This window comes from Dama dama, chromosome 21 (genome assembly GCF_033118175.1).
Source record: "Dama dama isolate Ldn47 chromosome 21, ASM3311817v1, whole genome shotgun sequence".
Classification (NCBI taxonomy): domain Eukaryota; kingdom Metazoa; phylum Chordata; class Mammalia; order Artiodactyla; family Cervidae; genus Dama; species Dama dama.
The window spans coordinates 20147188-20218918 of record NC_083701.1 but is presented as its reverse complement, the minus strand read 5'-3'; the positions used below and the strand labels follow the sequence as shown (position 1 = coordinate 20218918).

The following is a 71731-nucleotide window of genomic DNA, read 5'->3' as shown; positions in this document are numbered from 1 at the left end:
GGGGGACTCTGCTGATTCCCCAAAGATCCCATAATTCAGATCTCCTGCCCCGAGAATGACAGATGTCCATCTCTGTCAGCCCTCTGGGAGCAGCCACACCACAGCCTGGCCGCCGCGGCACCCCCTTCTCCAGAACCTTCCATTCAACTGCTCTACCCTCCAGACACGGCCTTCTGAGCGGCTGCCTCTCAAACCCGTCCCGCTGCACTTGGCCTTCCGTGCCATGCACACCTCTGCAGCTCACCCCAGTGCCCCCACAGGCCCCTGCAACCTCGCGTTTCAGTACCAACAGGCACCTGCCCTCCAGGAACCAGGTATCCCGTGGATGCTGGTAACGAGAGAGCACCGACCGCTGGTCTGAGGACGCTGAAGCCCCCAGAGCACAGCCCCATCACTCCTCACACAGGTCCCCCGGCCACCAGGACTCAGATCCCGTTCCCTGAAGTGTTCAGTGAGGAGCCGCGCACTGAGTCACAGTTGGCGGGCTGTCTCCCTGGTGTCCATGCCCTGACCCTGTGCCTGCAGGGTTTTTATTATTTGAGTGGCACTTTTATACTTTGCAAATCACTTTTATACCCATGACTTCATGAAATCTTACAGCCGTCCCGGAAGTGGACGGGCAGACAGGGTGATTAATGGCGAGCAAACTGAGGCGGGGAGAGGTCAGACCTCAGCCGCAAGGTGCTCACTGGGCGGTGCCGTGGACAGGGTCCCAGCGCCAGCCCGAAGTCACCCCAGCTTCGCAGGATCAACAGAATCCACAGGCGGCATGTATTGGAGCGCGGACAGCGCCAAGAGAGGCCTGGCTCGAGAGCAGAAGACACGGAGCCTCCCCAGCAAGGCAGCTTTGGGGGTGAAAGCAGCTCTGAAACATGTGCTGGGTCGTTGTGCTTATTCTCACGGCATGCTGCGTGCTCTGTTGCAAAGGCCTAATTATCCTAACGCGGCCTTTAGCTCCCACCTGGCAGAGGTGATGCCCGATGTTACAAAGTCACATCTCTGGCCACGGGCCCTCTAGGCCCGGTCACAGGCCTAACACAGGTCAAACGCAGCAGCGGCTCCTGCCAGGGGCATCCCTCCCATGTCCAAGGACATCAGAGCCGAGGTGACCTGAGACGTCTCGAGGGCAGGGCAGTGGGGCAGAGAGCCCCCCTCCCAGGGCGGGGGGCCAGCTCCCAGGGGACCAGACAGAGCAGAGGGGTGAACTGCCAGCCTCACACAGACGTCAGCTCCCCTGCAGACTCGGAACCCGTGGCGGGAACTCGCTGCAAACCTACCGGGCTGAAAGGAAATCATTCATTTGCCTGGAGAACAAGATGTACCCAGAAACTCGTCCAACTTCTCGCCGCCACCACCAGGAAAAACACACAGCAAGGAGCTGGACGACGCGGCTAACCATTGCTCAAACCTGCGGCCGGAGCAGGCACCAGCCTGCCCAAATTCCTCCCACCCGCCCGCCCGCCAGGAGCGGCCAGGAAAACACAAAGGGATGTGGAGAGTTCAAAGGCTGAAGAGCTGGTTGTGTCGTTACCACCAGCACGGATGCTAACGGCTGCGAGCGTCCACCAGAGAGCTGACCTGAGGCTCCTTTCCATCTGCATCAGCCACGGCGGGTGAGGAGACTTCCTGGAAGTGGGGCCCCAAGGCTCAGTGTGTGTCCTGCACACGGGCACACTCATACAGCGCACACACACGCACGCCTGTGCAGGTGCACACACGCACGCACACACACACCTGTCTCTCTAATAAGCAACCTGCTGGGAGGAGAGGCCATGAAGACAAACCTCTGTGGAAACCATCCTGACGAAGACTCTGCTCCCTGTTCTGTCAGCTTCCGCGGCTCCTCTTCTCACGTCCATCTCCTCAGAAACAGCACCCTCACAAAACTTCATTAAGACATGGTGCCCAGAGTCTTTTAAGTGAAAAACAACCCTGCCATGACTGAGGGGGAGTGGACACAGACCCTGACTGAATAGAGTTGAGACCCACCCCCCGGCCACGTGGGGCTCCTGGGAGTGGATGGAGGGCGTCCCCCACCACACAGGGCTCCCAGGAGTGGACAGAGGGGTATCCCCCAGCAGCATGTCATGAAGACCCCCACTTGGTGAGGGGCTCCGAGCTTCTGTGCTTCACTCTTCCTTTCCGTGTGGAGATGTAAGCGAAATTCCAGCAGCTGTGGAGTCCAAGGACCTGGTTCTTAGCTCAGGAACTTGAGAAAATCTGCAGAACTCAAAAAGGCTCTGAAAGTACAGCAATTAAAAAAAAGCACACACAGCAAAAAATTTAAATAACAGTCCAAATATTAACAACAAGCACGTTGGCAGGGCTAGCTTTGCACCAGCTGAGGTAGAAGACAGCTGTCACGGCCCTTTCCTGCAGACAGCAGGGCGACACACCCGGAAAGGATCTCGAGCAGTGCTTCCACACGTATCACGGTCCTAAGACGTCGCCAGCTGTCATCTGGGGTTAGGAGAGCAGGGCCCAGCTTCAAGCTGCTGCTACCCACGGGCCTGACGGGAAAAAGACAGGTCCCGTCATCACCTGTTTCTGCAGGTAAGGAGCCTGAGGTCAGATCCAGCAGATAAACATCACAGCAGGACAACTCCCCCTCAGCCCCCTGAAACAGCTTGTGGTTTGACTCAGCCCAGCATCTGCACCGAGCAGCCCCAGGATAGTGGCCTCGGTCTGGACACAGTTGGAAGACAGGCTGCTGGCTGAGTCTTGGATTTTCACCTATCACACCTCCTACAGGGTGGCCCCATCAGTCACCCCAGCCTCGGCCCCTGCCCAGCAGCACACTGCACCCAGGGGCAGGGTGTGGGTGAGGGATCCTGCTGTCCTGGTGGAGGGGAGGGTGGGGTGATGCTCCCTTGCAGAGAACAGCCCCCCTCAGCCACACCTGCAGGGCCAGCCCTGGGCTCCCCCAGCATCTTCTGAACAAACCCCGAGCAGATGTGACAGCTTCCACAGCAGGACAGCCACGGTGGGACCTGGAGGAGGACAGACTGAAAGTCCCCCCCACCCCCAGCCCACTCTGGGGCCCCAGCCATGGTCCTGCTGTGGACCTGACGTCAGCTCTCCTGTGTGGACACCCACAGGGGCAGCCGGGTGATGCGGTGACAGGTACTGATTGTGGAAGCAGCCTCTCACCCATCAGCAGAGAGAAGCATGGCTCACTCGTACAGTGGATGGGATCCAGCCTTCAAGAGGGCCGCGTGCACAAGCCGGTCTGTGCCCTAGGAAGACTGGCCTGAGCTGCCAGGATTCTTCTGAGGGAAGAGTCAGTGATGCCCTGGTTTGTGTGTCCTTAGCACAGTGCCTGCATTAGCTCTTATCTGTATCACCACTGATTTTATCAGCATATTGTGTCCTGATGCATTTTCTCTGCTGTTTCAGTTCCTTGCATGCTGTTCCTATACCTTCATGTTGTTTCCATGGTGGCTGTTGTTTAGTCGCAAGGCTGTGTCTGACTCTTTGTGACCCTATGGACTATAACCCGCCAGCCTCCTCTGTCCATGAGATTCTCTAGGCAAGAATACTGGAGTGGGTTGCCATTTCCTTCTCCAGGGGATCTTCCTGACCCAGGGATCAAACTCGCATCTCGTGCATTAGCAGCTGGGTTCTTTACCACTAGTACCACCTTTATGTTGTTTTCATGGGGAGGCTACTAATTCTATGTTTGACCCAAATTTAAGTCATCAAACTTTCTCTTTATTAGTCCCACTGAAAAACAACAGTCATCACATGAAGTGTGTTGAAACGTGGCCACCACCCAGCTAGATGACTCTGCAGGGCTTCAGGGACATGCATGTGCTGGGGCCCAAGCTTGGGTGCCAGTATTTTGTTGTGTGGACTTTGTCTCAAGCTGGAGGGGAGGTTGGCAGCTGGGAGTTGCAGGCTCTGGGTCGGGACCCCAGTCCTGCAGAGGCACCGCGTTTCCCTCCCGTGACCATCACTGGACTGTGTGCTGTATGCATGAGCAGGCCGGGCTGGGAAGGGGAGCTGGTACCCCTAGTAGAGGGATGGGGACCCCTGGCAGTTTGGAATCAGGTGGGCTTCTCAGTGATGGAGCTGCGGGTGGATGGCACCAGGGCTTCATCAACTGTCCCCTGTGTGACCTTGGTGGCAGAGCCTTGTTCCTCGGGTTCAGAGAGGCAGTTCCCAGTCCCAGGTCTTCCAAGAGACTCCCCAGCCCAGAGAAAGCCTGCCCAGTGCTTCCCACGCTGCAGATAGAGATGAGGTCCAATTTTATAAATATAAGTAGATCGTGTGGGGAAAAACAGGTTTGAGTTAGGGAGAAAGTTCTTTATCTTTGCTTAAACAGTCAGATGGGTATTAAGTCCCACAGGGCAGGATGCAGGTGGCTAGGTGACACTCCAGCCAGCTGCTGAGGGCACAGACCCCACCAAGCCCTGGAAGGGGTCTGTGAAGGGCCTGGCGAGGACTACTGGGAGTCTCTGCCCCACACACGGGGTTCCCCTTTGTCTCTTCTCCAGCCACACCTCCTGGGGTTCACCTGCTCTGTATGCTTTATTTATGACTTCCTGTCTTCTGGAAAGTCACACAGACGTGTGCTAACTGGCAGGGCTACGCACGGGGCGTTCGCACCAGGGCACACGTCGTCCTGATTCAGGATCAGGCAGCAAAGATCTGTGTGGCGGCAGAACAAAGGTAGAGGTTGAAAGAATTATTTTGTGTTGGTTTCACTTGAATAGAAAATCCTCTAGAAAGTTTGAACAGTGACCTGGAGACCCAGAGATTTCACACTGATGACATATTCTGTGCTGCCTTCATATCTAGATTAACCCAAGCATTGGTATTTATGCAGTAATTGTTGTGTGGGTCCAAGTTCTACCTTATATATTAACCTCAGGATTGGTTTTTCCTTTGTTACATGGTATAAATCTGGGTAACACATTATCCTAGTGATAGAATCTAATAATTTCAGACACAAATGATTGGAATAATACTTGCTACTATATAAGAATTTAAAGGGGCCCAGTCCACACTCATGGATTTAGAGTCCATGTTTTGAGAAATGCCATTCTTACTGTCAATATGTAATTCCCAATATCTAATATTAATAATTAGGTCAATTTACTGGCTCACTATTGTAGTATGTATCCTGTTTTGATCTCTTTCAATAAAGTCACCACATACATCATGAGTTTCAAAGGTGATTCCATGAAAGGAGTGTAAGGGACTGATCTGATCAGGAGCGACTGCAAAAAAAAAAAAAATTCTATTCTAAAAGGTTTTTCTAAACTTATGCATGTGTGCATGCTAAGTAGGTTCTGTAGTGTCTGACTCTTTGCCACCAAAGACTGTAGCCCGACAGGCTCCTCTGTCCTTGAGATTCTCCAGGCAAGAATACTGGAATGGGCTGCCATTTCCTCCTCCAGGGGATTTTCCTGACCCAAGGATCGAACCCTCATCTCTTACATCTCCTGCATTGGCAGGCAGGCTCTTTACCACTAGTGCCATCTGGGAAGCTTTTAAACTTATATTTAATTGTTTAGCCAGTCACCAGACTCAGCTGGGTGATTAGCCATATCTGTGGAGATCACACGTTTTGCCAAGAGCTCAGGGAGCCTTGAAAGAAACTCCCATGTTAGATCTTCAGGAATGTTTTAGTTGTTTGTTAAATTTCAAATGATTGAATATTAAATTATATAAACTTGCACCTGAATAAATTATATTCAGTGTAAAAAGGGTAAGAACTCAAAACTCATCACTTCCCTAAATATTCACTCTGTTTCACGGTGTCTGGCATCCCTAAGGCCACGTGTGAATCATGAGGCGAGTCAGAGGCTCCTGGACGTGGAGTCCTGCCTGAGCTCACTCACATCTCATAGGTGAATGAGCTGGTCTGAGCTGGGGTGCTGACACTGTAGATGACAGCAAACATCACAGATCAGGGCTTGAGTCCCAAGTGAGGAAAAGAAGAAGAAACATTTATGTTGCAAATGAGACCTGAAGGTGTGCGTTTCTGTGACCGTCACACCATGGTGCAGCAAGACACGTGGGGGCCCACTGCCCCCAGCCCCCCTGCCATTCCATCTGGAGAGAAGCCATGTCCCATCCAAGGACAAGTAAGGTCTGCCTCCACCCCGTGTCTCCCCTCTGCCTCTGTGCCACATCACTAAGAAAACACCAGCCCACCATCACATCTGGAACCAGCTGTGAGGTTCCAGCAGAGCCAGCAAAGGCATCCTTTGAGAGTCAGTGGGTTTGTATCAGGAGTGTTGCCTGTCACTGTCGGGCAAAGTGCTCCCAACCTGAAAGGCAGGCGAGAGGGGCCCCTGTGATGCCACCACGGCTCCTGGGGCAGCACAGTGAGACCAGGGCCACCCATCAGGGGGAGCTGTCCCACCCTGCCCCTGCTCATGAGAGAAGTTCTGAGCAGAGCGTTTCCATTCTCTTCTCCTGTCTTTAGCGTCATCTGAGTGTATTTTTCTAAATTAATAAAACTCTCAATAAGGAACATAGATCAGGACGAGATAGCTCTGTGATGTTTGCCTCATACATATGTGGGCTCACCACAGGGTGACCGCCCGCCCCCCTCCCCAGCAGGAATCCAGCAGTAAAATGGTGCCCAGGGCACTCCATCCAGTTTAATGATGCATTTGATGAGAATGACTTCACGTGTCTCATAAACCGATTAGTTATGTTGTTCTACTTCTAAACCATGGTGGGGCTGGGGCTTCAACAGCAGAGGCCAGAGGATCAACTGGACAAAAAAACAAAACATGCATTTTTCTTTAAGGATGAAAGATACAGTGTCAGGATGAATTCAACTGAACACACCACTAAACATCTATCAATACAATAAAATATAAAGAATGTCATGAACAAGCATCAAGGAAAAACATTTGCCTGTTCCAGAGATGTAGGAGGAGTTGACGAGATTTGTCCACATAAAATATGACCCTCTGAGTCTGCCAAGGTCAGCGAGACCCAGGGCGGCCAACTTGGTCTGAACTGGGTTTGTTCGTCCTGCTCATCTGTGCTGGTTCCTCCCTTCTAATATCTCTGTCGTTCTCTTTTACTTCCCCATCGTCCCTCCCTCTTCACTCCCGAGGGGCGCACACCACCCACGGCGAGGGCAGCGTGGTCAGGGTTGAGCACCGAGTTCCCGTCTCCTAATTGGAGCCACTATCTCCATCTCCTTGTGGCCCAACTCTCGGGGTGGTGGGAGGACAGAGGCAAGTTTCTCAGATCATCAGAATCACTTTGTTACAAATCAGTCAGAGGGTCGCTAACTGTTACTCATCTTTCCAAATTTATATTTCCTTCCCAGGTTTTTACAAGCTGGCATCTCTTCACAGGTGAGATGCTGACCAAGTGCATTGGCAGGTTATGGAGGATAAGATTTTGACTACAGTGTAAAATTATATGTAGGATGGAGAAAATAAAATCTAAGGCTTTTAATGAATTAATACATTTAAAAGTCTAACAGCAAATATTAAGGTAGGTTAAGCTTCAAATCATCTTCCAAAATAATAATTTCTTCCTGAAGTGAAAGTGTTAGTCGTTCAGTTGTGTCTGATTCTTTGTGACCCCATGAACTATAGCCCGCCAGACTCCTCTGTCCATGGGATTTCCCAGGCAAGAAAACTGGAGTGGGTTGCGATTCCCTTCTCCAGGGGATCTTCATGACCCAGGGATCGAACCTGGGTCTCCTTCACTAAAGGCAGATTCTTTACCATCTGAGCCAGCAGGGAAGCCCAGTTTCTTCCTAGATGTGTTATTGAAAACACTGTACAACTTCTAGAAATACTGTGTGTGTGTGTGTGTGTGTGTGTGTGTGTTTAAGAAGTCTTATGTAGTCATGGAAACAGGAATATGGTAAAAAGGAAGAGATCTTTTAAGTCTTTTAGTACAAAGTAAAACAGAGTGACAAGCCAAAAACAAATGAACACAGAGTAGCTTCTGACGACAAAAATCACAAAAGGAAAAGCTGCAAGAGGATAAATCCTTACTATCACCTTGCTGCTGGGAAGAAACAGTTAAAGTCGCATAAGTATTTTCTCCCTAAATCCCATTTATCTCATTTTTCTTTATGTACAATTTTCTGAAAAACAAAGCATTTTCCCTGAAAACTTCCCATGCTAGGATTTTCTCTTTCTCCAGGGGTCACTTATTCACATATTGGGAAAATCTGAGCAACATCTGTTGGAGGGTTCTGGCTTTCCGGTAGGATGAAGTGGAGGAAGCACAAGATAATACGCCTGCCCCTGAAAACTATTGGCTCATTTAATTTCAGATCCCTAATCAGCAAAGAAAAATAGCCATTTCTTCACATGACTCAACAAGAAAGGCAGTTGTATAGAGCATTACTAATTGAGCCTCAATAGAGATGTGCGAGTTTTTCTCCATGCACGTTACACTCTTTGTAAGTCACTCCTCAGACCCATGTGCCAGTGGCTCGATCTTGTCCCCATTCCTTTAGTCGGAGGTGGTCTGTGCATCCTCAGCGACAGATGCTGAGGGCTGGCTGTGTGGCCTCAGTCAGCCTTAGTCCACCTTGGGTCTGGGTGGCTCTCCATCCCCCGAGGACTCCGTGTTCATTCCCGCTCCATCACAGCCCTGACGCGTGGGGAAGTCTAGCAACACCTGAGCTTGGAGGACGGCCGCCTGGCCAGCCCCGGACACCGGGGAGGAGCAGGACATAACAGGGCCCAGGCTAGCAGCTCCCCTATCCTGGGCCTTCCACATCCGTGACCATAGGACGTCTATGCAACTTTTCTCCAACATCGAGCTATTTCATTACCTTCTTGTCTTCAAAACTTCATATCTGACATTAAAGTTTCTTTAAAAAAAAAAAAAAAGGAAAATGTTAAGGGATGTTGAAATTGTGGAAGATTTCTGTATATTTTTTAAAGGTTTATTGTTGTGGTGGTGGATCATTTTTTAAATCTTCAATGAATTTGTTACAGTTTGCTTCTGTAGTGTATGTTCTGGTTTTTTGGCCACAAGTCATGTGAGATCTTAACTCCCAAACCAGGGATCAAACCCTCAACCTCCTCATTGAAAGGCAAAGTCTTAACCACTGCATTGCCAGGGAAGTCCCTGACTTCTGTATATTTTAAGGTAGGTGTTCCCTTTTAAATTTTGTTATCCATTTTTTAAATGTGACGGAAACAAGAACTTACTTTTGTGACACCCCTGGGGCAGACTCAGAGCGTCTCAGACTGCCCAGCTTGTTCATCAGAGCGTCTCTGACATACCCTAGTCAGGGCTGACGTCTGAGCAGGGCCAGGCAGGAGGTGTTTACACAGACCGTGTCCTGTGTTGCTGTGCGTCGCCAGGGCCGCCTTCTGGCCACTGGCCATCGCTGATGAAGAGAAATCAACAAACAGAGCCTCATCCCAGTTCCTGCGCCAGTCTTGATGACAAGCGCGGCTGCCCAGCAGCCCAGGGGCTGCGCTGTGGGAAGCATCTCTCTTTTTGCAGGAAACGCACGAGGGCAGGAAGTGAGCCCCGAGGTTAGCTTTCCTCCCCAGCTAACAGGTACCTGGCAGTTTTCCAGCTTTTATGACTTCTGTAAGAAAAGTGTACTTTTCCACTGTTACTACTGCAACAATGGTTTTGTCTTCCAATGACAGAATTCTTATCATCTCCTGTGACCCTCAAGTAAGAAAACTGTTCTTTTGTGACACCCACAAGTCCCCTCCGTCAGCAGCGGGATGTCCCACCCACCCCCTCCTCACCCTCCCAACTCTTATGTGAAAAGTGTGGAATCTTACCCAACCCCAAAGTCAGCGGGTTCTCCCCACCCCACCCCCATCACCCTACTTGGAGAGAAGGGATTACTCCTGACTGTGCACAGATGTACAACTGCTAAAAATTTACACCCTGATAAAACTAGCCCTCTGTGCCCAACTTGGTGACTTACCACGAAAAAAAGTACTAAAAACCATCCTGAGTGGATCCTCCCCCTGTGGACAGCCTGAGGCCCTGGCACTCCAGCATCAAAGTTGAACAGAGAAAGAAACCAAGAGAAGTGAAGGAGCTTAATCAGCAACGTCAGTAAGAGGGGCAGTCAGCGCAGGCTTGTTTGAAAGCTGTGTCGACCTCCGCTCACAGGAGGACTCTGTATTCTTGGGTGCTGTGCTGCGTAACTTGCGTGTCCTGTTTAATTTGGGAGAAAAGAATTAACAGCTACAAGGAGCCAACATAAGTCTGTAAGGCTTCAAAATGAAGTAAAAGATTTCAAGAGTGCCTCCTGAAGAGAATTCATTCAGAACAAGCAACAAGCTTCTCCACCGAGTGTTAATTATGAAGGAAGCACAGTGATGCTGTGTTTCCATCCATGGCTCCAAGTCAGTGAAGGGTCTTCAAACTCTTGGGGCTCTTCCAGTCCCAGGCCCCCGACACCATGGGAGGAAGCAGTGCAGACTGTAAAGTGCCTGGCCCGCATGCAGCCCGGGAGGGCAGGCATCTCCTTGTTTATTGGCTTGTTGTTTCACTTGAAAGTAATAGTTAATGTGTGTTTACAGGTCTCGCTGGCTTCTCAGGTGGCTCAGCTGATTAAAAAAATCTGCTTGCAATGCAGAAGACCTGGGTTTGATCCCTGGGTTGGAGAGATCTCCTGGAGGAGGGCATGGCAACCCAGTCTAGTATTCTCGCCTGGAGAATCCCCGTGGACAAAGGAGCCTACAGTCCATGGGGGTCACAGAGTCAGGCATGACTGAGCAACTATGCACAGACACATACATATGGGTCTTACTGCCCGTGGTCCCTATGGGATGATGAGGGGCCGCAAAACACAGATAGGGCAAGGAGGAAGCCCCCTTGCAGGAGGGGCCATCGAAGGGAGGGTCCGGCCAGCCCCCAGGCTCCCCTTATGTGTCTACTTATCTTCTAAACAAAACTAAGCCGACACTCCACTGCTCAAGTGCCCAGCCTCTTGTCACTCACTGTGAGTGACACGTCTCACTGCTCCAAAAAGCCTTGTGCCAGATGAGATAAGGAGGGTGTTTCAGAGCACTTGATTTTCTTTTAAAGTATTCTGATCCACCTGAACATCATGCCCTGGCTGGGAAGGGAACTGTGAATTTCACTGCTGACATTTCCAGCCTCCCTTGGTTTACGGGCCCCCACCCATGGCTCCAGGAGGAAGGTAACTGTGCGTTAAAACAGGCTCCAGTCCTTGATCCCCAGGATCCACACTTGGGCCAGGGCCATGGAGAGGACACTCGCCTTGGGTTGCTTACTTTCTGAGGCTCTGGCCTCAGCTGAGACTGAAGGGCCAGTTTTCCCAGTGATCTCCTTCCTTAGGAAGCTCAGTCAGCCTCCTATACATCAGTCAAGCCCTGTTCCTGACAACATTGAATCAGTGGTGACTGCCAGCCGTCTTTCCTTTGATAAGATTGACCAGTGTAGAAATGACAGTGACTCTGAGGTGAGAGTAGATGCAGACCAACACAACCCATGTCTGAGGACTGAAGGCAATTCGTTAATCTTGGGACTCGCCCCTGACCACGCACAACGGCAGCTGGATGAGTGAACGGAGACCAGAGCATCCTTCTCGGGGCACAGCCTTCAGTTCACTGTGGTCTTTCTTTCTCACTTTAAACGTCCTTAGCCCTGAGGCCTCTTATGCACGTCTCAGGCTCAGTTAAGCTTCCTGGTCTACTGTCTGAAGCATCTTTCTTCTCCCTTAACTACTTGGATATCTCTGGTGACAGGCTGTTACTCCAGGGACAGGCATCACAGGTAGCCGGTCAGGAATGTGACAGAATTGGGGAGGATTTAGTGACAAAAGAGCAGAAGTCATTGGGACCAGAGGAGCTGACATCACAGGGGAAGGTGGGTCACACCTCACAGCCCTGGGAGTCCTGGCGGGCCAACTGCAGGCCCACCCCGAGAGAGAGAGCTGGCCCTGGCAACGGGCGGAAGCTTTGCTAACCATCAACTTTGTCCTCGGTTTAGGCTGAGACCCATCAAAGACAGCCCATCCATGAAACTGCCCACTTGCTGCTATTATTAAATGAGAGGAAAGCATTTCCATCCAAAGTGGCTTTGTTAGCCTAAGATTGTTTGCAGATTAATTCTGAAAACTCTCTGCCTGTATTTTGATTATCTTCCTGTAACCCTGGGCTGAATTTGCTGATCACTTTTGTTTTGACTGTTCACTTTCTGGATCAAAGCAAAACCACTGAGCTTTCCTCAGTGACCATAGTCTCTTGGGATGGCAGCCTTGCTGGTGACAGGCATGCCGCGGGGCTGACGGCACATCTGCTCTCAGACACCAGCCTTAATGCCAAGTGCACTTTCCTACCTGCTTCCCTGTCCAGTGGTGTCTGGGCTTACTCTCTGGATCCCAGGCTTCACTTACACCAGCTGAGAAAGCGTTATATGCAGACCACGCTGCACACCCACTACAGGACTGATGACTGGACTCCCCTTCCCTGGGGACCAGAGCCTCGGCCCTGCCCTGGGGTTCTGCTGGGTCCCCTGGCCTCCCAGCTCCACAAGGATACAGACAGTATCGGACAGAGCAGACGTGCAGTTGTAAGGACCCGGTGGAGAAAACTTTGCTCCCAGTACACCCCGATGGCGAGCTCTACCCTGGAGTCTTCACAGCAGGTTTTAAACCCCCGACAATGAGTTTATAATGGAAAAACTGCCAGACCACAGAGACGCTGCTGTGATGTTTATAAGCACCTTTCTCTCTCCTAACACCCGTGCTCATCGCATGGGCCTCCCTTCTCTGTGTAAACACAGAAGACGGCCTGCTTCTCTCCCAGATGGTGGTTGCCCTCCTCCATCTGCAGAAGAAAACAGGCCCCAGGAGGCTGAGGGGCGCCCCCCACCACCTCCCTACAACTCCGGCCTGGACGGCACTGCCTCCCTCCCTCCTGGCTGTGAGGTCAGCCAACCTGCACATCCCTGAGTGTTTCCTTAATTATTTCCCTTCAAGGATGCACCTGAGGGGGTGGGGGTGACTAAGGGCTGCAGACAACCTGTGAACCATGGGGTCTGACAGAATCTGACCATCAGGCCAGGCTTAAATAAACAGGGGAGAGGCCATGCACATCAGTGAAAGGCCCCTCGGAGGCTGACAGCTTATCTGGTCCAACACAAGTGTGTTTCCAAGGAGATGGACCACATAATAGAGATGAGGAGTGACAAGGATTTCCTGAGTCTTCCTGCCTGGCCACCAAATCCCCCGGAGCTGGGACCTGGGAGGTGGCAGGGCAGCCTGCAGGTTACAAGGAGACAGAGGAAAGGAAATGCCTCCTCCTCCGGGCAGGCGTCCAAGGAACCAGTGCCTCCTCCTGACTCAAGTCATAGGGGGTCATATCTGGAGGGTTGGGGCAGGCGGGCCGAGGCAGGAGCAGCCATGGCCTGGCAGCCCCCCTAACATGGGGTCAGCTTATGCCCAGCCTCTTGGCCTGAGATTTTTCATCCATAAATGGGCCAGGGGTCAGAAGCCAAGACTTGGATGGTCAAGGAAGGAGGAGGGACATCTCCGTCCAGGTGAGAGAGTCAGCTACCACCTCAGAGCCAGAGATGCAGCCCTGGGCAGGTCACAGTGGGACCCACAGTCCGGCAACTGTGTTCACGCAGGAGCTGGGCCACCCGACCAGACCAGTCCTGTCCCTGGGCCCTGAATCAGCTAATGCAAGCCCATGTTTTGCAGCTGGTCTATATCCGAGGAGTTGATTTCAGATAACCCTGCAAAACAGGAAGCAAAGGCTATAATTTTATAGAACTATTTAGCCATCAACCCACGAAGAATAACAATCCTAAGATTCTTAAGTGGAAGGAAAAAGACTCAGAATTTAATGTTAGAAGTGTTACATATCTTTTCCCTGTAGTTTGTCAGTCTTCACTGGGGCAGACATGGGGGAAGAGGAAAGATCGAAAGTTGCCCAAGCAAATAAGTAACTAAAAAACCCCTCAGACCACCACCCCCCACCCTCAAGACAAAGGTGACATGGTGAGACGTCAGTTTACTTCACTCTGTAACACATCTTTCTTGAAGGAAAACAGAAAGGCTCTTTTGGCAATGTCAAAGTGAAAGCTAATATAATCGTTGAACATGAAAGAAAAAATTAGAATAATGGAGAGAAGGTTGGTCCTTTCCCACAGCATCGCGGGGCCAAGGGCAGAAGTGCCACATGATGGGCTGCACCGTCCACACTTGGGGAGGTGGGCTCCAAGGCAGGACCACCCATCTGGCCTGCAGGCCGAGCTCCTCTTCCCTGACACTGCCCAGCCTCCCAAGATAGCCAAGAACACTGCACATAAAATCCCCCTCATTTCTACACAAACTGAATCTGAACACATCTCAGCAGCTCTGTCTGTCCTGGAACAAAACCAGCCATCCAGGGAGCGCCCAACCCCACCTGAGCTCGTGGATGCCGGCTGAGGCCCCCAGAGCTGCCGGCCGTCCTGTCCAGCCATTAAACACATGCTATTGTGCCTGGCATGAAGGTGTTGCATGAGAGAAAGAGCCAGAAAACAGCCTTCATAGACAGATGGCTCAGCCCGCCGACTGTACTCTGCACCTCTCTAATTTCTGCCATCATTAATCACGTTCAAAGTTTGCCTCTGAGAGCAGAGTAGGGGCGGGCATAACCCCTGGCCCTGACAGTCCTGACACTCAGAAAACTCCCTCCTCTGTCAAAAGGTTAGAGGTCAAAGGTCAGAGATAGTTGAGATGGATGCTGACTGTGAGCCCAGCCCGGGCAGTCACTTCCACATCCTGAGATGGAGCCTGGTCTGGGTCTCAGCGGAAACCCAGGGAGGGCGTCTGGAAGTGCATCTTCTGTGTATCCACAACCTTCATTTAAGGAGAAGAAACACACCAGGACCACGTGTGGCCCTGCACGCCGTGTTATAGACATGACCATGGACTCAGGGGCACAGCGATGAGGCCCCAGCAGCGCTCAGCCCCCCACCTGCCTGGTCTGAACCCCAGGGGCCCGGGGACTGGACAGGTAAGACGTCCCCACAGCACGACCCCCAACCTCCCGCCTGCTGTATGTCACTGCCTCCTTTTCTCAGAACTTCACATTCCCCTCGAGCCCAAATAACTCCATCATCATTTTCACATTTTCAGCTGAAACGTTTCACTCTGGAGAAATCTAAGTAAGTGTGAGGCCGGGGGTCACCAGGAGCTGGGCAGGCAACCCATGTGCTCCATGTGTCCTGTTTGTGACACGGGAACGTCCCTCATTCACAGCACAGGGGGACACTCTCCTGTCTTCTTGTTCTTAGAAAAACCATCCTTCTGTCAGCAGGGCACAGGGTCTGGTGAAGAAGCCAGGGGCTCCTCTCATCTGATGGGCAGCCAGCCCAGGACAGTAGGCCGGTCCCCTCTTCCCAGAACCTGACCCATGGTCAGGCAAGGAGCAAGAAAGTCATTTAAATGTGCCCTACACTAAGGCTTCCGCCCTCCCCCCAGCACAGAACAGCCTCCGAACCAGGTGGGTCTCTACGATTGGACCCCTGTGCCCCCAAACAAAAGAGCAATGGGAAGTCACTATGCTGATAATGTCCACATCTAAGTTTTTTCCTTCAACACACTGTGTATCTCCCAGGACAGTCTGTGGGGGACACTGTGACAGAGAAGCCGACACAAGTGACCTAGACACCGCGTGCAAAGGGGAAGGTCATGGTCCCTGTTAAGTGGTGAAAGTTCATGGAAGCAGCAAGCCCCCCACCAAATCCTGGGCTCAGGGCCTCCCAAAGCGTTTGTTAGCTTTAACCAGAAAAGTTACAATCTTCTAATGCAACTTGAAATCACTTTGTATAATGTTCTAATATGGTTTTCCTCACATAGAACAGCACTGAAACCCCACGCGACCCTTGTAACAGCCAAGGACACGCCCCACAAGCCCATTATCAAAGGACAGCCATGCTCCCAGAGAACCTCATTTGGGTTTGGCGGTGCCTTTGATGTGAACGAAATGCAAACCCGAGGGCCCAGCTGTTGGGTGTTGCACAGACACCCCGGGGTCACTGGCTCCATGTAATCTCCTGCTGGAGTCTCGAGGATGTGAGTCAGCCCTTCTCTCTGATGTCACTTCCACGGCCGTCAGCAGCAGCTAGAATGCAGATAAAGTTCTGTAAGCACAAACCTGGCAACGAGACACACTTTCAATTTTGCACGAAAAGACTCAGCTGTCAGACACAGCTGAAACCTCAAGATCAAAATTAAGCAACAACCTGTAGAATGCAAAGGAGCTTCTACGGTGGTGCAAGTGGTGAAGAATCTGCCTGTCAGGCAGGAGACCCAGGTTCCATCGCTGGGTTGGGAAGATGCCCTGGAAAAGTGAATGGCTACCCACTCCAGTATTCTTGCCTGGAGAATCCCAAGGACAGAGGAGCCTGGCAGGCTACAGTCCATGGGGTTGCGAAGAGTCAGACACAACTCAAGCAACTCAGCCTGTAGGATGCAAAAGAGAAAGGAACAATTGAATAAGATGTGGGGAAAGAGGAGGAACAGGGTGCATGTAGATGGAGTGAGTCCAACTTGCTTAGGGAGTCACAGGGCACTCTGTTTCTAAGTGTGTGTTGAAAAGTACCCTACAAATGTACTTGAGACAAGATCACTTTGTAGCTTTAAAATGTCTCTCTGAAACGGAACTACTCAAACGTTCTGGACTAGCATTTGAAATTTAACTTCAGCCTTAACTACAGTAAATCTTATTGCAAAAGTAATAATAATAATGACACTAGATCAGTGGGTTTTTTGGTTACTTAAATAGACTCCAAGTTTTAAACTGTTCACCAAATGTGATAAGAATTACCTTATCACTAAATGTGATAAGGTAAAGAAAGTGTAACAGGTTTATGAAATGCTTTCTAATCATACAACAAATGATTTGGTTCCAAATGTTCTTTCTTTTTCAGTAGTTTGTCTACATGTCAGCCTGATTAGGTAGGAAAGCTCCCCACACGCTGATTCTTGTTTAACAGAAGTGGTTGGTGGGTCCATGCTGGAGATGGATCACAGGAGTCCTGCCCATTCTGTGGGTGTGGAGGGAGCTTTGTGTCTGTGTGAAAACATGAGAAGTTTCTGCGGGGAAGGACATGTGCAGGTCTTCAGAGGTGCCCTGACCTGAAGGAAGACTGAGAGCCCCTTGACCCTTGCAATGCCAGCACCTCAGTGCATCCTGGCTTATTCTGTCTCTGTGCATAATTATCCTTCAGCTGATGTTTGTTGAGTGCCTGTGTGGGGTTGTCATGCACCCCCATCCTCAGAACTCTTGGGCTAATTTGGAGACAGGGGTGGCAAGAGAGGCCAGAGAAGAAGTTCAGCCACCAAGCCAGCAGGTAGGACTTTCTGTCACAGCCCAGGTGTCGGGAAGAGGTGGGGGCCATATCCAATCTGCTCTGATCCATCACAGTTACTGTCCCGAGCTGCCCACAAGCCACCATCTTCAGGCTGGGCCTGGGCCCCAGACACAGTTCTGGGGTGCTTTCTGTCCTTGACTTTCTTGGTGATGAGATGGGCCATTCCTGCCCCAGACCTGGAATCAGCCAAACCCCCAGGAAGTTTTGGTCTCCTGTCAGGAAACAGTGTTTACAGATCACAGACAGGATGCTAGGGATTCAAAATTCAGTATCTTTAAAGTGATAAAAGAGACTCCAGTTTTATATGAGATGTTTAGTTCCCACAAGCACACAGTTCAGTAAAGGGGGTGTTCCTCGGGGCAGCCAAGGTGATGGGCAAAAGATGCTCAGATCTGCACTGCACCCGGGCCCAGCAGCCTCACCCAGCCACCAGTGGCTTCTCTCCAGTCCAGGCAGAGCGAGCACGTGCTCCTCCAGACAAAGTGGGGAGACGCTCCTGATTCTCCCTGCACACTGCACCAAGACTCACTAAACTGAATGGGATTGCAAGGTGCCCCGGTCATCAGGTAGAGCGACAAGACAGTCCTCACAAATGGAGAAGCTTCCTAGAAAATCATCAGTTCATAAACACACAGAGCTGTGGGCTTTCCTGGTGGCTCCATGGTAAAGAATCTGCCTGACAGTGAGGAGACACAGGTTCTACGACACAGGTTCTACTCCTGCTCCAGAAGATCCCACACGCTGCTGGGCAACTAGGCCCATGAACCACAACTACTGAGCCTGTGCTCTAGAGCCCAGGAACCACACCTACTGAAGCCCACACACCCTAGAGCCCATGCTCCACAACAAGAGAAGCCACCGCAATGAGAAGCCCACAACTAGACGGTAGCCCCCACTCGCTGCAACTAGAGAAAAGCCCCCACAGCATCGAAGACCCAGCCAAATAAATGAATAAAGATTATATATATAAAAAAACCACAGAACCGTTTCAAGCACCATATATTTTGATGTAACAGCTTCACATCCAAGAATCCATTCTGGGTAAGTCAAAAAAAAATAGAGCTTTGAGTGTGTTTGTTTCAGAAAAAAAAACATCAGAAACAGAGAGGGGTTTAGAGAAGGAAGAACAAATGATGCCCATGCAATGCGGTAGACTGAGTGTGGCCCCCTGACTCTGTCACCATGGCCAGCAGCATCCACGGCTTGATCTGAGCCTCTCGTGCCATCCACACTGCATCTTCACAAGCACCGAGGACAAGGCCCCACGTCACAAGGACAGTGGGACAAGGAGCAGCTGGGAGAGGGGTGGGGCCACAAAGCAGAGTCCTGACCTGCTGGCTTCTTACCCCCCACCGTGGGTGGGATCCAGTGACCGGGGAGACTCTGTGCCAGGATGTGGTGGAGAAAGCACGTCTCCTATTCTGTGACTAGACACACACATACTTGTTCACACTTTGGCACAGCACTCATGAAATACTCTTATATGCATGACCACAATCAAAACTCCCCAGTGTAAATAATGTGCATTTTTCTCAAAATCATAAATGGAATTTGCACTTATTTTTGATGCATCTTTCCTTAACCTTTCAGTAGTATATGCTATTTTCATAGTCAAAAAATTGCCATCACCAAAACCTGCTACACAAAGGAAAAGAAGTTGATCCGTGATTTAATTTTGGTTTCTGGATCCAAGTCTGTCTGCATATTAAAGATTTTTAACTCTTAAGCAGAATGCAAATATTAGCAATTTTATTACTCACTTTATGCTTTGATTTTAGGGGGTCTACTTGGCCATGGATGCTGTGAAAAGCTTCCTCACCCTCTCTTCTCTCTGGAGGACCTTGTTTCCTGCCTTTGGATATGTTTTAGAAGTAGGTACGAAAAATCATACATTATTTCAAAACAATGAATTTATTGTTGGGATCCCTGCATACTTATTTCTTTCTGAGCAAAGGTGGTTTATAAAACCAGTTGTTACAGGACTGCTTTATGGCAGCTCTTCTAAAATTCCCAATCATTTTTCCCTTTTAGTAATTTGGCACCAAACCTCGGCTGTTTGGAAGTTGTCTTGTTCCCTCAAACACATTTTGGAATGTGCAAACAGTCCAGATAATAAAATTGTGCTGATAACTTGAGTCACTAAAAAATAGAGCCCTTCATGACTATCCCAGGTGTCAGCTCCTTCATACACCTTTCTGCGAAGCCTACATGCCTGAGCTTGGCTGAGCCACCAGCGCGCTCCAAGGCTGGTCTGGGCTCAACCTTCTCCCCAGCAGCGAGTGCATCCGCAGGATCTCCATGACACTCAGCTCTCCTTTGTCCGTGGCCGAATCCAGTGTTCAGGGCACTAGATGGGCCACAGTTGTGTCCCTATCAGGGTCTGACCCGCCTAGAGGTCAGCAGGTGATGGCAGGACTTGGAGAGCTGATGGCAGGAGGAAAGGACCCCAGAGAGCGTGGGCCCACTCCCCTCAACGCCTCAGTTCCCCTGCTCCAGGCAGCCTGCTACAGCCAGTGTAGACACCTGGTCCTTCATTATCCTGTCCCCCCCATCCCCCTCAAGATGATCAGAGTAAACATTTTTGGATCCAGTTTCCAGAGCTGTTTGAAAGGTGGGGAGTGAGCAGGCACGTGTGCACACACGCATACACATGCATGCACACACATGCACACAGACCCCACATCTCCTCCCACTGCAAACCCCGAATCGCAGGGCTTGGACTCCATCCGGCTCCTTTCCTTTGACAAAACTCAGACTGTTGAGAGAGGGGAAATTTGAGTCAAAACAAATCAAACAATTGTGCTGCAGGTCGTGAGGCTGTGTGATTAAGTTGGCCGCAAATAGCACGCGGGGACTGGCCGTCAGAGGGCACGGAGTAAACCCCCTTGTCTTTGAAAGTTTCCCTTTAAAAGAAATATTTGGGTTCCAGTATCAACCGGGAAGCGGCCACCTGCTGACCTTGACTCAGGAAGCAGATAACGCCCCACCACCTGCAGCCCCGGGCCTCCCACTCCGGCTAGCCCGCCCCTCCGGTCTCCCGGCTCCATCCGTCCACACAAATTGCAGACTCCCCCACACCCTCTACCCCGAGGACACAGAGCAGCTCTCCTCCCTGCCTTAGCAGTCTACATGGCATCCTCGACTCTGCATAGGAGCACAAGAGCGCAGCATCCCTGCGTCCCCAGGTCTGTTCTTGGACTCCCCGCCCCCACCACTGCCCGCACTACCACCTCCGCTGGAGCAAATGTGAGGAGTAACTCAAACGCAGAGGAACAGCTCTAGGCTCCTCTTGGCTCCAAGGCTGTGCCATTGTTTCTGGAAAGCGCCTCCCAGCTTGAACAATTGTCAGCGTAAGATAGGATTACACCTTAAGCATCCTTTTTGTGTGACTTCAAACTTTTCATGAATCCTGAAGGCTGAAAGAGCCCTGGAACTGCACTCCTTGCCCAGTCTTACCGTGACCAGCCTGCCACGAAGCGGGCAGTGGGCCCCACAGCTTCTCGTCCTGGCATTTCTGAAGAATTTGGGGTCGCTTTGACCCCCTGAAACCATCAAGAAAGAGAGGAAGCTGAACACAGAGGGACATGAGCTTAGAGTCAATGTGATATCAGCATCCTGTCAGGACAGGAGGGGACCTGCTGTGCTGCTTCCTCAGGACCAAGGCTCATGGGTCCCTCTGTCCCCAACCCCCGGAGAACCCACCACCTCCCCCGAGAACGCACCTCCTGACAGTCGCGCTGTGGCAGAGGGTCCTGCAAACATGACATCACCTTCTAAATATAACAGCAGATTCGAGAGCCACATGCCTACAACATCAGAAAAGCAATTCAAATGCAAAACCAAAGCCTTGCCTTCCAAGTCTTTGTGCGGATTCTCTGTAAATGTGCACCACATGTCGGCTGTTTACAGAGGAGAGGTCCCTGCTCTAGGGATCACACATGTGGCGGACACGCCAGCCTCCCGAGGGAAAGTTTGGGGAGCACTCACCCGGTGGGGCCCGGGTTCCTGCACAAGCTGCCCAGCGGGTCAGAGCAGGAGAGGCGGGGAACCAACTGAGCCCGAGGCTCGGGGGCCCATGGTCCCGCCCGGGCAGAGGGCACCTGCAACCAGTGATCACCTTCCCAGAGCCGGAGGACAGTGCAAGAGTCAGAACAGATGTGCAGACTCGCTGGCTTTGCGACGTTCCCTTGGTCCTACGTCATCGCCCCCTGTATACACACCTTCATGTACACACACGTCTACACATACATACACACGCCTGTGCGCACACACACACACCACGGCCCAGGTGTGGTCCTGAGGATGACAGGTTGTCATCAAAGCTGTTGGGGTTTGTGTGGGAATTCATGGTGGGTCAGGGGGCAGGGGATTGGGGAAAGGACACCTAGGATGACTGGCGCCTGCCCACCTTGCTCTTCCCACCTCCCGGAGAAAGAGGTGCCCGCTTGTCCCTCCCCCACCCCTTCCTACCTGCCCCAAGATCCCCCACACTCCACCCCGGCTGCCTCATACCCCAACCATGCAGTGCAGCCTCTCACCCGCTTTCCTCCTCCCTGTCTTGGGCCCGTCGGTCACTTGGCCTGGGCTCACTTCTTCTAGGACCGCTGATCACCTTCCCCTCCTATTCACCCCTGTCAGGATAAGCAGTGGGCCAGTCACTGTTTTAAGAGCTGGAGGCTCAGAGCTGCCCTCCCCAAGCTTGGGGCCCGGACAGAGGGCACCGGCCTGATGGTCAGAGGCTCTCATCACTGCCTGTGGGTCTGGGCGCGGGTGGGGGCTGGAAGAACTGCTGAATCACCAGCTCAGAAGGTGTCTGCGGCTCTGTGTCCTGGGCTCCTAACCCATGTTTCTCTTTGAATCCTGCTTTTCATCTGTAAAATAAGATTAAAACTACTTACATTATAGAGCCCCCATAAGAATTAAGCGAACAACATGTGGAAGTGTTCTATAAGGTGAAAATTGTATTTTGCAAACATTATGATCATGACCAGGAGTGAAGTGAGGATGCAGAAGCAATCTGTTGGAAAAAACAAAGAAAAGAAAACCCAGGAGGAACCCAGTATTAAAGTGTAGCAGCAGCCTGCTCTCTGTGGGGTTCCTCTGGGCAACCCTCAGCCCCCAGCCACATCCACCTTCTGATTACTCACTAAAATCAAGGCTTGTTCCTCGGATTTCTCACACTGAAGGTCGCCCACCTGAATCAGGTAGAAGAGCTCTCGTCCATTCTCCCCCAAGCTGCTTTCTGTCTCAGAAACCAGGGGCCCAGATGTCAGGAGCATGCCCTTACTCTCTACTGACCCGTCTGAAGAATCTCAAAACTCTGTAATTTTATTCTCACTTTAGTTCTATACTTTTATTATGAAGTTTGAATGAATTCAGAGCTTGAGCAAATATACTTTCTGTCCCAACAGTTGCATTTTTTTACAAAAAAAGCTGAAAACAGAATCTGAAAAGGTGAATTAACTCTAGCATGAAGTGTATGGTAAGGCAGGGGCTTCTCAGGTGGTGCTATAAGAACCCACCTGCCAGTTCAGGAGACACAAGAGACACAGGTCAGTCCCTGGGTCGGGAAGATACCCTGGAGGAGGGCATGGAAACCCACTCCAGTATTCTTGCCTGGAGAATGCCATGGACAGAGGAGCCTGCTGGGTAGTAAGGTAACTGTGTCCTACACAGAAATACACAGGACTGCGCCACCCCAGGAGGCTCCTGCCCGGCTTCCTGGCTTCCCCGGGCTCTCTGCATACATTCCCAAAGGGGAGGAAGATGCACTCCCGTCTGGAAAGTGAGAGATGCTTTAGAAAATGCAACACTGCAGACCTGGGGGAAGTGACCAATGTTGCCTTCTGCTCATTCTGAGAGCAGCATCTATCCTTCCCCTCCCCCGCCCCCACCTTCTTTCTGCCTATCAGGAAATGTTCCTAAAGCCTCGTGTGGGTAGCAGGCTGGCCCTGTAGCCGGGAGCTGCATCCAGTGTGCCTGCCAGGGGCCCACCTCGGGGCAGGGGGATGAGGAGGTCACTAGACGATGCTGCCACCTTACTCAGGTCCAGACCCAGGGATGGCCCAGGGCCGCATGGTGCTGCCACGGCCCCTCTGGGCTGGCGCTCTGGGCTTCTGGGATTAAGAACAGAGCCTGCAGGGCTGAACGTTTTGCCCCACGCCTGGTGGATGGTGAGGGATCCCAGAGCCCAGAGAAACCGAGCTGACGTTTCCCAGGGAGATAAGCAGAGGACAGGCTCCACAGAGCCTTCAGGGAGCAACGCCAGGCACACACTACAGAAGGTCCCCAGCCACTCCAAAGATAAAGACATGAAACCCTTGAAGATCTGAATTCCTGCCTAAGTTTATCAAGACGGCGGACTTAAGACAAAGAGGCCGTTCAGCAACTCTGGGAAGGAGGCTGCTGTTTCTCAAACTGAGCGGCTCCCGGGGTTTCAGGAAGGGGTCGGGGCATCCCCACTCCGTCGCTCTGCAGCCAGCACGGCTGTGCTCTTCCACCCACGGGCCTGAGGACCCCCCTATGGAGGCCCTGCGAGGCAGTGCTGGGTTACCCCCTGTTTACAGATGGGGAAACCGAGTTTCAGAGGTGAGGAGACTGACCGAGTTTGCAAGCCTGAAGCTTGACTGCCCTGCTGTCTGCCTGCTGCCCTGTCTCTGTGTTTAAAGGAGACAGAAACCCACTCAAACCAGCAGAAACAGCCAGGACCACGCTGGCTGCGGAGCCCCCAGGCTGACCCTCAGAGTCTGCGGCGCCACCTCGGGCCACACTCGGGCCCTGAACTGAACATCATGAGGGGAGGGGGGGTGGCCTGTGGTGCTGGGAAGGTCTGAGGTCGGGGTCCCTCCAAGAGGAGGAGGCGGGGGAAGGCAGCCTCCCCGCCTGAAGGAAAGCTCAGCGCGTCTGAAGGTCGAGCAGGGAGGTCGGGTTTGGGAGAAGCACAGACTCACCCCCAAGACCAGAGGACAGGAGGCCAACCTTGAGCAGACCTCGCAGGCCGGGGCTTTCAGCTGGAAGACACCAGCTTGTATTTTTAAATATTTTTCATACCTTTGTACTTTACCTTATCAAGAATTCCAAATTTTATTACTTGACTACTACCTAATGGCAACCAAGCTTTACATAAAAATGGAATTAACATTATCTGCAGGAATAATCCGCCCTCACAATCAACTGAAGCTCTAAGTAGAAGGGTGTCAAAGTCGGGAAGTACCCATGTACAGTGTGGACTCTGGACAAATGCGAGTGCCTGGCTTACTTGTTGAATAAACAACATCTGCACCTTAGTCTCTTCACTGGCTCATCAATTCATACCGATTTATCATGAGTCAGTGCGGACTTACTTACACGTTAGAGATAATATGATTGCAGACGTCTGTTACATCAGTGTTTAACTTTTACGACCCTCCAAGTGATATCAGTCTGCCCGCTTCCCACATAAGACGGGCTTTGCTCTGCGGCTCGGTTCAGCATCACGTATCGCCTGCCTGTCAGGGACATACAGCAGGCATTAGGGATAAACCTAAGTAAAATAACACCCATTCTTGTTCTCACAGGAGGAAAGACACATTGTGTGCTGTGATGAAGGGGAGCTCACAGTCTCTGGAAACTCAAACAGGGGTTCTTAACTCAATCTTGAAAGGGGAGCAATTTAAGTCCAAAAAAGCAAACAATAAAGGATGGGAGTTTGTTTCAAGCAGAGGGGACACAGAATGGGAGTGTGGGCAGAGGAGGCAGCTGAGATTTCTGGCCTGATGGAGGCAGCTCTTTCTAGCAGATTCTCATATGAGTCACAATATAAGCCATGGTGTGACCTAAGCTTTCCAGTAGCCACACTAAGAGACTAAGAAAAAATAGGTGAAATCAGTTTAAAATGTTTTTACCCCATTTATCTAAAATATTACCAACTCTACACATAACTGATACAAAATTTACTTTGTTGTTCAGTAGCTCAGTCCTATCCGACTCTTTGTAACCCCATGGACTGCAGCTCACCAGGCCTCCCTGTCCTTCACCATCTCGCATAGTTTGCTCAAATTCATGTCCATTGACTCAGTAATGACATCCAACCATCTCTCATCTCTCATTACCCACTTCTCCTCCTGCCTTCAGTCTTTCTCTGCATCAGGGTATTTTCCAATGCTCTTTGCATCAGGTGGCCAAAGTATTAGAGCTTCAGCTTCAGCATCAGTCCTTTCAATGAATATTCAGGGTTAATTTCCTTTAGGATTGACTGGTTTGATCTCCTTGCTGTCCAAGGGACAGGGACAAAAATGACTAATGAGGCCTTTTACCATCTTTACACCCAAGGAGCAACTCTGCTTGGATAGGCCAGGGTCTGCCGTGAATGTACAGCCCAGGGTCACAGACTCAGGGCAAGGGAAGGGGAGGATCAGATAGGCTGGAGAAGTGAACAGTCCCATGAACGAATCATGGGAAGCGGGGGGCGGCGGGGCGGGGGGGACACAGGTGGAGAGGGGGGCTTGCAGGGTTAGCACTATCTGAAGGAGGCTGACACTGGGGCGCAGGAGAAGGAGGTGGAGCTGGAAAGACAAGACCCTGAGGCTGAAGGGTGGGCTGAGTCTGGTGGATCTGCATGGGGAGCTCAGCCAGGGAGCCCAGTGGGAGATAGACAACAGGAACCCGGTCCTCGGTGCAGAGCCGGAGGCTGCAGGAGGCTGGCGAGAGCTCTTGCTGTGCTCACTGCCGTGCAACTGGTCACACACAAGACACCCATGTGTCACACACAGACAAGGGCACGTCCCTGTGTCACTGCACAGCCCTCTGCTCTGAGGGTGGAAGCGGCAGAAGCAGAGCCGCCAGTTTCAAGCTCGGGGCCGCACTGTCAGCACTTGGCTGCCTTGGGGAACAAGCTCCAGGGGCAAATCCCAGCTCACAAAGAAGAGGGCCCGGGGGGATTCTCCTGGGCTCCCTGGACCCCACCCTCTTCTTAGGGGATGGAGCAGGCAGACACCACCTGCTCCCCACCTAGACCCACTGCTGGAAGTTTGGACCCTGCAGCTCACGCCAGCCACCGTGGGAAGGAACCAGCACACACAGCTATGGGTGCTCCCTGAGAAGTGGGGTCTGGTCCTAGGAGCCCGGAGCTGGTTCCACAGAAGCCTCGGGCTCCGGCTGGCCATCCCTGGGAAAATGCCCACTGCAGCTGCCCCTCCTGCTGGTCATTTGGTGAGTAGGTGGGCATGGGCCTCCAGCAGGTGTTTACCGTTCCTTCTAGAAAGGCCAGGTTCCGTCCGGGGCTGGGTTTGTCATGGACACCACCTGTCTGCTTGTGTGCGAAAATGTTCTTGAAGGGAATAGAGAGTAACAGAGGGGATGGGCGAGAACCTGCCTGACCTGCCGGGCAGAGTGTGGACAGGCGCCCCGAGGCTCCGCGTGGTGACCCTGGGAGGCAGTTCCCAGGCCGTGCAGGGCCATGCAGAGCTGTGCAGGTGTGTCCTGGGCAGCGCAGGGCACTGGGGCCAAGGAGGAGACAGCTGATGTTTGGGGAGAGGAAGCGGTCTTGTGCTCGGGAAGGAGGTCGGGGCTGCCCATAGCTTGGAAAGCCCAGACAGAGGGGACCAGGATGCCGAGAGTTGTCAGGAAACGTGGGCCAGCTGTGGGTCTGTGATTCAGGGAGGCTTTTGGAGGGGCTCTCTACAGGGTGTGGACACGAGGCTGTGGCCGACCAGAGGGAAGCAGGGAGACCTGGCGGAGGGCGAGGGGAGCGGCGGGGCCAGCATAGGCCATGTGGGGTGAACCCAAGGACAGCAGTGGGAAGGGAGGTGAGGACCCCTGGGGGGGCCACAGAGAGAGGAAACAGGCAGGAAGAGCAGCTGGGCATGCAGGCAGGGGGTGGACGGAAGTGCTCATGGGAGCCCCATTGTCTTACTCAGTGGACGGAGTGGACAGTGGTCTCATTTCCTGAAATGGGATTTCTGCGGGGGAGGGGGGGGCGCCACCACTGATGTCGTAGCTATGCTGCCTCTGAAATTCCTGGCAGGTGTCCTGGAGGGCAGGTGGCTGTGAGGGTAGGGCTCTGGCGACAGGCCCACAACAAACTGGGGCTTCTGAGTGACATGGACCAGGTCCAGACAGGCCCCTCCACATGGGGGCAGGTGAGTCAGGCTGGGGAAGCAGGGTGAGCAGGCGGTGGGGTGAGCTGAGGCTGAGATGCTGACTCCAGGCTCTGGGGAGCCGGCCCCGCGCCTGGATGGGGGAGATCAAGGGCGGGCGGATGGACCCCTGAGAACCAGGTCGGCCCATCAGACTCTGGCATCTTCCCATACCTAGACAAGCATTAAAGTCGCAAACTGGTGGTATCTGTTTTCAGTGATCAGCAGATATCTCTTGCTGTTAACTGGATTTTTTTCTCAGCCAGGAGCTCCTTTAGGTCCTGGTTCCTCTCTGACCTTTTCAGGACGGCCCCTTGAGCTACCGAGAGGCCACCTTTGGACTACAGTCCTCTGTACAGTCCCCAGATGAAACACAGATCATACATGTAGGTTGTGTCTTCTCGTCGTTCACACCCAGGAAGTTAACACTTGTCCACAGTGGTCCGGACCCCTCTCCTCCACTGAAGCGGGCAGGTGATAACTGGATGTTTCTGTGAAAGTCCCTGAAGCTGGGGGGTGTGACAGGCAGAAGACCTATCAGGTCTACCAGTTGGCCAGACACCAGCCCCAACAGCTGAACACAGGTGGGTGGGTGGGCTCCAGCCTTTCACCCCCACAAGTGGGGCTACAGACAAGGAGTCCCCAGGCCAGAAGAGGAGGCTGGTGGTTTCAGTCTCCCAGGGGAATGGTGACAACTATGTGAGGAAGGATTGGGTTGGGGCAGCAAGAGCAGCAAAGTCTCACATTGCTCGTTCCCTCACTGTGAAAATCTCATCTTCTGTTTTCTTCTAAAGAGCATTATCTCAAAGGTTAGACTGATTCAGCTAAACTGTCTCCTACAAAGTTTGATTATGGAAAAGTTTGATGACCACTGTCCTCTCCCTCTGAGCCTTCCCCCCCCTTCCCCCGCAACCCCGAGGTTAATCTTCAGTATAGAAACACCCTCCTCAGTCCTTCGGGATGTCCTCCCCCTCCAGCTCATCCAAGCCCACAGCCAGGCTCATTCCTGTTCTCAGCAGAGGGGATGGGTGCCTCTGCCAGACTTCCTGCAGCTGCCTTCTCTCAGAGCCTGTGCTCCAGTTTCCCAACTTGAAAGGTGTCCCAGAAAGGCTTGCCTCATCCAGTTACCCGGGGGAGCCTAGCATCCCCAGGGACAACAGACAACAGCTGGTCCAGGCGCAGGCATCCAAGCTTCTGAGGCCATGACCAGCAGACCGCCAGGATCGACTTGGGGAAGGCGAAGCGGCTTTCCCCAGCCACCAAGCAGGGCTGGGTGGATAGCAGAGCTGTGGTTGGGACCCGGGGTCCTGGTCCTGTCCGGAACATGGGCCATCCTGTGCCAGCTCCCGTGACGTCCTAATCATTTCCATCTTGGTAACGGCTGCCATATCACAGAGCTATGACTTCACAGGAGGCTGGGCCAGATGAGAAGCAGAGCTGCGAGCAAAGAATGCTTGTTAAAGCAGAGCTACTTTCGGTCATGGAAAGAGGAGTTTCAGAAACTGATCTGGCCAAGAACTTCCTTCTTCATGTTCTCAAAATTAGAGCCATGTCCAGCCCCTGTGCTGACAACACCCAGGACAGTCGGGATAAACGAGCCTCCCAGAAACCTCGTGAACAGCAGCCTGGGGGATCAGCGGCCACCTGTCCTCCAGGACAGAGTCCTAAATTCCCCAGTCCACAAGCCTTCCTCCACACAGGAGGGACCCACTTCCTTACGATTTGGAAATAAAGAATGTTTATTCTCCTGAGGCCACGTCTCGGGGTGCAAAGTGGCTGATTTCTACAGACAAACACTGACAAACCATTTACTCCACCTGAGCAGAAATCAGGGCTGAGTGTCCAGCATGAAGGGCTGGAGGCAGCGACATGGGTGAGGAGCCTGAAGAGGCCGCGTGGGTGCATTCTGCAGCCCCCAAACCCCTCGGACCACAAGATGAAGAGAGGGTGGTCCTGGCAGCGTGTCTCCGGGCCTGGGGGCAGGAGAGTCCCTCACTAGCACTGGTGTGTGGCTGCCCATGGCCACATGGGTCAGGCAGCCAAAAACCACATCCCCGCTTTCAGAACCCCCTCGCCTCCTCTCACTGCAGCAGAGTGAGAGGGTAGAGAGAATTGTGGCTGAGACCATCTCCGAGCAGAGTGGTCACTGCAGGGGGCGGGGACTCCCCACCGGAGGAGGACGCGGTGGGCAACCAGGTGGCCGCGGAGATGCTGCGGGCCGTGGGTGGGGGGCTCGCACAGGAAGCACCTCCTGTGAGTGAGAAGGAAAGTGTGCGGTCAGCACGGGGGTGGGCAGCTAGAGGAAGCAACCCTGAACCGTGTCCTGAAACACAATGTGTCCGCGCTGACCAACCGAGAGCTGCAGGAAAAGTGTTTTGACTTGTATATCCTTTCCGCAGACAAAGAACTCTGTGTATCAGTATCTATTTAATCGGCTGTGCTTTCAGGACAGCTGCTGAGAGATGACCCCGGTCCTAAATCGGGACGGGGCTGATGCTAACACTGGATAAACACAAACCACCTGGCAGCGTCTACACAGCGAACCCCACCATCGGATCCAAGAGGCAAGTCTCAGCGGGCATCACACAGACCCCTCAGATGACCGACAGCTCGGGAGGCTGTCCTGGACTCTCCTCAAGCCGCCTGGGTCCACTCACCTTCATCTGCCCCAGTTCTGAGAACTTCAGAAACTGACTCCATCTCACCTGTGAAATGAGAATGGTGCTAATACTCACCTGATGGTCTGAGAAGCAAGGAGGACCATCTTGTTTGCACAATATCACCAGGAAAGAGAAGGACGCTTTGTTTCAGGTATGACTATGAAATAATCATAAAATAATACTACCTTTCTGTTACAAGTACAGCAGAATCCCAAGTCTACATCCCCAACCTTTTCAAAGTAACCGGTTAAAATTTTGAAACTGGTACATTTGAAAATATTGAGTCACAGGAAACATGAACGATCTTCTTAGGTGATAATTTGATTCTGTTAAACTGAAGGTGTTCTGTTAAACTGAAGGTGTTAAACTGAAGTGTCTGCTCAGGGCCATCAGAAATAAACTCTTCTTCGACCGGCGGCTGCCAGCCGGGATGGAGCAGGAGGAGCAGCCCAGAGCCACGGGCCCCCAGAGGGCTGTTCCCTGTGTGGGCAGGTAAACCTTCACTTCCATGCTCTTCCCCACAGTGGCCTGGGGACCCCTCGGACCATTTACTCAAGAATTTGAAAGGATTTCTGTTTTTATTCTAGAAAATTATATTCACACAACAATGTGTATGTGAATGCTTTCGGAAGCATTATTTGTAATAGCCAAAAATGGGGTCAACTCAGGTGTCCTTCAGCCATGAGTGGTTACAGGAAAGGTGTTCCTTCCAGACTGTGGAAGATGCTCAGACTGGAAGGATACAGAGAGCGGACAAGGAGGACAGGCCTCAAGGAATGATGCTCAGTGAGGAAGCCTCCCACACACACTGGACAACACTCGAAGATGGAAAAGAGACTGTACTCACAGGGGTAGGGGTGGGGGTGACCCCAAAGGGAAGCACAGGGACCCTGTGGGGTCCCTGGGGACAAGTAAACAGATAAACAGACTCACCATGGGGAAGTCTGCAGCTGCACAAACTCAGCTTTAGGTTGTGATGCGGAGGTGTCGGTCGGCAGGTTCATGGGGCGTTACCTAGGGAGACCGGGTAAACGGTCATTGGCGTCTCTGCATCATATCTCACAACTGCACTGATTCTTCATCTCACATAAAAAGTTTAAAAGCATATACACACTACTCTGTGTATGTAGATAACTAACAAGCACAGGGAATTCCACTCAATAATGACCTATAAGGGAAAAGAATCTGAAAAAGAGCGGACATATATATGTCTAACTGAATCCCTTTGCTGTACAGAAGGAGCTAATTCAACATTGTAAATCAACTATACTACAGTAAAAAAAAAAAATTTTTAACATATTCTTTGGGGAAAAATTTGTGACCCAAAACTCAGGTCCACAGCTTCCTACAGAGCTTCCTATGGAGCTGGCTGGCCCCTCTTTTTTGGAGAGAATCGCCTACTGACTTTTATCAGTAAAGAGCCTCCAAGAGCAGGTCAAAGACCCAGGCTGGCCCAGCTCCACTGGTGCCGGTCATCCTAAGGAAGTGCTCTGAGGCCAGGCCCTCACTCATCCTGGATGTGGCCCCCAGGCCTGCGAGGACACCTCTGTGACTGCGGTGTGAACAGGTGGGGCCTCCTCCGTCCCCCTCCAGAGTCACCGCCCCAGGCCAGCTGTCCTGGATGACCCCCTCCCTGCAGGCCCGTTCCTTCTGTGCCTCCCAGGCTCTATCGCCTGTAGCCACTGGGGGTGGGGGGTCCATGTGCCTCTCAGAGAGGCCGAGAAGCCTGCTCCAGACCTAAAGCTCGGACTCAAGCACAGAAGAACGGCGAGCGGCCATGGACCCTGCCTGACACGTATGTGTGAAAGCGTGTGGTCAGCTCTGTGTCCAGCACAGGACTTGGCCTGTTGGGGTCCTGGCTGCATTGGTGATGGGCTTGCACCGTGGTGATCACACTGACCCAGGTGGTAGAAGGGACAGGCTCTCTGGAGAGGGTGTTCATGTCTCAGGTTCCCTTCCTGTGACTCTGCCCCATGCTCTCACCGAGACCATATACGCAGACGGGTGGCCAGCGAGATGGGGCCCAGGCCACTGCCTGACGGGGCCGTGGGCAGCCCGAGGGCTGGCCAGGCCCCCTCCCCTCTCTGCAGACAGCAGTCAGGCCTCCTCCAGGACCCGTGGGTAGACGGGCACCTCCTGGCCTTCGCTCATGCTCTGTGATGAAAAACAGGAGGAAAACAGCCGGATCTGAGCTGCCTCTGAACAGGATGCATGGGGGTGTCGCCCGAGTGGAGTGGAAGGATGGAGTGGGGTCACGACCCTCCCTAGAGAGGTGGGTGTCATTCGGGGATGGCCTTCCTGCTGACACTTGGCTTCCCAAGCCCACTGCTGTCTGTGACCCACACGGTCATGTTAACACAGAGACACGCGGGAGGAATTCAGGTGTAAAACCAATAACTAGACACCAGCACTCACGTCTCCAGTTACGAGGGTGTTTACTCCGCGTGCAGTCACTCCCGCCTCCCGCCCTGCATCTTCCTGCCACCACCGCCGCCCACCTGCCCACTGTAAGAAGTGGTCCCAAGAGGAGGCTGAAATACCCACAGGGGCCGGGGGGTAGAGAGGCCAGACTCTGCACACAGAAGCCTCCTGGGAGTCAGCGCAGGCTCAGGGCTCACAGCCCATGTGGGCCAGGCACTGGACAGGAGCCAGCAGGGGGACAGAGGCACTCGAGGGATTCCTAGAGCCCCCGCACCTCATGCCTGATGGTTCCCCTGGGGATTCTATGGTAATAAGATGGAGATGCAGGACGCTCTAGGTCAGCCTCCCCTGCTCTCATCACTGGTGAGCACATGAACCCCTCCAACCTGGGAATCCCCAGACGTTAACCGCAGGATCAGAGATCAGGCCAGCAGTGTCCGCGCAGGACAGCCTCGAACAGGAAAGCAGGTGCCTGGGCAGGCCCCCTACGGGGTGTGACCCTCTGGGCATGTGGTCACCACCAGGCACGTGGTCACCACCAGGCTGATCAGACTGAGAGCAGGGGTCCGTCTCCGTGCCCAGGAGCATAAGGGATGGGGATGGGGGCATCCCCGCAAAGAAACCCACTCTCGCTCGCAGACTCAGAGTAGGGTCCCAGAGAGGCTGTGTGACCTCCAGCAGAATGCCTGACTCCCCTGAGCAAGCCCGTGATGGAGAGCAGCCCCATAATAAAGAGCAGACGCCAGCACTCCCCTCCATCTGCAGGAGGGACCCAGACACCGGCATTCCTGCCCTGTTTCCTCTGCCTCCACTGCGATGTTTTGGGAACCTCTCCACTGGCCACAAGTTTATATAACCTCTCATCTGCCAATTCTCGGAGAGAAAAACGCTTGAGGTTTTACAGAGCAGTTACGTTCACATAAAAACAACATCAAATCCTGCACTGTAATATGCGAAATAAATCCAATTTTCATCACTAATGATAATAGAAGGAAACACCATTGGAAAGAAGGCTGTTTCGTGCCTATAACTGTAAAGAGCCTGGTAACTGTCAGAGAGCCTCTTGATGAAAGTGAAAGAGGAGAGTGAAAAAACTGGCTTAAAATTCAACATTCAAAAAACAATGATCATGGCCTCTGGTCCCATCATGGCAAATAGATGGAGAAACAATGGAAACAGTGACAAACTTCATTTCCTTAGGCTCCAAAGTCACTGCAGATGATGACTGCACCCATGAAGTTAAAAGACATGTGCTCCTTGGAAGAAAAGCTATGACCAACCTAGATGGCATATTAAAAAGCAGAGACATTACTTTGCCAACAAAGGTCCATCTAGTCAAAGCTATGGTTTTTCCAGTAGTCATGTATGAATGTGAGAGTTGGACCATAAAGAAAGCTGAGTGCTGGAAAATTGATGCTTTTGAACTGTGGTGTTGGAGAAGACACTTGAGAGTTGCTTGGACTGCAAGGAGATCAAACCTTGCAGTTCAATCTGCAGATCAAACCTGCAGCATGCCAGGCTTCCCTGTCCATTACCAACTCCTGTAGCTTGTTCAAACTCATAGCAATTGAGTTGGTGATGCAGTTCAAACGTCTCATCCTCTGTCACCCCCTTCTCCTCCCACCTTCAATCTTTCTCAGAATCAGGGGCTCTAGTCAATCAAACCTCTAGTCAATCCTAGAGGAGATCAGTCCTGAATGTTCATTGGAAGAACAGATACTGAAGCTGAAGCTCCAATACTTGGTCCAGCTGATGCAAAAAACTGACTCCTTAGAAAAGCCCCTGATTCTGGGAAAGATTGAAGGTGGGAGGAGAAGGGGATGACAGAGGATGAGATGTTTGAACTGCATCACCATCTCGATTGCCATGAGTTTGAACAAGCTACAGGAGTTGGTAATGGACAGGGAAGCCTGGCATGCTGCAGTCCATGGGGTCGCAAAGAGTCGGACACGACTGAGGGATTGAACTGAACTGAACCGTCAAAGAACCTCCAGGGAGGACCAAGTAATATTCCTTTTCCAGTTGCCTTCCCATTAATTACCGTGTTGAACACGAGTGACTCTGGACCTCACACACTCCTGTTCCCCGGGCACCCTGTCCTGGAACGGCTCATGTGACTGCGGGGCCAGCACCCACATGTACAGGCGGACGCAGGGTGAGCACACGGCTGGTGCAGCTGAAGCCTGGGGTCAGCTGGTGAAAGACTGAGGCAGTGACAGTGGGAAGTCTCCTGATGGGGCAAACACAGGAGTCCATGGGCTACTGGTCACCAAACCTCAGCACCCAGGCTTCTTGAAGTGGGTGAGGGACCCGACCTGAAGTGGTGGGAGGAATGTTTCAGGCAGAGGCAAATATTAACGTATACCTGCCTGTGTGCAGGCGCATGCTCAGTCACGTCCAACTCTGAGATCCCATGGACTGTAGCCCACCAGGTTCCTCTGTCCACCGGATCTTCCAGGCAAGAATACTGGAGCGGGTTGCGATTTCCTCCTCCAGGAGATCTTCCTGACCCCTGCATCTCTTGCACTGGTAGATGGATAGTGTACCAATAGCATCACCTGGGAAGGCCCAAGAAATGTGAGCACAAAGCATTGGCTGGGAATTAAACCCAGGTCTCCCAAGTAGGAGGCACGATTTCTACCACTGAACCACCAATGCCACTCATTTCAAGCAGACGGAGCAGCAAACATAAACCCTCAAAGTGAGGAGAGCATTTGTGGAAATGCACAGTGACCCGGGCCATGGTTGGAGAGGCGGGCAGTCAGGAGGCACGCAGAGGCCTCTGGACCCTATCTTCTCGAGAGCAATGGTGTCCCATCGACATGTGGCTGAACCACAGCGTGCAGGGTCCAGGACACAAGGCAGGCAAGGGTCAGCACCTCCCAAGGCCACCAGAGGTCAAGGAGCAAAGCGAGGAGCTCCGGCCACTCGACAGACGCCAATGGAGTCACTGGACACGGTCAGGCAGCGTCCAGCTCACCCCGTGCCCGAGCAGGTGCCCAGGAGCAGCCGCCCTTGCTGTGGTTCTTGAGAAGGAGGGCGCTTCCTCATGACAAGCAGTTTTAAGGTGCCTTCGAATCGCTGGGTTTGGAGAAGATTCTGCACAAGGGAGGCCACTGTACAGGGGGTGACGGCCGCTGGCCAGGCTTCCAGGCTGGGTGACCAGCTCTCAGGCTGAGAAGCCACATTTATTTCTCTCAAGAGAAAGCAAAATGACTTCTAGAAATGTCACTGGTGTTCAAAACCCACCATGAGCGGGTAGAGGGAGCAGAAGGAAGCCCCGTGGCAGCTGAGGGCAGCCCACCTCCTCCGGTCTCTGGAAGAAGTTTCTCCCCCAGCACGTGCAGGCATCACAAAGGACTTACAGGGGGTCCTGGGTGAAGTCCGTTAGGTCTGGCTTGGTGGGGATTTTTATTGTTGCTTTTGGTTGTGGGCTTTTAATCAAGTTGAACAAATAGAAGCGCTTAAAGTGTAAGTGTATTATCATAGGAAGAATTGTGACCAAGTCACTTTACATCTCTACAATCTCCAGGTCAGAAAATTGTAAAGATGAGAGATGATTTCCGAATGACAAAAACAGTAAAATTTCCAATTTATGTCGTCTAACTTAAAGATGATGATTATGCTGCATGTTGCAGGGAGGGTCGGGGGGGAGGGATGGGAGTGCTTGTGTTTTTTTAATCTAGGTAAAGTTTCAAAACCTAATGTAGATTAAGTGGGTCTGAGTGCAATTGAATTTATGAATACAGAGAAAAATATGAAGTTTTATTAACTGTGGAAGGAATGTGGGTCCTTAGCTGCCCAGCCAGTTCATGAAGACCAAGGAGATCAGCTTACAGGGGTTAAATAAACACACTACTTTTTATTATAGCTCAAATGAATCCTCTTGCAGCAAAGCACCGAGTCTACAGTTGGCTTATGAGGTTTTCGTCTCCGGGGGCTCTGCATCTGCCCAGAGAGCAGGACCCACTCTGTTTGGGGCCTCAGGCTGGATTTTTCACATCCCTGGATGGTACTCGTCCTATGTCCTAAATGGAAACCACTGCATAAGAAGCAGGGAGTATGAAAGGACACATGTATGCAAAGAAGAAAAGTGCAGGGGGTGGATGGTGGGACCAGGCTGGGCCTCGAAGTTCTGCGCTCAGAGAGTAGAGAGTGCCCAGATGTGAGCTGACATGTGACATGTGATCACGGACAGAGCAACTTTCAGAAATCTTAGCAAATGCACTCGGGCTGATCCTGGAGACCAGGCAGAGTGGGACCAAGGCTGGGGGGAGGCCACCCTCCCAGTGGCTCAGCTGACCCCCACCCCCAGGACCTCCCCTCCTCAAGGCTGTGTGGCCAACCAGGAGCTTGTTAATTGTGCCAATGATTGGTTTGCCAGCAGCTCTTACAGATTAATATTTCAGGAGTTAGAGACCCAGCTGAGCGTGAAAAGAGCATCCACTCTGGGTTGGGAATCACATTTCAATTCTGCAGAGAAAGAGAAAAAAGTGTTTCTTGAGTGAAGAGGACGAGACTCATTCACCTCCTGCGGCTGCAGACTCCGGCCTAAATTGGCTCCGGAGCTCAGAGCGGGGCACTCATCTGTCTGCCAGGGCCCAGCGCCACGGGGTCCAACCCCACGGGGCCCAGCACCGGGCCAGCCAGGGTTGCCCTGTTTAGAGAACTGCCCCCTGCACTTCAAGTATCTCTTAGTTTTTCTGCGGGAAAATGGCACATTGCTTAAACTTCCTGTGGTTAAAAAGTGCTTTTCAAGAATGTGTTTCCGAAACTAAAAAAAATGAGCTGAGACTGTGTGATGTTTTTCTTACAGGGACCAGAAAGGCCTGGATTCTCTGTGTCCACGATGGGCTGGTTCCGAGCTCACAGTGAGGGCAGGCTGGGGGCGCTGGGGGGCTGCAAACACCCTACCCGGGGTCCCATCCAGACCTCCCTGGAGTCCAGGCCTCCCAAGTTCCCCCCAACCCTTGTTTCTCTCCGTACCCCACTCCCCAACCAGATCTCTGGCCCCGTCACCCACCCTGGCTCCCTCCCCCTCCCCGGGCGCCCTTCCCCCATCCAGGCCTCCCTCCCAGACCCCAGCTCCTTACACCCCAGGACGTTCCCGCACCCCGCGGGCTCCCCCGGGCACCCCTCCCCTGCAGGCTCCTCCTCCCTGGAGCGTTCTCGGGCCTGCCTATCATCTTCTCTAATTGTTTCCAGATTCGTGTGGGAGGTCAGGCCGCGAGCGCTGCTCCATGCCAAGTTTATAAACAGAGCAGTGTTTCCAGATGTCCGCTGGCTCCAGCCTGGCGAGCAGGTTGATTGGGACCAGAGCAGCAACAGGTGGAGCGCAGACAATGAATTCCTTGACACTTACTTACTCCCTCAACTCTCCTCCCCCCGGCCCTCAGCCCCATCTGCCACTGTCCCCACAGATCCCCAAACGTTCAAATGAACTCGGAGCCTGGAATGCAAGGAAAACAGTCATTTCCCTAATGAAGGCGGGGGTTGGTGGAGGGGGGCAGCATCCCCGTGGACATCAGAGCCTGCCTGGGCCCACAGGAGGAGGGGTTCGGCGGGGTGCCCAGCCCCTCCCTTGCCCAGGCCTCCAAAGCTCTGCCCCCAGCTCATGGCCGCCCAAGTGGGGCAGCTCCTCTCAACAAGTGTTCTGGGAAACGCCCGGGCTTCTCAGGAAGAGGACAGACAACAGGGTCCAGGCCCGCTGCATGCTCAGGGATTCAAAGGGACAGGGTAGGCTGGAGTCTGGACCTTCTAACTGGACAAAGTGCACCCTGGGGACCCTGGGACCACAGCACAGTATCCTGTCCCTGGTGAAGTGGCTGGGCCAGGGGCTCAGTGAAGGCAGCACGTCAGACGCCTCTGCCCAGAGGGCCTGGCTCACAGGCCCTGCAGCGGCCCCCACAAGGGCTTGGATCCAAGTTGAGGGTCCTGGCCGTGGACCCAGAGCCCCTGAGGGCGGGAGGCTAAGCCTGTGACCCGATGGAATCCAGGCTGGCTCAGGCGAGAACCCTCCCAGGTTTAAGTCCCAACCTACAGAAAGTGTTGTGAAAATACAGCACATAAATATCAAAAGCACGTCTGTGAGTGTCTCTGAGTTAAGACTAGATTATCTTCTGCCAGGCTTTGAATCTGACTTTCTTCTTATAAAACGTAACCCGACCCTGGGCTTTGAAGAGCCGGGATCTGGGACCAGGACTGAGCAGTTCATCTGAACTGACAGGACACCGGTGCGGGGGTCCATCCACCCACCCAGGCCCAGCCCAGGCCCGACACCCTGAAGGCCCTGCAGCGCCACCGCTAACATCCCGCATCACAGCCGAGCACACAGATCTAGAGCAGGGCCTGCAGGCCTCAGTCTTCAAAGGAAAGAGTACACACGTGTGTGTCTTTAATTACCTCCACTCCATTTCTACAGGGCGTCTCTGACTGCTGCTTTATCCACAAAGCTCCAAGTACTATAGAAGGAATTCCTAAGGAAACAAATCATGCCTGAAATGAAAGAGCAAGAAAATGAGTTAGAGAGAATAAACTCCTGAATGGGAGGGGGAGGGGAAAGGAGGGGGAGGGGAGGGAGGGGGAGGGAAAAAGGAGGGGGAGGGGAAAAGGAGGGGGAGGGGAAAAGGAGGGGGAGGGGAGGGAGGGGGAGGAATATCAGAAGGAACTGGGTTTGTCACAACTAACAATCCTGCATGGCACCACCCGCCCACCAGGGAGCAGGTTCTACTCCAAACTCAAAGCGCCAGTGGCTGGAGAGGACCCCCAACACAGCCGGGTTCACCCCAGCACCTTGTCCCCGGGGAACACCCCCATGACGGGGAGAACGTCTCCACTTGTGCTCTGAGACCAGGTGTGGAGCTGTGTTCCCACCACAAAGCACAGAGACCCACGACCATGGCACCCCCCCGAGCCCTTCCTCTAACTGCAAGAACCTGGCTAAACCAAGAGCAACTTCTATAGCTTAAAATCTCAACATCCTCACTAGGTGGTTAGTGGAGACTGGAACTTGTCCTGTCTACACGATTATAAATGTGCAGCAAAAAAAAAAAAAAGTGAGCTAGTGAGAACATTAGAAAGTGTCATGGAATTTCCTAATTTCACTGATGAATGAAAACCCCTAACGTATCAGATGCAGAGTGCCACACCACGTGGGCAAGCTGGCTCTCCACGTGCCCACGTGACTGAGCCTCTCTTGAGGCCAAAGTGCAGAACCTACAGGAAAAGAAGCACCTTAGAGAACTTGAGTTTTCAAACTGGAATTTATTACACCTTTTCAAATGTAGACCAGGATATTCCAGCAAACACAATATGTTTGTGATTTTTATAAACTGATGGTTCTTAGGCAGAACAATGAGCCTACGTGTGCGAAGGGCCCTTAAAGCAGGGTGTTTACTAGGGGTGCAGTCCTGGGGAGCGAGCTTAAATGCTTCCTGAGACGAAACCCAGGCAGAACTGAGCCAGTTAACCAGCCAAGTGCCTCTTTATGTAACGTTTGAAACACTTCTAACCAGAATTAAGGGATCTTTTTTTCCCCTTCGACTTGGCAAGCAACTGAAAAGACCAGTGCGGAGGAGGTGAGAAATGCCATTTCCAAGTCCTGAAGCCGAGTCAGCTGCCTGGGTGACTTAACCCGATCCTGGCACAATGGGCCGTTTGTCAGCCCCCAACTCAGACACACGGATGCAGTCTGTACTGCGAGGGGGGCTGACAAGCACATCCTTCCTCCACGTTTGGTCCTGAGCGCCTGCCTGCCACGCACTCCTTCTCTGCTCTGTCCAGCCCGAATGGTGCAGTCACGCCCATCACTGTGTCCTCCCAGACAGAAGTCCCAGCCGCACCCGCCTGGCCGTCCTCGGGTTTCCGGGTGCCAGCCTCGCCCAGAGAGCCACTGGCCACCAATGGGGGACAGCGCCTTGGGCAGCCAGGTTGGCCTCTCTTGGGCTTTCTTCCCCTGGGCAGGGCACAGCCCAGGAAGTTCAGCCTCTGGTCCCCAGGGTGGGGGCAGGGGTGCCTCTCGATGGGAAGAGACCACGGCAGATCCCAGCACCCAGCATCATCAGACTTCCAACTCCGAGCTTTTGTGGCTCAGTTGGTAAAGAATCTGCCTGTAATGTTGGAGACCTGGGTTCAATCCCTGGGTTGGGAAGATCCCCTGGAGAAAGGAAAGGCTACCCACGCCAGTATTCTGGCCTGGAGAATTTCATGGACTGCATAGTCCACAGGGTCGCAAAGAGTCAGACATGTCTGAGGGACTTTCACTTTCACAGCCAAGGCTGCTCAGTCTCGCTGCGTCTGAACCCATTCGCGTGCTGATGAAACAGCTCTGCTGAGAGAGCCCCTGTGATCCCACACATCTGCTGATGAACCAGCCACTGCTCTCAGCGGGGCATCTGGGGTGTGAGAGTCATGTTAAGTCCATTTAAATTTACTGGGATGACCGCACACTTGGCGGTTAGTGCAAAGGCCCTGTTGTTGGAGATTTCTAGCCAAGGATTTGGCCAGACACCAAATCTAATCTCCCAGGGGTGGGAGGAAAGCAGACAGGCCTCTGACCCTACCCTGAAGGGGTGAGCCCTGGGCACAGCAGGCCTGGGGGTTCTGCGTCCTCCAACCCAGCTACGTAACTCAAGGTAGAAAGAATGTGCTTGTCAGGACAAGGGGCTTCCCAGGAGGCTCATGCCAATGCAGGAGGTACAAGAGGTGTGGATTCAATCCCTGGGTGGGGAAGATCCCCTGGAGTAGGAAATGGCAGCCCACTCCAGTATGCTTTCCTGGAGAATTCCATGAGTAGTAGATTCTTTAAAAGTCTATCAAATGCTGTTTTGTTCTGTAACAAGGAAACTAGAACTCCTGGATCTGAAATGAAGATTCTTAGGAATTCTACAGAAATCAAAGCAATGATACCATGAACTGGCAGAATGGGATCCAGAGAAAACCACTAATTTTAAAAAATAAAGTTAATTTCATCGCAAAGAACAACCAGAACCAAAATGTTTAGATGATATCATGCAAGACATTATTTGGATGAAATATATTTCAGTTTAAGATTTTTAAAGAATGTTTATTCTCTTTCAATGTTTCAGGGCTTCTATAACTTAGGATGTTCCCAAAACAAAGATGTGTTTTCGCTGGGTGGATGTACCCTCTACAATGTAAGGTCACACCTGGTTTTACTCACATGGCCCCAAATCGCACCCCTCTGGAGCCCAGTGAGGACCACTAGGGACACCCCATCTCCAAAGTCTTGACTCTGACATCCAGAGTGTGGAAATCACCTCTGTCCCGAAACATGGGGACGTTTTCCATACATGACTTAGCAACACGCCCCTCCCAGCCATCACTTGCAAATAAGTGAATCGTAAATAACACAATGAAAACTTGTCCTGATATTGAAATAAATTCTTGCTACACCTGGACAAAGTTATTTTATTTAGAAAAGACCAAAAGTTACCGGTGCCCACTTGCTTCTGATGAATCTTCTGATGAAGATTCTTAAATATCCAGAAGGATTAGGAAAGCAGTACTTAGCAGTAATAACTTATTCCCAATAAAAGTGATCTCTGGCCAAGACCCAGCGAAAAGTTATGTGACCCAGATGAGGCTCTGGACAGCTGAGAAGGGCCTGCTTTCCTAAGACTCAGACGTCCTTGAGCAGAGTTCCCGATAACTGCCTCCAGGGCACACAGCTCCAGAAGCAAGGACACAGAGATGAACAGGGAGACAGAGACAGACAGAAAGACAGAGACAAGAGAGACAGAGAGAGGCAGGAAGGGCACGTGGATGCCTTCACGGTTGTAAGAAAGGCCACTTGAGTGGGAGCTGAATGTGTTTCCCGAAACCAGGTCAACTCAGGTGGACACCCAGGATCCCAGTCCCCCGTCCCCGGGGGACCCAGAGGAACCAGCAGAGGTTCTCTGGCACCAAAATGCAGCGTTTCCCTAAGAGAAGCCACGAGGAGAAGCACTGGGCGACCTCACTGAGGACCTCCTGAGGGAAAACTTCCTGACTCCAGGCTGGGAGGGACGGGACACCTGCACACCCTGCCCGAGGCCACCCGCCTGAGAAAGGGCCGCAGCCCTGGTGCTTCCCGAGAAACCCTCGCGAAGCCTGAGAACACTCACAAAGAGGAGAGGGTGCCCTCCCTCCCGTCGGGGGCTGAGGCTCACAGCCTCTCACCGCCACCAGCAAGACGGGGGCGCCAGCAATAGGGCCGTTGGAGACCAGGAGAGGGGAGACCCCGACTGGCCCATAGAGCTTCTGACTGCCCACGGCTGGCAGCCCACGGCCCCTGGAGACCTGGGCCCGGAACGTGTCTGTGGAGGAGGCAGAAGAGACAGGAGGGCTGGCCCGTCCTGTCCAGGGAGGCCTTTGTCTGGGTCCAGGTACGACTGAAGACAACACCCTGTCAGGGGCCGTGAGGACTACAGACCATGAGGGATTCGTCCGTCAGTGGCCAGTCAATGGCCAGAGGTTACTTCTTAGAAAACAGGATAGGTGTGTGTTGAACTTTGAAAAAAAAATGCTGCACTTACTTTAGAAGGAGCTCAGGAAGCTGAAATATTTTCAAATATATAAATCTTAATCCAGAACTGAAACAACAGTTTAAGATGTAAAACGCAAAATGCAAATTTTTTCAGATTCTAGATCTTGCAACTTCTCTGAACCATCCAGCATGTGGAGAGTACAACAAACCTGCTTCAAATGCCACAGACTCAACAGGCAGACAGGCTGGAACTGAGGCTGGGGGATCAGGGCCCGTGAGGACCCTGACTGCACAGCCCAGAGAACCCGACTTTTCAGTGAGCAATGCTTGACTCTTGGGTGTGAGTGTGGACACCCCGGAAGTTCCTGGGAAGAACAGTCAGGCCATTTGCTTGAACAAGACTTTCCTAGAAAAATAAAATCAGAAGGAGCAGAAAGTCTTGCCAGCTCCAGCTTTGTGTCTGGGCAGAGCTCAGGCAAGGGTTCTCAAGGAAAAACTGGTTGTTAAGTAATTTACAAATAATATTATAGGTGAGATGGCTGAATGGCATCACCAATGCAATGGACATGAACTTGGGCAAACTCCGGGAGATGCTGGGGGACAGGGAAGCCTGGCATGCTGCAGTCCATGGGGTCACAAAGAGTTGGACATGACTGGGCAACTGAACAACAATACAATAGATAAAGATGATAAACATACTATTTATTAGGAATTCAAAATTGAATTTCTAGAAGAACTCACATCAACACTGGGCATTGGCAAAGTCAAAAAAAAAATTAATTCATTTTCATTGAGCACTTGCTCAGTGCCAGATAATTTCACAAATTTCCCCCCTAATTCCTTGTTTCGGTGGCTGAGGCTGGAGTTTGCGAGGTGGGGCTCAGGCAGTGAGGGGCTCGGTCCATACCCAGGACTCCTGCTCACCAGGCTCTAGTCCCTGTCTCAGCTGTTGTTGTTGCTCAGTCACTAAGTCATGCCCAACCCTTTGCGACCCCATGGACTGCAGCATGTTAGGCTCCTCTCTTCACTGTCTCCAGGAGTTTGTTCAAATTCATGTTCATTGAGTTAGCGATGCTATCTAAGCATCTCACGCTCTGCCACCCGCTTTTTCTTTTGCCTTCAGTCTTTTCCAATGTCAATCCCCTCCACACACGAGGAAACCACAGAGAGAAGGGCCGAGCATGCAGGGCAGGGTTCACTAGAAAGGACACCCAAGCAGATGGCCAAATCTGGACCTTGGTCCCCGAGTTTAAATCAAGGGTTGCCTTGCTGTGTCGGCCCTCCTCCCAGACAGACATGAGGCTCTGCCTGCCCCGCAAGCCCAGGCACCCCCACTCTCCCATCAGCCCTCAGCCCAAGGCCACCAGGTCCAGAAACCACGGCTGTGTGTCCTTTGCACCAGGAGCAGCATCTCTGACCACAGGCTGGGCTGCAGCCCAAAGGGGAGAAGCACTTCCTCCTCGGGTTTGACCCGAGGAAACACATGGAAACAGGGGTGTTGCCAGCTCCCCAGGGACACCCCGAGGACCAGCTGCCCTCCTGCCTCCCCCCGAGCTCACCGAACCAGGCCAGGGATGAGCGGGCGGCTTGTTCTCAGCCGCCCAGGGCTTCTCTGAGCTTGGCCACGAGACTCTACCCTGAGTCCTGCGGACACAGGGAAGCCAGGGTTGCCCCACTCACCTTTCCACCAGCCTGAAGGCCCTGAATGCTCGGCTCAGTCTCCTTAGGAAGAGTCTGAAATGAAACCGACATGTCATCTCATCGTGACGACAAGGGAGGCTCCAGGAGTCACACGTTCCCCCATCTCTTGGGCTGCAGGAGTGTTTACAAGGCTTCAGTCACCAACAGGCAGGCCACATCTTCCTCCAGTAAATGGTCCCGAACAGACCCCCAAGGGCCCTTCCCCGTCCCCCACTCAGGCGCAGCAGGGCACCCGCAGGAGGGGCGGGATGAGCGTCCTCTCTCCTCCCGGCCGCAGGCCCCGTGGGAAGCCGCTGAGTCACCAGTAACAACAGTAATCGGGAGGCCCTGACATCATCTACCGGGCATCTCATGTCCGAGCTTTACATCTGTGGCCTTGTTTAGTTCTCACTGGTACTTAGGAAAGACATTCTGAATCCTCACCAGAGGGGCAGAACATGCCCCGCTTTCAGAGATGACCCATCTGACCTGCCTTTATCGAGCTGCCAGTTGCCCAGACTCGTGGCTTGTTGGCAGCAAAGCCAGGGTGTGAAGTCCCTTCCTCCTCTGCAGGCATCCACCTCCCTCACCGTCCACAGGGGCCAGCAGGACGCAGTTCTGAGAGGAGGCAGGAAGACTCTGCAATCAGAAGGCGAGTGAAAATTTGCTGCGGTCCATACTCCTCTTCTGCAGGATGTGACGTTGTGACTATTTTACCTACTTCTGTTACTTTCTTTTATCTACTTCTTTGTTACTTTCTGAGTGGTGGATTCTGATTTTCCTGCACCAGACAGGATTCATTCAGTAACTCACGGGGCTTGAAAGAGTCTCGCTGGCAGAGCGATAAAATGGCATAACTGAGAATGGAATGCCCACTCCACTGTAACTCACATTCCAATGTAATATGTATATTCACTTGTTTGGTTTGTTCCCAGGGAACTGAAGGATGGCACGAGCAAGACTTTTGTCTTGTGGTCCTTCTCTGGTTCAGTTCACTTTTTTGGGGGTGGGGTGGGGGGGTGGCAGTGATGAGTGTAGAGCAGCAGAAGGAACCCAGACAGGAGAGGAAAAAATGTCCTTTGATGACAATGTTGCAAGTCCACAGCAACCCCCGCCCTCAAACCAGCCTGACTTTTCACCTGGCTTGCTGCCAGCCAGCTATTTTACATCTCTTCATAAACTGCAGAGAAGGATGGGTATGCAAACTGCAGTTGTCCTGTGTAATTTCAGTAGAGTTCACTGTTCCTGTAGAAAAATCAGGTTTGCCTACACAAACTTACTCCAAATAAATTTGTGCTTTTCACCTCTCCTTTGGACCATTTTTAACACCTGCCTGGTTCCCTCAGTGGTTAATGAGTAAGACAAAATCTTCAACACGGCCTCATGTTTACATCACTATGAGAATCTCGCTTTCACCTTTTCATGAAAAATATCTTTTGACAGAGATACACCCAGAAATTGACCCATGGGACTTCTTCCTCATTGTCTGGGGCCTCAAGTCCAAGTTAACACACATCTTCCATCTCTAATCTGACCTTAGGCCTCTTGTCTGGCTGACTAAGCCTCTCACAACAGCCCCCATCCAGAATCATTAGACGGCCAGCTCTAAATCACTTTTCTTGGATCTCCTGGGTCCCTTTGAAATTCACGGCGGTGTGTCGGCACCATTGGGATGGAGTTTCCAGGTCATGGGCGTGTCCCACCTGGATGAAAGGAGCACAGGTGCACTTTTCTTGTGCCTCAAAGGAAGATGCTACTTTTTTTTTTACAAATTGAAGATACATAGCCTCTCTATATTGTCAGCTGATGGTGAGCATTTTTTAGCAAGAAGGTATGTTTAAATTAAGCTACACACATTGTTCTTTCAGACGTACTAGTGTTGCACACTTAATAGACTATAATGTAGAATAAACAACTTTTATTTTCACTGGGAAACCGAAACACGTGCGTGCCTCATTGTATTGTGGTATTTGCTTCATTGCGATGCCTGGAACCAAACCCATGAGATCTCTGAGGTGTCTCTCTATAGGATCAATGGCCTTGATTTTTCTAGTGGGAAAAAAAGGCAGGTAAAGAAATATTGTAAGATATTTTGAGTTATTTGGGAAGTTATCTAAATCAGTAATACAGTTCCAGCATTAGTTTTCCAAGAAATGCCTTACTCTGAATTTTCTTTCAATAATAACATGGAAACAACTCCATAAGTGAAATAGTTTCCAGCTTTTTTAAAATAAAACATGTTTATAGAGACAGTGTCTGGAGTCTTGTGCATGCAAGCAGGATATCACATTGTGGATGCCAGTTGAGGGTTTTAAGGCAGGTTCAATTCACATAAGTGAAAAAGCAACATTCATTTACAGCAATTTTAAATCTGATAGTTCAGAGAACTAACTGGTTTAAATAGCCTTCTCAGAATAGGTAGAAATGTTACTGAAGTAACTGAAGATTCAAAGGCAAATTACTTAACAGGTTACTGACCCACAAATTGCTTAACCAAAAGCATCATCTACTTCAATACTCTTGTATAACTGAAAATTAATACTAAAGTAAAAACTGGGGAGGTAAAATGAATTCTACCCTAAAAGCTGTTCAGTAGACACCGCAAAGGGTAATTCTTAATACAATATACTAATTTTTCTTCAGTTCTTTCCCTGAATGGCAAAGAGGAGTTTCCTCAGTGACTTTTTAAAAGCAATTTGCTGTAAACATGAATTTCTTTTGAAACAAAAGATTGACACTCACAGCAAATTTCCAGTTAATCTTCTCTGAACATCGATATTGTTGGAAAGTACAGGTAACACAGCCAGCAGAGCCCCGGGGTGTCAGGTCATTAAATTAAAACAGAACTGTAATATGAAAGTGAAGGAACCCACCCAGAAGCATGTTTTTGCCACCATGAAAAATGCCTGGATGCTAAACAAGCAAGCATGGTACCAAGTTCAAACAAACTTAACAGAAAGGGAAACATTCACGAACCAGTTAATAGCAGTCCATGGGGTCGAAAAGAGTCAGACATGACTTAGCAACTGAACAACAGGCCTACCCTTAAAGATCTTCTAAACAAGTTCCTTCAAGCAGACAGGGAATGATAGAAGAAAGAACTGGGAAGGAAAAAGGAGCAACAGAAAGATTAGAACTAGGAACACACAACAGACTATCCTTTTCTCAAGTTTTATCAATTATATTCAATGATAAAACAGAAATCATAACATGTTCTAATTCATAAGAAAAAATTATTTAAAAGTAAGGAAGGAAAAAGCAACTAAATGGATGTGAAGTTTTCACTCCTGAAAATAGTAAAATATTGATACCAGTAAAGTGTTACAAGTCACATATGTCCATCTGGGTACCCAGAGCAGCCACTACAAAACCTGTACACAGAGACACACTAAAATAATGATAAATCACTTTGGGAATCCTAAAATAGTGCTAATGTACCAGGAAAAATGCAAAGAAATACAGGATCAAGAGTTGGAGAAAACAAATAATAAAACAGTCCTTTTAAGCACCAACATACCTGGAAATCACCTTAAATGCAAATTGTCCAAATACACTAATCAAAAGATACTGATTAACAGGCTGGAAAAATAAACATGCTCCAAATGTACACTGCTTTTACCAAAACAACCTCTCTTCTTATGTAATGACACAGGCAGGTTGAAAGCAAAAAATATGGAAATAAATATATAAACATGATTTTTTTTTAAAAAGCAGTAATAACTCTATTAATAGCTAATAATGTAGACTTCAGAGCAAAGAAAATTATAAGAGAAAAGTTTAAAACTAATCTTATATAATCTCTTCCAGATAATGAAAAAGGAAGAAACACTTTCCAACTCATTTTCTGATGTCAGTATTATCTTGAAACCAAAACTAGACAAAGACAATAAAATAAAACTATAGATCAATATAACTAATGAACCTAGACACAAAATCCTCATAAAATATCAGCAAATTAAATCCAATAATGTATAGAAAGAATGGTACAAAGTGACTAACTGGGATTATTCCAAATATGCAAAGCTACTCAGTATGAAAATCAATCAATATATTCTACCATATCAACAAGCAAAAGAAAGCAATCCTATTATTTGATGCAAAGAAAGCATTTGACAAAACATTACAACTCATTTAGGGCTTCCCTGGTGGCTCAGATGGTAAAAAAAATCTGCCTGCAATGCAGGAGACCCACTTCTGATCCCTGGCTCGGGAAGATCCCCTGGAGAAGGGAATGGCAACCCACTCCAGTATGTTCACCTGGAGAATCCCATGGACAGAGGAGTTTGGTAGGCTACAGTCCGTGGCATCACAAAGAGCTAGACACAACAAAGCAACTAACACACTACACTCATTTATGATTTTTAAAAAAGGGGGGGTGGGAATCAGCAAGAGAGGGAAATGATCTCAATTTGACAAAGAGCATCTAGCATCTACAGCTACAATCATTCTTCACGGTGAAAGAATGTGTGCTTTCCCACTAAAATCAAGAATAAGGTAAGGTTCTACCCTTGTCATTCAATATGGCACTGAAAGTTCTGCCACTGCAGTGACAAGAAAAATAAAAGATATTAGGAAGAAGTTAAACTATATTTGTAGCCGACATGATTGTCTGTTGTAAAAGTCCAAGAGGATCTACAAACGAAAATCCTAGAAGTAAAAAGTAAGTATAGCAAGGTCATAAGATATAAGATCAGCTCACAAAAATCAATAACATTTCTACATACAACAATGAACATGAAATTACTAAATTTAAAACAAATAATCATTTGTAATCACTGCAAAGAAAACACAATACTTTGATATACACATAATAAAACATGTACAGAAAGTGTACGCTAAAAATTACAAAGTGTATGCTAATGAAACAAAGTGCTAATGAAAGAAGACAAACATTGAGGCATACCACATTCATGCATTGGAAAATTCAACATCATAAAAATGTCAAGTTCCAAATGGATCTATAGGTTTAATTCAATTCCTATCCAAATTTAGCAACACTTTTTGTAGATAGACAAGTTAATTCTAAAATTGTTATGGAAAGACAGAGGCAAAGGTAAAATCACTTGAAAAAGAAGAGTAAGGTGGGAGGAAACAGTCTGACGTCAAGTTATATAACACAGCTACAGTAATCACAAAGAGTTGTAGTGGGAGACAGTGGGACAGATACACGGATCTAAGGAACAGAAGAGCCCAGAAGCAGAGCCAGATAAATATTCTCAGCGGAGGTCTGACAAAGGTGCAGACGTGACTCTGAGAAGGAAAGCTAGCCTTCTCCAGAAGTTGTTCTGATGAAACTGGGCAGGAGGGGAGGGGACTCACCCTACACATCTTATATATAAGTTCGTTCAAACTAGATCATAAACTTGAGTGTAAAATGTACAACTACAAACCTTTTATAAAAAGGACGCAGGAGAAATCCTCAGGCTCTAAGGTTAAACGACGAGTTCTTAGACTTGACACCAAAAGCACTGCCATACAAGAAAAATTCAATACACTGGACCTCATCAAAATCTAAAACCTTTTGCTCTGTGAAAGTTCACGTGAAGAGAATGAAAAGATGAGTTACAGATGGAGAAGAGGTGTTGGCAAATCCAGCATGTGACAAAGGACCAGTATCTAGAATACGGAAAGAACTTTCAAAACTTAACAGTAAAAAAAAAATATCAATGCAATCGGAAAATGAGCACAAAGCATAGTGATATTTCACTGAAGAACATACATACATGGCAAATGAGCGCGAGGGGAAAATAGTCAACATCATTAAGCATTAGGGAAATGAACATTTAAGCCTCAATGAGGCCACTACACGCTTATCAGAACACTGAAGGGTTGGCCAGGGTGCGGAGAAACTGGGTCATTCATACATCGCTGGTTGGAAGGTAAAATGGCACAGCCAGTCTTGAGGACAATTGGGCTTTGAAACTAAGCATTAAACTACCATACAAATCATCAATGGTCCTTTTGGACATTTATACTAGAGAAGTGAAAACCAACATTCACACAGAAACCTGTGTACAAATACTATGGCAGTTTTACTTGTAATGGCCTAAAACTAGAATCAGCCCAGATGTCATTCAGCAGGTGAATGGATAAAAACTACAAAACAGTCATACCATGGAATATTTTTCAGCAATAAACCGGAACAAACTACTAATACATGTAACAATTTGGATGAAACTCCAAAGAATTATGCTAAGCAAGAAAAACAGTCCCCAAATAGCGTAGAATTTTAGAAACAGAGGACAGATTGGTGGTTGCCAAGAACTGGGACAGGAGGAGGGGGGCATGTGGTCACAAGAGGCCACAGAGGGACCCTGTGTCGGTGGAACTGTTTTAGTTAGTGTCTGGACTGCAGTGGTGTCCACATGACCCACACATGGATACAGCTATGTGGAACAAATAGACACATGCTGACTGCAAGTCACCGGATTGAGGTGAGTGAGTTGTGTCAATATCAATGTCCTGGCTGAGCATCCTTCTGTGGCTTTGCAAAATGTTACCGTTGGGGGAAACTGGGTAAAGAGTACACAGCCCTCTCAACCACATGTGAATCTGCAGCCTCCTTAATAAAAGTTTCAATTACAGTAAAACAGCTGTGATAGGGCCAGTGTTGAGCACACACACACACACACGCACACGCACACACACACACACACACAGAGGTTCCTGCTGGCCCCTGAGCACAGCAGGAAAATGTGGTGAGCTCCTGATTTCAAATGCTTTGTCCCATCGTTAAATCAAGGAGCTCCTGGAAAACACAAGGTGAGTGTGTGGAATGGAGGGCATGACGTCAGAACTGTCGTCGTGTCTGTAATAGATAGGAACTAACAAAAATTCAGAACCACTAAACCCAACTGCAGCATAAAAGCCTTTCTTACAAACCCCTGTGTAGTAACCCTGGTTAACAGGCGGTGACCTCACACGCATCACCGGGTGTAACGTCCGCTAACCTGGAGAAGGAGAGTTCCTTATCCGTTAGACATGAGCAAACTGAGGCTGGAATAAGTAAGCAAGGGGCCATGCTGGTCTGGTCTCTTTGGAACCTCCTGCTTGTCCCTTGAAACTCTGGTAAAAATCTAACCGTGTGGAAAGGGAGACGCGATTGTTTTATGAATAAACTGAGCGGTCCGGCACTCGCGGCCAGACCTGGGAAAGGCAGGACCCCTCCATCACAGGAAGCCACCGCAGAATCCTGCCATCAACGTTTCAACAGGGAAAGAGAGCACAGGGTGGGGCCAATCAGGCGAACCTGACGTCTGCCTTTGGCGGCTCTAAAGGAACCTCATTTTCACTCTGGGTTTTGGCTCCATCTTCTTAACCAAACCACCAAGCGGAGCCACCAACAGCCAACTCGCCAAATTGGACCTCGGTCCTCTCTGTGAGTCTTGGCCCAATTTCTGGCAAATTCATCAAGATACAGTCTGTGGGAGGAAACAGTGCCCTGGTAGCCTATTCAAAGCACTGTGATGCATCCGAGGCTCCTCAGCATTCCAGCGCCCTGACGTCCAGCCACCGCCTGGGCCCATTGACCTCAAACGTTTAGACAAAACTCCCCAGGAAGCTGATCAGCGGAAACGCTACCGGCCCCAGTCAGCCTGCCCCATCCCCACCGCCAAGCCTGCCCTCAGACAAGCGCAGCTCCTTCTCAGGTCCACTTAAGGACTTTTGCAAAAAAAAAAAAAAAAGCAAGTCCCGGCTTTGGGGCCAGGGAACCCTGGCCAGGACAACGCCCCCGACCGGGCGGCTGAAACACTTTGGGACTGAGGTGGAAACCGCCTACACTTCGTGTTAATTGTTGGTGAAGACAACCCAAGCTCCGCCATCATTTTCTATTGTCCCTCTTTACCATCTTTTCAAAATGACTTTATCATGGTTTATAGCTGGCTGTTTCTAGCTAATGAAAATTCAGAACCCCAAATCCTTAAGCCCTCATCCGCTGCCAGAGGAGAGAAGGAACCACCAGCTCCAGGGAAAGACGGGGGCCAGCCAGGCACCCGGGCGCAGACGACGGGGCCAGAACCGGCCAAGGAAGCACATACACCCGCCGAGCGGGGTCGGAAGTCTACCCTCCAGCCCCGGCCTGGGCCCCCCTGGGAACCCAGGAAGGAAAGGCGCTCCTGGCCGGCGCTCTATGACAGAAAGCGATGCGGCCCTCTCAGAAACATGGCAGGAGGCTTCCGGCTGCGAGAATTAGCGTCGTAACGCGCTTCGAGAGCGGCGGGGGCGGCTGGGGGTGCCGGGGGCGGGTGGAAGGTTCTACCCACTGCACAGAAACTCACACACGCCGTCAGCACCATTAGCAGAAACAGCATCTTGTTCCCAATTCGGCTGTAGATAATGAAATTAGCCCCCAAATTACCATAAAGTGGAACAAGTAGGCACAAAAGCGGGAGGTGGGTCTGGAGGCCTTCGCCCTCCCCCCTGCAGGACCAGTCTCGGCTCTGGCTCTTAGCTGTTTAAATTCAAAGCAACGCTTCTGTTTTTCTAAGTCGCCGTCTTGACCCCAAGCAGATAAAGAGCGCCGCGTGACACATTCAGCAGAGTTGCAGTGTTCTTGCTCTGTTTACATCAGGAAATCCAGCGGGTGGGGACTGGCTGGGCGCCGGCCCGGGCGCTGGGCCTGACTCCATCCAGATGTGCGCCGGCTCCAGAGTGGCTGCCGCGCGCAGTAAACGGGCACCGAGGCGGCCCCGCGGGCGCACAGAGGCGGCGAGAGGAGGAGGGACCGCGGGCGCGCGGAGGAGGGACCGCGGGGGCGCACGGGGAGGGGCGCTCGGAGGGGGGCGCACGGGGAGGGGTCGCAGGAGAGGGGGCGCACGGGGAGGGGGCGCTAGGAGGTGGTGCGTGGGGAAGGAGAGCGCGGGGAGGGGGAGAGGTCGCAGGACAGGGGCTGCGCAGAAAGGGGGAGCTGGGGGAGGCACAGGGAGGGGGCGCGAAGGGAGGGGCTGTGAGGGGAGGGGGCGCACCCAGGGGGCGTAGAGCAGGGACCTCGAGCGCAGCGCCAGCGACCCCGGGAGTGGGCCCCCGCGCCGTGTGCATTTCCCTGTAAATGTGCTACACTTTAAAGAACAGGGAGCGCAGTATATCACTGGGAATGTTGGCCGTCTATTGGTCCCTGTGGATACTGCTGGGTTAGTACGACTTGTAACCAGAGCAAGAGAAACATAAAAAAAAGCCGGGAAACACTGCCAATTAGTCATTACAGGGAGATTGTAAAAACAAGAGAAAGAAAGAGGGGAAGCAGAAGGAATAAAAGAATAAAATGCCCCAGGAAAAAAAAGAAACTAGATGCGCTTTTGCTCTGGAATACAGTGAACAAGCAGCAAGAGAGGCTTCTGGCTAACCAGGGGTCCTGCAAACCCGCAGGTTCCCAGGGTAGCCCTGGAGGGACCCCACAGCCATCTCCGGTCCGCACCCCTCTGCTGTGCTTGCAGGACTCGGGCTAGCCAGTGGGCAGGCAGTGTGCTGTGGAGCAGGGCCCAATTGTGCAAAATCCAAGTTATACATTTATTTCTGCTCGCCGGAGGCCTACATGGTCCTCGCTGGTGAGTTATAAGAAAAAGAAGACAGGAACCAGTTTCTTTTTCTCATAAGTTCCTACCAGCCACCGACTTCAAGTACACTGTGGCCATACTTGCTGAACATTGTTTTTAACTTGATGGTAATTCTGATTGAAATCTCTTCCCCCACCCCGGCTTTTGCTGGATTCATGGCTCCAAGAACGTGGGATATCACAGCTGAGATGGGTCTGCGGGTGCCTCCCCGGCCTCCGTCAGTCCTTTTGTCCCTTCTCCAGATTGAAGCCCCAGTGTTTTTTGCAGCAGAAGCCCAGGGTGGACAGAGCTTCTTCCAGGGGACAGCCTTCAAGCAACGGGGCGGAGGAGGGGGGCTGCTGGAGAGGAAGTTGGGCCCCCTCCCCGGGGACTAGGGACACATGTTGCCAGCCAGAGAGGAACTGCTTATCTCAGCAGCGGAGAGTCGGCACCCCGCCAGCCCCTCCGCCCACAAGCGTCGAGTCCCACCTCCTCTGAGTCATGAGGACAGCCACATGGCCTGAGATCCAGGCCCTGGCAAGGGTGCAACTTTGCTCATCAGCTGGGGTCCTTCTTGGTGCCTGGCCCCAAGTCAGCAGATACACAGCTCAGCTTCACCAGCACAAAATGTCTTGCATAAGATCTGTTTCAAAAACAATTACATGAGCAAATTATCTTGGCTCCTAGCAGCAGATTTTTAAATCTGGTAGCAAGATCTCAAGAAAAAGAATGATTAAACCACAAGCACTATTTTAAAATAACATTAAACTAGACAAGAAATGAAGAATTCTCATAGAATCATGAAGAACATGTTCTCCCCCGCCTCACTTCAGAGCATCCCCCATGTGGGTGTACAGGAGCACCCAGAGACTTCCCCAGAAGTTAAAGTAAGAAACTTGCTTCTACCTATGCCTTGATGGAAACCAAAGGAGTAAAGATCTTTCATTCAGCAGGACTTTCCCTTCCTATCTCAGAGCTCTGACATCCATCAGCGGAAAGGTTACAGGAGAGCCTATGGGAAAAGCCATGAGCTGGGCTCTGCCTGCCCTGCCAGCTCAGCTGGCTTTGCCCACAGCCCGTGGTCCGCAGGGGATGACTGCATCCCCTTTGATCTCAGGACTCAAACGTGACACCAGCTATGGCTGGAAGCCCGTGCCAGCTGCTGTTGTGTCTCCCTGTGTGTCTGTGTGTGGAACTCGCTGTCACCCCACCTTTGTCTCCACCCGACAGCCCTTCATTTAAAGCATTGCGTTCCCCTCTTTGCGGATGTTGGTGAGACGGTGTCTTGAGACCTTGGCCTCTACCCCCTCACACTGCCCTATTCCACGTCATCATGTGTAATGGCTCGTACTGGAGGTTTTAAACAAGAAGTTGTGCTCTTGACGTTTCTTCCGGCCCGAGTGCTTTCCTCCAGCTGCAGAGACAGGCTCATCATCACTGGAAACGCAGGGCCTCGACAGCCCTCTCCTTGGACACAGGCCCGAGGCTCAGAGCCACTTGCCTCCTTCCTGTTCTCAGGGGTCTGCCCTGACTTCCACCACAGACCTCTGGGCGGCAGCCCTGCCCACACTTGAGACGCGGCCACCGCAGCCCCAATACCACGCCGACCCGCAGCCTGCTGCCCCTCCAGGGGAGACTCTGTCAGGGGTCAGCCGGGGGCTGTGTGTCCTAGCGGGGACTCTGTGTCCTGGGGGACTCTGGGTTCTGGGCAGACTCTGTGTCCTGGGGGACTCTGTATCCTGGTAGGGGGACTCTGTGATCTAGGGGGGAGACTCTGTGATCTGGGGAAGTACTCTGTGTCCTGGGGGGGTGGGGGGGACTCTGTGTCCTGGGGGAGAATCTCTCTGTCCTGGGGGGAGGACTCTGTGTCCTGGGAGGGGGAGGGAAATCTGTGTCCTTGGAGAGCCTCTGTGATCTAGGCGGGAGACTGTGATCTGGGGGGGACCTCTGTGTCCTGGGGAGGACTCTGTGATCTAAGGGGGAGATTATGATCTGGGAGGGGCCTCTGTGTCCTTGGGGGGACTCTGTGATCTAGGGGGGAGACTGTGATCTGGGAGGGGCTCTGTGTCCTGGGGGGGACTCTGTGATCTAGGGGGGAGACTGTGATCTGGGGGGAGCTCTGTGTCCTGGGGATGGACTCTGTGTCCTGGGGGAAGTCTCAGTGTCCTGTGTCCTGAGGGGGTGACTCTTTTTTCCTGGTGGGGGGGGACTCTGTGTCCTGGGGGTGGACTCTGTGTCCTGGGGGAGAGGTATCTGTGTCCTGGGTGTGGGGGGACTCTGTGTCCTGGGGGGAAATTCTCTGTGTCCTGGGGGGACTCTGTGTCTAGGGTGGGGGGGACTCTGTGTCCTGGGAGGGGAGGGAAATCTGTGTCCTGGGGGGGGACTCTGTGATCTAGGGGGGAGACTGTGATCTGGGGGGGCGCCTCTGTGTCCTGGGGATGGACTCTGTGTTGTGGGGGGAGTCTCTGTGTCCTGGGGGGAGGACTGTGTCCTGGGAGGAGAACTCTTGTGTCCTGAGGGGGTGACTCTTTGTGTCCTGGGTTGGGGCAGGACTCTGTGTCCTGGGGGAGAGGTCTCTGTGTCCTGGGGGGAAATTTGTGTCCTAGGGGACTCTGTGTACTTGGGGGAGTCTCTGTGTCCTGGGGGGAGGACTCTGTGTCCTGAGGGGTACTCTATCCCCTGGGGTGGGAGGACTCTGTGCTCTGAGGACAGCCTCTCTGAGGTCTTGTCCTGCATGGTGATCCTTCTGTGGATGCTGACTCCCAGATGGAAGCTTAAGCTCCTCCTTGGTCTCTGGTTGGTAAATTCTAGGCAAGCTTTAAAATCCAAGCAAATATATTACTCTTCCCAGGGACCGCCCGCCCCCACTGCCAGCCTCTCCAAGGATGCCTAGCATCCAGAGACCCCTAGGCTCCCCAGAGGTACCCAGCCCACTCCCAATCATTGGTGAGCAGCTGGTCTTCATTCCAAGGACCCCAGCCTCATCCCACTGCCAGGGCTCTTGTATCTCGGGGGCTCTGCATAGTCCAGATCTGCCCTCAGGCTCTCTGCCCTTGTCTCTCCCATCACTTTTGGTCTCTTCTCAGCCCAGTGAAACCCTTGGACACCCCTGCAGACTCTTCTCCTTTTCCTCCCACCTCCTCTGCTTCCGGGATCACCAGGGCAGGACCACACTAGCCAGTGTGCGTCTCCAGGATGGTCACCCCACTCCCCTGACCAGAGTGTGTTCCAAAGGCACCCCCCAACTCCCAGAGCCGGGCCTTGTCCTCCCGCCAGCGGGGGAGCTGCAGATGAGGGTCATCTGCCCCTTCCTCCCGTGGCCCCCATCATTGCTTGCTGCTCTCACAACAGGCCCAACCCTGCAAACAGCCCTTGCTGGACACTGCTTGGCCTCTCAGGCAGAGAGAGAGGGCTTTCTACTTGAAAAACAAACGAACAGGTTCCCAGAGCCCCCAGGTCTTGGCATTGTGTGTCCTCGGGGCTGTGACTACCAACTCCGGGCCCGGGGGCAGCTGACGCCCGGCATCAGATATATGAGGGGCCACACAATGTCAGGCATGGTCGAGTCCACACATGACTTTGTCACAGACTGCATGGTGTTCAGGGAGGACCTCTCAGGGACCATGGTGTGCTCCTTACAGGAGCCCAGCAGCTGTTCCTTAAATAAAGCTGAGCTCTCGGCAGGTTGAGCGCCATCTTTTCTGCTGGATGAGGCTGGAAAACAGGAGTCAGGGAGAAAGAGGAGACAGAGGACGCGCTCTGGTTGGACGTCGCGTTGTCATCCAGAGTGTGGGCTTGTGTTCTGGAGTCCTCCCCGCCCCACCCAGGTCCACCATGCCCGGTACTCTGGCCAGTCTCCATGGCTCTTGAAACAGACAGTCAGAAGCAGTCAGGACGGCTCTCTCTCCAGAGGGGACTCATCCTCGTTTGTTTCTTCACTCTTCTCAACAGAACTTCACAAGCACGTCTTCCAGTCCGTCATCAGTGTTGAGAGCTGTGTGTGGAGGTACAGCCCAGGGAGTCACGAATCCAGGAGGTCGTGCTGAGGGGAGGACGGCGTGCCCTTCCTGTAGCAAAACGGCCTGAGACCCAGACGGCCTCCCAGACAAACTTCCCTTACATCCTTGCTTTAGCCACCGCCAATGCCGATGCTGGGCCACTAAAATCAAGCCCCAACCACAGTGATGGGAAGAGGCCTATCATCCATGGGGTGGACCAGGCCGGGATGGGGGTGGGAGGAGGCTCTCACAGTGGACAGAGACCTTCTGCACCCCGCCCCTGCTGCACCCCCGTGGGCTAAGAAAGCCTTTAGAACCATAGGGATGAGCCAGGTCACCGAGTTCCTGCTGTACCCGCCCCCCCCAACCACCGCCGCCACCCCCAGACAATGTGGGTGTGTCTGCAACCGGAAGGAGACATTCCCTTTTTAGTGTGAAAATAAATTCGTGTTATCAGTGTGAGAAGCAGTCGTGAAGGGCTGCCTTGGGTGCAAGGGCTGCTAAATAAAGAAGAACTGTCCAGGGAGTTGAAGCTCAATGCGGAGCCCCAGCCCAGGCCGAGAGCAGAGCCAGGAAGCTGGTGGGAGGGGTTTCCTGGAGCCAGAAGTGTGTCTGGCAGAAAGCATACCCACAGCCCTTTTTTGGTTTCAATTCGCATGACATCACAATCTATGAATTTGCTGTGATTGGATTTGAATGAACTTGTAGATTCAAAACAACCTATTTGAAACGAGCTTCCCAAAGCAGCTCCATCTCTCTCCAGAGGCCGTTACATTTTGTGTGGTTCCCTAATGCTGTCTCTCTTCTGGATCCCAGAGGACACGGGAGGGCCCACCCAGGACCAACACAACCAAGTCCAGACCATGCACACGCATATACACACATGGAGACACACATGGACATGGACACACAGAACCGCAGATACACACATGAACACGCAGACACACACATGGACACAGACACACGTGGACACAGACACATGGAACCACATACACACACGGACACAGACACATGGAACACATACACACGTGGACACACAGACACACACACAGACACAGACACACAGAACCGCAGACACACACGTGAACATGCAGACACATGGACACAGACACACAGAGACACACAGACACATGGAATCACAGACATGCATGGACACAGACATATGGAACCACATACACACATGGACACAGATACATGGAACACATACACACATGTGGACACATAGACACACACATGGACACAGACACACAGAACACATACACACACGTGGACACACACACATGAACACATACACACAGAACCTCAGACATACACATGAACATGCAGACACATGGACACAGACACACATGGGCACACAGACACACATACATGGACACAGACACACAGAACCACATACACGCACATGGACACAGACACACAGAACACATACACACATGTGGACACACAGACACACACATGGACACGGACACACACGGACACGCAGACACATGGAACCACACACACATGGACACACAAAAACACAGACACAGACACACATGGATACAGACATAGAACCACAGGCACACATGGACACAGACACACGGAACTGTTTACACATAGATACATGGACACACAGGGACACAGACACACAGAACCATGGACACACACATGGACACACACACACAGAGACACATAGAACCACAGACACACAGAACCACGTACACACACATGGACACACACAGAGACACATAGAACCACAGACACACACATGGACACAGACACACACATGGACGCAGACATACGGAATCACAGACACACACGTGGACACACAGACATACGCATGGACACACAGACATACGCATGGACACATCATCCTCTTCTTTCTTTCTGGGGGTTGGGGGCGACTCTGGAAGGGGTTTACCCACATTTGTACACACCAGGGAAAACAGCGTCCCACAGGCCTGTGTGTACACAAGATCACTGTCGAAGCACTGGGTTAGCTGTCTTTCAGACGTGGACAACCGTGCAATCAGCACAGGGCCATGGATTCTGTTTGTGATAAAATACAGGCCTGCGCCCTCCCCACCCCTGCACACATAAACTGGCCCCAACCCCAAACCTGGAGATGCCGAGGACCCCAGTCTCTGGACACAGGCTCTCAATTGTGGATGACTTGGCCCTGGGCATGTTAGCGAAGCATGGGGATGTCTTTGGTCCCACCAGGGCTGGGGTGCTGCCAGCACCCGGCAGGCCAAGACCAGGGTGCTCCCAGCACAAGGACGAGCCGCCCATCCCTCCTCACCTTTCCTGGCCTCACAGCTCCTGGGGTGGGTCCAGCCTGGTGGCCAAGACGGCAAGACCAAGAACCAGCCACTGGGCCATCTGACCGGGACAGGAGCCTGGTGCTCCCTCATTGCGGGGGCCAGGCCCTCCAGACAGTAGCCCAGGAAACTGTGAACTCACCCTCAGACCACGGTCACCTCTGCCAGTGCTCACTGAGAGTTACAGGTGTGTGATTTTCATAGATGTGTTTTATCTTGATGGGAGGGGGTGGTTTATGTGGGGGAGGAAAGGAAGAGTTTCTCCTGTCACCAAGTCCATCTGTGTCTGCATTGCACTTGCAGGGCAAGGTGGTGGGGGCCCAGGGCTGCGTCTGCCTCTGAGCTCAAGGTTACAGACCAGAGCACAGCCCCCAAGCCCTTTGGGCGCCAAGAAAGAAGGCAGTCCTGACCATCCTCTCCCCACCCCAACCCCCAATCCTGGGCCCACTTAGGGGAGGGTCCCAGGGAGGGTCCCAGCTCTGCTATCAGCATTGACTGCACAGCCATGCTCCCCCCAAGCAGACCCTCCACATGGGTCTCAGGTCCATGGCTGGCCTTGCAGGGTTAGCAAGGAGATCAGTGCTGGAAGGGCCACTGAAGGGCCACAGTGGTCCTGCCCTCCTCCAGCCCTGTTGAACTTTGGTCTCTCTCAAAGCTGAGACCCTCACCAAGCCCAGTCAGACCCCAACCGCCACCATCTGGCCTCCTCTATAGGACTTCCACCCCGCCTGCCCAGCCCTCCAGTCATGCAGCGGCCTCTCTGAGGCTGGGGTTGCCCCCTCCCTTCATCTCTAACCATCTTTCTGCTCAGAGGGGATGAAGGCTGAGACTGGAGCCGGGTGGGCCAACACCCCCTGGGACACGGGGGCTCCTGAGCCGGCCCTTGGGCAGAAGCACATGTGCCCTGCCCAGCCCCTCCCCCAGTGTGTCCACGATGCCAGATCCTCCAGGGCCCCCCGCGGACACACTGCTGTCACCCACGTCAGAGGACAGCCTCTTAGCATGAACCGCGGGCGTGGAGGTGTGGACATCCATGCCTCCCTATGAGCTGGCCCTGATCCTCAGTCAGTCTGAGCCGGGCAGAGTGACCAGTCCTGGCCGTACCCCAGTATGTGCAGGGCAGCCTCACAGGATCAGAATCAGCCTTCTGATCACCAATACTTTCTATCCGCTGACCGCTATGTTGTTTGGCAGCAAGAACACAGAAACTCAAAACTGAGAGGAATATTCTAAAGGTTGTATTTATAAATGAAACTTCCTCTGCACATATTGTGTGTGTGCTGGGGGGTTGGGGCTCCCCTTGGGCTTGAAGTATGTGAGATGAAGCAGGAAATTCTAGTGCAAAGCTCCCGCTTATGTGACTTCAGGAACATTCTTTTAGTCTCTCCCTGACTCACTGCCCCATTTATAATAGTTTCATAGGAATGCAGCTTGCTACCCACACTTCAGGGGGCTTGAGATGGTCAGTTGGAATGAGGGTGCATCGCATATAAAAACCTTTCAAAGATACAATATTGGGGTTTTTTTCTTTTGGTTCAACATAGCACTTCTGAGCACTTTACAATTGTGGTAAATAAGACAGCTCGGTGAATTCCTGGGAGCAATGTTTTAATCGCCACCCTTCGAGAAAAAGAAGTCATATTTTTTTACATTGTTTACAAGCAACTTGACAGAATCAAATCCCTTCATTGTTGATTGAGAACATATCTGTTGAATTTGAGGCTTGGAATTATATTAAAACATACTTCATTTTCAAGGACCACGAAATGAAAATATTGAACATGGAAGAAATTGCTTCATGAGCTGTGAATGAAGGCTGTGCCAGGTAGGGCTCAGGCATCAGATGGCCTCAGCCATGAATGGGGGTCCCCAGTTTCCCCCGGTCTCTGCAGAGAAGAGGACTGGTGTCCAGCCAAGATAAATACGGGAGGAAGCAGGCTCAGAACTCTCATGAACTGGGCTGTTTTCCTGCAGTGGGACTTGGGAACAGGATTTCATGCTAGAATCTCCTGTTCGTTTTCCTTTCGTCTCGGCCTCTCCCAGCCCCGCATCACCCATGCTCATCCTGTGAAGCCTGGGCTCTGTACCTCCCAAGGGTTGAGGAACCGAGGGTGCGAGTTGTTTTCAGTGAAATGTAGTTGATGTGCAATATTATGCAAGTTACAGGTGTACAAGATAGTGATTCACAATGTTTAAGGATTTTACTCCATTTATAGTTATTATAAAATACTGGCTGTATTCCCCATGTTATACCACTTGTCCATGTAGCTCGTTTATGGTATCACAGTTGTTTGTACTTCTTAATCCCCCACCCTTGGATCACCCAGCCCAACCTCCCTGCTGAGAACCACGAGTTTATTCTCTGTGTCTGAGAGTCTGCTTGTTTTGTTATGTTCTCTTGTTTGCTGTATGTTTTAGAGTCCACGTACACGTGAGATCACACGGTGCTTTTTTTCTCTGATTGACTTTGCACATGCAGAGTCAGTGCTCACGGCCAGCAGGCACCTCAGGGCTGTTATCCTTGGGAGGGAGGACCTTAGTAGGGACGCCCCTGGGTTCTCCAGGAAATCATGAGAGATCTAAGCATCTCACGTATGTGATAGACCCACAGGGACGAGGGGCGCGAGAAGGATTCAGGACTCAGCTACTTTCTGAATCTGGAAGCTTCCTCCCTACGTTCTCCCCTTCTCCCTTTCTTTCTTTCTTTCTTTGCTTCTTCCTCTCTCTCTCTCACTCTAAGATGCTTCCCTATCTGCACAATACAAAGCAGCAAGGACACACGCTGAGGGACCTAGAGATCCTTCTGGCAAAGGAAACCAGAGTGAGTAACAACAACCCAAGAGGGCACCAGGGAACAGCTGTTTTGTTTTTAAGTCATTCAAGACAGAAAGGTAAATTCTGTAGATATTATGTGTAAACACTAAAAGAAAAAGATTGTGTATCTCATTTCTGTTTTAAAAAAAAAAAAAAAGGAAGAAAGAAAAAGGAACTGAGCAGATGTCCAGGCTGAAGGTGGATGGGGGCTAAGGAAGCCAGGGGTAGGGGGAGCAGCCGGGTGTCACCCCCATAAAGGAGGCTGTGACCATCAAGTCCCCTCCTGGGCCCCCAGTCCTCCGGCTACAAGAGGCCCATCAGGTTGACCCGGTGTGTGTTCACACCAACAGGTGCCTAGGACTTGGGGATGGTCAGAGGGCAGAGGCAGGCATCAGGGACCATCTTGGGCTCGGAGGGACATGGGAGTCACAGGGAAGGAACATTGCTCATTTTAATTCCAGGTGTAAATCCTTACTTGTGCTTCCCTGAGGTGTCTTCCTGCCTGAGATGCTGCCAGAGATGGTTTAGGGACCTGGTCTCAAGTTTAGGGTCCAAACAAGAAGGTGCCCCGACGTCCTTGGGTTTGCACCTTCATGTCCCTTATCGTTGCTTTGTTCCCCAGAACACCACCACTGGATCCACGTTCTCGGACACATTCTCTCCCCGAGAACTTCCCAGCATCTATGCCCTGGTCAACTCAGTTACTCACAGGCCAGAGGCGGGTGGGAGGCCATGAGGGGAGGGGGGACTCCCAAACAGGGGCCAAAATGAGCTGCAAGCCCACCCGGTCCCAAACCATGGCTTGAGCTCTGGTTGTTCCTCAAGACCTCGTGACAGGCCCCTTGTGACCTGGAGTCCACACGTCCAGGGACCCGAGGTCTGGAGAGGCATAAGGCAGACCCGAGGGACTCTCCCTCATCCTTCCAGCAGATACCTGACTCGGTCACTCTACAGCTGTCTGTCTGTCTCCAGGTGTTTCTCTAAGAATCAGATCATAAAGTCAGAATACAAACCACAGGGGGGACGTCAGCCCTGAAGGGTCTCCCCATGATTTCTAAGCTAGAAATCTTTGACAACTAACATGATTTCAGTTCACAGATTTAGTCCAGGGAGAAATAGTTGTCATTGACACCGTCTAGCAGTTGGATCAAATACACACCTGAAAAAAATGAAGCCTATGGCATCTGTGAATTTCAGAGACCACTCCTCTTGAAACTATTCTTCTTCCCCCATCTTTTCAAACTCCCCCAGGTGCACTGACGAAGGTAAATGAGAACAACCCACAGTCAGAGGCTCGCCCACCCAGTCCCTCCTCCTGGGATGTGGGCACCATGGAGACCCACTTTAATGCATTATTTAAAGCAAACTCATTTACCAGCAATCACAGAATATTCAAAATCCCTCCTTGTTTCTCAAAGACTATTCTTTTTCTCCCTCTTCTATTTTAAAACATGAAGTCACCACCTCACTCTTCTCAGTTCTTTCCTTTGGTCTGGCCATCTCCAAAAGTGATAGGAGAGTCCTGTGGGTTTCTCTGACCCTTGTCAAGTGCCCCTCCCCTAAAACCCAGGCTGACTCCAGCCACTGTGAGAGCTGAGTCGTCCTCAGTCCAGGCCCTCGTCCCCAGATTAGACAGTTCGAATCCTTTGATTCATTGGAGAGTCTGTATCCTTTGAGATAGGCTGGGCCTGACATGCTACTCTCAGCAAAAGAAACCCTCCCTGCAGCCCAGCCTGGACGGGAGCCCCAGCCAGCAAGCTAACCCTCCTGGTCACATTCCGTTCCCAGGCTGCTGATGAGGTGGTCTGGGAAGCCTGGCTGGGCGAGCTCACATTGCTCAGCGGGACCGAAAAGGAATGTGGTTTCCGGAAGGTTTCCAGCGAGGACATGGGAACGGGCTCTGAAGCCGGGCTGGAAGCACTTCCCTTCTGAGAAGCACTTCCAATCCCCCACGGAGCCCCGTGTAATAACAGGCTGACGTTTTCATCACAGAAGAAGAATCGGTCACTCAGACGTGGCTATCACTGGGGTGTTAATCAGCCCCGCCTACTTTGCAACCCTAAAGCTGCATGGTTTAAAACGGGGAGCCCCCCGGGAAAGAGGGGTCTCCACCAAAGCCACAAGCAATTTCTGCTCAGTCTCTCCAAGGGTCAGGAACAGCTAGAGACTCATTAAGTGAACTGAGACACTTCTTGAAAATTGGCCTCTCTCTCCCTATGTTCAATCTCTATCCTCAAAGATTTAACAAAATTTTCCCCCATTGACCACAAGACAGAGTTCCAGACATGGGCAAAGGACTCTCGTAATAGGAGCTCAGAGTTCGGGGGAACTTAATACAATAATCGTGTGTTCAGGAAAATTTTCTGCCATTGCAGCTCATTTTTTCCCCTGAGTGAATCTGCTTTATTTAGAACAGCCAGCGGTTCCAAAAGCCTGGGGCCTCCCCCAGCCCGAGGGCCCAGCTCCATGTGGACCCACTTCCCAGCAGTCCTGCAGTTCCCATGCAGGGACAAGACGATTTCTTTCTAATTGTGGTGAAATACACATCACATCAGACTTATGGTTTCTAAGTGCACAGCTCGGTGGTACCAGGCATATTCATACTGGTGCAGCCATCCCTGACATCCTTGGCAAAACTTCCTCAGCCTCCCAAACTGAAGCTCCTTCCCTGTTAAACACAAGCTCCCCACTTCCTTCTCTAGCCTCAGGCACTCACCCTGCACTTTCTATCTTTGGAGTTTGTCTCTCCTACATATCTCCTGTGGGGATGTGTGTGTGTTAGTTGTGTCCGACTCTTGTGACCCCATGGACTGTAGCCTGCCAGGCTTCTCTGTCCATGGAATTCTCCAAGCAAGAATACTGGAATGGGTTTTCATTCCCTCCTCACTTATCTTCTATAAATGAAGTCATATAATACTTGTGTTTTTATACAAATATCAGTTTATTTCATCCAACAAAATGTCTTCAAGCTTCATCTATGGCATAGTACATGTCAGGATTTCATTATTTTTTATGGCTGTATAATAGTTCAGCAAATATATAAACCACATTTTGTTTCTTCATTCTGCAAAGTTATTAAGAGTTTGAAGAGATTGCATTATATACTTTGGGTAGAATTGACATATTTTATTCAACTGGTTAATAATAAATTGCTACTGTAATAATATTGTCTCCTGATTCATGAACATAGAATCTTTCCACTTATTTCCAACTTCTTTAACTTCCACCAGTGATATTTTGTAGTTTTCAAAGGACAAGTCTTTCATCCCCTTGGTTAAGTTTTTCCACAAGTAGTTGTATTCTTGCTGATGCTTTTATACATGGAACTTTCTTAATTTCATTTGCAGATTGTTTATTGTTAGTGTACAGAGACACAGTTGAATTTCGTGTGATGGGAGTGCTTTTTAGCATGTGTTGAGAGGTTAGGAAATACCCGTAAAAAGAGAAGGTTACAAAGCTTTGTTACATTCATCTTCTTTTTCGATTTTAGGACTGACATGCAACACTCAATTAACTAAGGTTAAGGTACACAGTGTAATGACATGAGGAACATATATTATGAAACAATTGACAATTGTGTAATGTCTGTCATTTCATATAGATACAAAGAGAAAGAAGAAATACTTTCTCCTTGTGACTAGCACCCTCAGGATGTACTCTTACCTTTCCTGTAAACCCCAGAGCAGCGTTAACTGCAGTGTCTAGATCACATGCCTAGTCCTTATTCTTCTCATAACTGGAAGCTTGTACTTTTTGACCACTTTCCTCCACCTCCACACCCCCCACCCACCTCTGATAACCACAAATCTCAGCTCTTTTTCTATCAGCTTAGTTTTTCGGGTTTTTTATTTATTTGCGGGGGATTGGAGTTTGTTTTTGATATCTTTTAGATTCCACATGTAAGTGAGGTCATACAGTCTTTGTCTTTCTCTGACCTATTTCACTGAGCACAATGCCTTCCTAGTCCAACCATGTTGTTGCAAATAGGAAGGTTTCACAATTTTTTTGTGGCTGAGTACTATCCCATTGCTTACATATCACATTTTCTGTATTGACACATCACCTGTGACACACCTATGACACTTAGGCTGTTTCCCGGTCTCGACTTTTAAATGATGCTACAATGGCCATGGAGGTACTGATACATTTTCAAGTGTTTTCATTTCCTTTGGGCAGATACCCATGAGTGGAATTGCTGGGTCACATGTGGCTCTAGTTTTAGTTTTGGAGGATCCTCCATAGTCTGCACAGGGGCTGTACCAGTTGCATCCTCATCAGCTGCGCACAGGGCTCCCCTCTCCAGCTCACTGACTCTTATCTCTGAGATAACAGCACTCTGACTCCTGGGCTCCCCTTCTTTGCTGGTGAACTGAGATCAAAGGCCTGCTAAAAGTCAAAGAAAGAAGAGACAAAGACTACATAGGAAGCTAATCTCTAGGGGAAAAGCCTGGAGGTTTGGTTTTTTCTTTAAAAAAAAAAAAAAAAAAAGAACAGAGGCTTTGGTCTCTGGTTTAGAGGAATTGCCATTCCCGATAATTCATTTAAATGCAGACACTTCATAAGTAAGTACTGGGCACTGCCTAGAGCCTGGGGATGGAGCAGTGAACAGGACAAGAATTCTACCCTTGGATGGTGACACATGCTGTGACACTGAGGAAGCAATGAGAGGAAGGCGGAGACCCCAGAGGGTGGGGGTGCAGTCAGAGCCTGCCTGGGACAGATGACCCTATGGGGCCAAAGCCCGAGAGGGGCCTAGCGCAGCACGGCCACCGCGGTGACCCAGAGGGCCCGTGGCTCCAGAACGTTGTAAAATAGCAGACTGATTAACATCAGAGTCTGTAGGCATAAAGGTGCCTCCGGGTTCCTTGTGCCCAAAGCACTGCCTTTAGCGCACCCTCCTCAGGTCCAAATTTGAGTCTGAAATGTTAATGAAATAAGACAAAGAGGAAATTGCCTCCAATTTAGTTTCATAGCTCAGAAAATGTTCACTTTGTGTGGGCAGGGTAACCAAAATCAGCATGGTTAAATTAAATCATGACTTTTGCGAAGTTGCTGACTCACAGACACCCCGTGTTTCCAGAGAACATGTGACTTCCGGGGGAAGCAGCCTGCTTCTGACAAGGAAGACTCTGCTGGTCCTGACAAATGCACCTCTAGGCCCAGCGCAGCGCTTTTCCACAAAGTCCAGGGTTCTGTTTGTAAAGCTAATAGGAGCTCCAAGTCAGGGCCTGAATAGCCAGCAAGTTTCAGAAGACCTAGGATGATGGTTCTCCAGGAGAAAATAATTCATGACCTCATATTCCTCAAGGGCCCTTCCGCTTTCAAATTCCAGTTACACATTTGAATAGCTGTTACCCGAGATCAGGGGCTGGACATGCTGAGGGCCTGCCCACGTGAGCATTGCCAGCCTGTCCTAACCAGGGCCCCGCGGTGTGGGGTGAGCACACAGAGGCTCAGCAAAGATCTTGTCACCACGTCCCAGGAATTTTCTCAGCCCCCAGATGTAGGAGGTGAGGTCAAGAATCCAGAATTGGACATCGAGCACCCAAAATGAGTGTTAGTCATCTTATCATTCAATAAGGAAAATTCCCCGTAAACAAAGAAGACATAGAATAAGTGGCTCATGTTAAGGACAATTATTTATACGTTATGAAATGTCTGAACTCCGTCCCCTGAGAACAAACCATCTTGATGTATTTCTTCAGCTTCGCTGAGAAAAATTCCATAATAATAAACATGAGATGTCGGCCCTTTTTATTCTCCAGCAAAAAAGAAGTGAGACTCTGCTCTGGCTGCCTCAGTGCAGACCCATGTGTAAAACTAAACAAAAGGCTTTAGAAAGTGAGGGGGTTTGGGCAGTGCCATTCCAACCCAGCCACCCCCAACCTGTGGACCCCAGCAACGTGGGAATGGCAAGCAGGTCCAGGCTCACCCATTTAACCACAGACTCAAAATGAGACAGGCTGTGAGTCCATGTCAACAAGAGTCAGATGTCATTCACTCTGACAGACAGTTATCGATCAAAACCTGTGGAGGGCCATCCCCGGTGCCTCAACAGGAAAGAATCCGCCTGTCAAGGCAGGAGATGCCCGTTCAAACCCTGGGTCAGGAAGATCCCTTGGAGAAGGAAAGGGCAACCCACTCCAGTATTCTTGCCTGAACAATCCCATGGACAGAAGAGCCTGGTGGACTACAGTCCACGGGGTCACAGGGTCAGACACGAGTGAGCCACTAAATGACAACCACCACCACCTCCCGTGTGCCACAGCCCTGGCTCCGGACATTGTAACCTGTCCTCAGGCAGGAAATGCTCAGATCCACCGTCTATCCACAGCCAGGAACCCAGGAATGTGGGAAAGCCAGTGTACCCCAGGAGGCAATGAAGACCCCTGTCTCTGGTCCACCCCAGGTCCCCCCACCCGCCTCCTACAAGGCTAGCAGGCCCCTCTGGGGGCGTCTGAGAAGGACCGGACCAGGCAGGGAAGACTCCAGGGAAATCTTTCCAAATTGCTTTGTTTGATGCTGTATTAGAATGAGTGATACAAAAGCAGCACTGAGGACACCCAAGAAACAGCCAGAGGGCCTGCTGACCAGTTCTTGTCGACCACGAAAATCAGGGGAAGGTGAGGACAGGAAACAGGCAGGGACCCACCACAGGGCACAGAGCAAGCTTGTGGCAGAGAAAACAGGACACGGGTCAGTTCACCCGAAGCCCTGCCCCTCTCAGGTCTCAGGGGCAGGAGGCCGAGCCCAGTGGAGCTTCTCTTCCTGGGGTCGCTTGCTCCCCTTCTGTAGTTCCCTGTCCCATGCATGGAACCAGGAGCTGGGACAGGGCCCGGGCAGCGCTGGTTAGGCCTGCGGTCAGTGGTCAGACACGCCGTCCTCTCTAGCTGTCCAGAGGTGCTGGGTCTCCAAGGAATCCACCCGGGTCCTGGGCCAGCCCCGTCACCCCTCACCTCCTAGAGAAGGGCCCCCAGCCCAATCTGGGGGCCACAACCAGGCCAAGCTTTCCCTTGCTCAGAATGAAAATAATCACTCGGAGGTGGGAAGCAAAGTCACCGCCCCCCCCCCCCCGACCAGCCCAGCCAGGAGCTTCAGGCCTGAGCTCCAACTTCCTCTCCAGAGCACCCCAGCTCCTGCACCGAGCACAGCCTCAGGACACAAGACAATAGGAAGTGAGCTTCACGACTTTTGCATCTTGGGCTCAGACTTGGAAACACTAATCTGCGCTGACTCTTCCAGGAAGCGCCAAAAGCCTCAGGAGACAGGGAGCTGCTCAAGGTTCCCAGCCCAACCTAACAGGCCGTTTGAGACATTTTAGGCAGGTTTCAACCAAAGAGGCAAACGTGTGGGTGCTTATCTGAACCGAACCCAAACCTTTGGAATTTTACACCTCACTCTGGAAACCCTCGCTGCGTGCTGTGACCTGCAGGTCCCGGACGGGCGCTGTCTGCTGGGAGGCGGAGCCACCTATACATACACCTGTTCGTTCAGCACGTTAGGCAGCCGACACAGCCAGGCAGCCCTCCTCCGACTTGGCCTGTGATCCTCTGAGCCCCTCTGTATGGTCTGTGCAACCACCGAGCTTAAAGGCAAGGCCCGTGGAATGCCTCGCAGTTGGAGAATCACAGGACGGCTTTATTCTAAATCCACCTGGAGCGACTCAGAACAGGTATCAGCTAGAAGGACAATTAGGGGGCGTGTGATGCCAGGAACTTCTGCCAGTTTTTACCTGTTGGAGCTGTTGGGAAATAGACCTGTCTCTGCTGAAAACTGCACTTGTACCTGCACGCAGGATGTGGGAGGGCGAGCAGGTGTTTGTAAGCCTAGTTATGCTCCTGACAATGCTCCTGTCTCACTTACAAAGAATGCTTGCTGCTCAGACGCTTCCCGCGGGGGACACGCCCGGGGCTCGGAAGCCTGAGGGGTGATCCATCTTGGGGGCGGGGACAGTGCCCACTCGTAAGCGTGGATTTCCACAGCCAATGTGATCTGAATTATCTTTATTAGGAAACGAGCAGTTTGGGGTTTTCACGCCTAACTGCTCTGTGCTGTGAAACAGTAGAAAAGGAAATGGACCTGGGAGCCAGGCTCAGGGAACCCCCTCACCACCTTCTCCTCCTCCAGGGGCTGGAGTCTCCCCCCTTCCCAGGGCAGCGTTCTCAATGCTGAGAAAGGACCACCCCGCAACAGGAGCAGAGGCCGCTGAGAAGTGAGGCCCGCCTCTGGTGAATCTGACGGCTACAGAGCCCCACGTCAGTGCTCCGAGGTCTCAGGGCAGGAGCGCTCTGCTTCTGCTGCGCTTGAGGGCGCCCTTCTCCAGGTGTGCCAGGCACGCAGCAGACACCAGCAGAAAGCGGGCACAGCGCCTGTGTCCTACACACCCACTCACCATCCGAACAGAAACG

The 71731-nt window shown here is 51.4% G+C and overlaps 1 long non-coding RNA gene across 3 annotated transcripts; it reads right to left on the bottom strand.

Annotated features, from left to right (window-relative positions):
* Positions 1-25179: 25179 nt before the first annotated feature.
* LOC133042575 (uncharacterized) lies at positions 25180-53330 on the bottom strand. Of its 3 annotated transcripts, none has more exons than XR_009689519.1 (7): positions 53038-53330; positions 44679-46727; positions 38915-39007; positions 34878-35070; positions 31025-31105; positions 30167-30248; positions 25180-28868 (listed from the first exon to the last, which is right to left on the bottom strand). It is a non-coding gene; the product is annotated as an uncharacterized LOC133042575 (long non-coding RNA). The 3 variants fall into 3 exon arrangements; XR_009689517.1 differs by lacking the exon at positions 30167-30248 and adding an exon at positions 30089-30136; XR_009689518.1 differs by lacking the exons at positions 25180-28868; positions 30167-30248; positions 31025-31105; positions 34878-35070 and adding an exon at positions 36355-36985.
* Between the last annotated feature and the right edge of the window lie 18401 nt (positions 53331-71731).